Below are 72089 nucleotides of genomic sequence, written 5' to 3'. Positions count from 1 at the left end.
TAAAACACACAAACGAGTCCACACAGGAGAGAAACCACACAAGTGCAGACACTGTGAGAGAAGCTTCTCACATTCACATAATCGTAACATTCATGAACGTGCACACATGGAAGGAAACTACAGCTGTGACCAGTGTGACAAGAGCTTCAGGAATCTCAGTTCATACTCTGCACACAAACGATCCCACGTTACCAATAAACTGTTTCACTGTTACCAATGTGCCCAAACATTCACCTCATTGTCTGCTCTGTGCAAACATCAGCGCGATCACTCAGGGCTGAAATCACTCCCATCACTGGATCACAGTGAATCTGAAGACACAGAAAGATCCTCTGGTTTCTGTGTCAGACTCAAAAAGCTTGAGATCAGGCTCCACAGAGTTCAGATAGAATCATTTAAACTTGTGTTGAACTGAACTGGTTGCTGGGCTGAACTTCTACATAATACAGATCTACATGGGATCTTCTTTTCTGTTGTTTTACTGAGTCAGTTTTGTCCTTTTTTCTCTGTCCTGGTTTTGCTTGTCTGTAAATGATTGAAACTCAGTCAAATAGTTCATTGTTCTCCAGCAAAACGTTTTTTGGAAACTCATGTTTAACCTTTAAAACTCTGACATGTTTTAGCACACAAGGCTTCATCGGGGAGTTCACTCATGATTGGACCATGAGAACAAAGGTTTTTAGTTCTTTCAAAGAGAGTCTTGGAGATGTTTGATGTTTCTGTTTTTCTGAAACCACCTGAAAGAAAAACTATTTTTCTTGCTTTATGTAGTGTGGAAGTTTTTAATGTTTCTTCATCTGTGATGTTCTTGAATGTGTTTATGTGAAGATGGTACAAATAAACTGTCCTTTCAGCTTTAGCTCCTAATTTATTCATTATTTATGGATGTAGCACAGCAGCCGTCTCTTGATTAACACATGGAGGGCTCGGGATCTGATGGTGTCGTCTCCCTAATTTGCCCACTCAGTAAATCTCACTCATGGCCAAGAAATTGAAATAAACCTTGTTTCCCTGCTGGATAGTGATCCACTGTAACTCTGCTCCTCCTTCCTGTTTAGGATTTCTGTGGCTGAAGTAAAATTCCCTCCATCCATCACTTATCCCAGCTAACCCAAAGTGAAATAAAGTTTTGCTCGTCTTAAAAAAGCATTACAATAATGGGCATTACCAATGCAAACTGAATGATACAGAAGATGAAAGAAGAGACTTTGATCAGTTAATAAAGCTCATGATCTGGATTCATTGTGGCTGCTACACAGATACTTCTGGGTCACTTCTCTCAGTTAGGAACCTTCCTCACCAAACTGACTGTTGGACCACACCCCTGGTTTCATGAGAAATTGTTTCAGCCATGATTTCTCTTCCTGTATTTCAGAGTAAAGACTGAAGTGACAAATGGAAGCATGTTTAAAAAACACAATGTGAGAGAGACGTTGAGGTCCTTAGAAGTTACCCTGGGTTTTTCTGTCACCCTGCTAGATGTTACACACCTTGTTATTGGACTGATTTCTACTGCTGGACTACTCCTGCGGAGAGTAACAATACTCTTACTAATTAGCTCCCTTTCACAGCTTTGGGGATATTTATTTTTGTGTTTGCAGCGCTGTGAGCCAGAACAGCGAGAGAAAAATCTGCAACAGCGACGAGCCGAATGCTTACGTGAATCGCAGCAGCTGCACATGTGCTACGCTGAATTAGAGGATATCTTTGCTCTGGATTTCTATTTCTACTTTTTCATTTCTATATGATTCTTCTTGCATCTAAACAAAGATGATTCAATTTGCTAAATGTTGATGGCTCTTCGTGCTCAGGTGTAAATGAGACGTAATATTTGCTCTTGGTTTGGTTCTCCTGTACAGAACCTTGCAGTACAACAGAAACCTAAAAACATTATTTGTAGTTGTTATTCTTAGTTGTTCTGCTGCCTAAATACCACAGGGTCTAAATTGGTGAGCGTGTTTGCCACTAAATTTGCCCTGGATGTAGATGCAGAAACTCTTGCTCTGTATTTGAGAGAGAAACTTAAAAGAGATGTGACCTGTCAAAAAATTGCTAGTAAACGTAGCAGGTTCAGCTCTTTCAAGGTTACTGCTGAATGTAATGATGTGGGTGAAATTTACAATCCTGAACTCTGGCCTGAAGGGGCTCTGGTCCGGCGTTTTTATGAACCTCGTAAGCCCTGGTGCCAAGCTCAGTGGATCCAGCAGGAGAGATAACTGCGCCTTCTGGTACCAACGTATCAACATGAAGATGTCTATTAGGATATTATCTTACAACTGTCGTGGTCTACGTTTGGGACAGAGTGCAGGGGACAAAGCTCGACGGATTGTTGTGGACAGTCTCCTTGCAGAATGTGACATTTTATGCTTGCAGGAGACATGGTTGTCCAAACAGGACCTGGGAAAACTTAACTGTCTAAATGCAAGTTTTTTGTGAGTGGGGGAATCAACAACTGATCTCAGCACAGCTATAGTCAGAGGCAGAATACCTGGAGGGGTTGCTGTGCTTTGGCACAAAAAAATAGACCCTGTGATAAAGCCCATTAGACTGGATGTAGACTGGTGTATTGGTATACAATATACACAGAACAATAGTAGTTTTATCATTCTTAATATTTATTCTCCCTATGAATCTTGTCAAAATGAGCAAGAATACCTCAGTAGGCTGGCTTTTATTAATGCATTTATTCAAGACAACGATACTTACAGCATATATGTTTTGGGTGATTTTAATGCTGATCTCACAGACAGCAGTTCTCAGTTTGCTAACCACTTAACTCACTTCTGTCAAGTTAATAATCTTATCCTGTCTACCAAAGTGTTACTGCCTGCAGACAGCTATACATACATAAGTGAAGCCTGGCATAGTACATCATGGCTGGACCACTGTATCTGTACAGCTGATGGACATGCAGCTTTAGCAAACATGACTATCAGGTATGAGGTAACTGTGTCAGATCATATACCTTTTGGTTTTACTGTGAATGTGGAACAAATGCCAGCAACAACTGGAAACAATATTGCTACCAGTGTAAAATTAGACTGGTCAGCTTGTAGTGAAGATGATTTCTTAGCTTATCATAGTAATACCGATATACATCTGAACAACATTTCTTTGCCCAAAGAAGCTATTTTGTGCAAGGATGTCAACTGTAAGAATGCTGTGCATAAACCTTTACTCTGCTCCATGTATGATGATATAGTGACTGCTCTGCATGAAAGTGGTACACTGCTTGATAAACAATATAAGCATAAGAAACCTAACATCAGACCTGGCTGGAAAGAACATGTATCCATGTACCATGATGAAGCTCGCATAGCTTATAAATGTTGGGCCATGGCTGGAAGACCTAAACAAGGCCCAGAATTTGAACAGAAAAAATGTGCGAATGCCAGATATAAGTATGCTGTTCGCTTTATAACTAAAAATGAGCAAATGCTGAGAGCAGATTCTTTGGAAAATGTTGTGTAATAATATGGCAGATTTTTGGAAAGAGGTGAAAGCTCTTAATAACTGTAAACCATCTCTACCATCAACTGTTGAAGGTGTTTCTGGGGCAGATAGCATTGCAGCGTCATGGAGACAGCATTACAGTGCGTTGTTTAACTGTATAAAAAGTGATCCATATGAGGACAATCTTGACATGAGTAATGACACAATAAGTGTAAGGACACGTGAAGTATATGAAGCCATTCATAGGTTGTCTGATAATAAATCCTCTGGTTTGGATCACATCACTGCAGAACATTTAAAACATGCTAGTTTAAGGCTAGCTCCTCTTTTAGCGCTCTGTTTTACTGGGTTTATGATTCATGGCATATTACCAGACTCAATGCTGTGTATTTTACTGGTACCAGTTATGAAAGACAAAGCTGCAAAAGTGAGCTGTTTGGATAATTACAGGCCGATTGCACTAGCCAGTATTTTATCTAAGGTGTTAGAAAGAATCTTGTTTGACAGAGTTAGTGTGTTCATCTCTTCTCTGGATAATCAGTTTGGCTTCAAACCAAAGCACGGCACTGACATGTGCATATATGCACTCAAGGAAATAGTCAGTTTGTACAGGGCTAAAAATTCATCTGTCCTCATGTGTTTCATTGATGCCTCTAAGGCTTCTGATCGAGTGAACCACAGAAAACTTTTTGATAAACTGAAGACACGGGGAGTTCCTCAATACATGGTGAGGATTCTCTCTTACTGGTACGCTCATCAGAACATGCAGGTTAAATGGGGAAGCAGTATTTCTGCCCCCTTTGGTGTCAGCAATGGTGTCAGACAGGGTGGGATTTTGTCTCCAATTTTATTTAATATATATGTTGATGATCTGTCCATACAGCTGAGAGCCTGTAACACTGGGTGTATATTAGGTAAAGCACTGATAAATCATCTCATGTATGCAGATGACCTGGTTGTTTTTAGTCCAAGCAGTGCTGGGTTACAGGATCTTCTTAATGTCTGTACTGAATATGGTGTGCAATATGACATTGAGTACAATGCTGCTAAAAGTGCTGTTCTGATATGTAGAACCAAGCAGGATAAACAGCTAAATTTCCCTTTGTTTAAACTGGCACAAAAAACTCTTGAAGTTCATAAAAAGGTGAAATACCTCGGTCACTTTATTACTGAGCAAATGAATGATGATGATGACATATACAGACAGCGATGTAAGCTCTATGTGCAGGGAAATACTATTGCACGCAAATTCAGCTTTTGTTCACTTCCAGTTAAAGTGGCTTTGTTTAAAGCGTATTGCACACCGCTATATACTGCCCCCTTGTGGTCATCCTACAAACAATGTAGCATGCAGAAGCTGCATGTTGCATATAATGATGCGATGAGAATCCTTTGCAGGATACCTAGAAGTGGTAGTGCCAGCCAGGTGTTTGTAGCTGTGGGTGTCTGGACTTTTAAAGCACTTTTAAGAAAGTTAATGTTCAATTTTAGAGAACGACTGGATGGTTCGAGTAACAGTATAATTTTAGCACTTACAAATCCGACAGTGAGTGGTTCCCGTTACTCATCCAGTCTCAGAAAGCACTGGTTAAAGTGTTTGTGTATTTATTGATTTATTTTAAGTAATTGTGTTTTATGTATATTATGGTTTTATATTTTTACAAATGCTTTATATACTTATTTATATACATATATATATTTAATGGTTTATACCTTGTGTTGTGTGTGTGTGTGTGTGTGTGTGTGTGTGTGTGTGTGTGTGTGTGTGTGTGTGGGAGTTGTGTGTGTGTTTCTTGTCTTGTTTTTATGGACATGAAGTCTGCCAATAAAGATTTAATTGAATTGATTATGAAGTTATTGAGCTGCACATACGTTACGACCTGCTTAAGTTCGAGGTCACAGCGTCTGTAGAGCAGCTGGAACATAATGAAGTCTACAAGGTTAAAGTTTTCTCTTCAGTTATTGTTCTTTCTGCTGCTTGGTTTGATGGATCTGAGAGCTTTTGTTTTTATTATTGTTATTTTAATTATCATTAATATTTTACTCATTATGTCTGCCCATCTCTCTAATGTGAAGGTCAAAGGTCAACATCCCAGTGACATAAGAATAATCCCAAAGGGGCAAAGGCAGCGGTTAATTTAGCACATTTAGCATTAAGGGTACAGCAAGGATATACTTTTACTTATTGCAGCAGGGGTGTGGTCTCTGGCCTGCTGCAGTGGAGGCTGGTGGCGGGACGTTGGACGGCACAGGTGAGGGTGATGGAGCTCATGACTCTCCCCTTTATAGTGACGGAGGAGACTGGCGTGGGGGAAGCGTGTAGTGGAGGAAGCCGAGGAGAGAGCTGGTTTCTGGCTACAAAGATGGCGTCAAACCAGAAAAGATTGCTCGTGGTCAAATAATGTGTCAATCAGCTGTGAATCAAACTGTGTGTGGCTCAGTTCATGTCACAGTGTTGTTTAGTATATCTTCACTTGTCTCACTCTCCTTCTGTTCTGTCCATCAGGACGATCCTCAGCGCTTACACAGATCCTCCATCGATGTTTTGGATCCAATCAGTGATCAGTTCTACGAGGAGGCCTGGATGTTCACCAGCGCTCGCTACACCTCCATCTACCAGAAGGTGAGTGTACTCCTTTGTACTCAGATTAACATTTTACTTCTTAAAATACATTTTCATATATGAGCTTTCTATTATTTCATGGGCCATTTAATCAATATTAAAATTACAAGCATATCAACAAAGGTCAAGCTGGTTTTTTCCACTTGCTGTCACACAGTCATGGAGGAATACAATAAATACATAATCAGTCATAGATCCTGAACAATGACATCAAAAGAAAGTCTGTGGCTCTAAAAACTAAACAGTATAAAGACATGCTCCAAGCTGCTGTTTCTCTCCTACTCCTCTAGGTTTTCCACTGTCGGCCATCCAGCGATGCTGGAGGGCTACCTGGCCAATGCTGGCCTACACAAAGAGGTCCCGGCTTGGAGGAGCTGAAGAAGATCCTTGCCTTCCTCGTCAGTTTCCTCTTCAGTTCCTATCCCAACAAAACCTTCTTGCACCTATTAGCTCCAAAGAGGCTATGGTGCCCGTGGAGGTCTGGACCTGAGGCCTGTGCTCATCACGTGGATAGAAAACACTCTGACACCATTCTGGAGGTCTGATGGGACTCTGACCAAAACACAGATGAAATAAAACTTGAGGCTGGAGCTTTTAAAATTACTTTTTCACCTCATAGATTAATGCTCATGATTGCATGTTAGCAAGACAGCATCTCCCCAAGGTGAAACTCTCAGGAGACATTTACTCTTAAACTGTAATCTGGTTGAGACTACTTGAGGAGATCTTAGTAGCGAGTATGTGGATTTAGTCTCTTCACCAACAGCAGACAGACCCATGCCAAGAAAGCAGACATGTTCTCAAAGAAAGCCGAGAGCAGAGATTGGAAAAAGCTAAAAAGAAAAAGCTGCAGCTTCAGACGACTATCTGCCTGTAAGGCTGAAAAAGTCCAGTTACGCTCTATTTTGGAAAAGCTCCCAGTTTTGGTAACCTGGACTTTTATTTCCCCTCTTCTGCTACAGATGTTGACTGTGACCTCAGAGGCCAACTGGACCACACAGCTGCAGCAGGAGTGAGGGAGAGGAGTCTTCATCCAGCTTCAAAGAAAACATCCAGGTAAAGTGACGTGGATCAGCGGATAAAGCCGTCTCCACTTTCAAAGGAGATCCTCTGAGAGAGAGACTCTCTGAGCCATTTTAGCCTCAAATTATAGGACTTTATAGTACAGCAACACTTTTAAAGGACAAAAATAACATAAACTGTGACTGTAATACAAACAAAGTATTGCATGTGTTTTTAAAAGTGTTCCTCCGATGGGCAGGATATCACTATTAGACTGTCCCACCAGCCAACTTCAACAAGAGACCACAGCAGCATTCAGTGATCAGCACAGATGTTCCTCTAACACTCAGCATCTGATCCCTGTTGGTCTGTGTGCTTCTGCTTTTGCTCAGTTAGAAACCCTGCAGCAACCCGACCCAAAACTGTGTCTTCTTGTTGGCCTCAACGTTGAAGTGTCAAACGTCCAACATCTGGAAAGGAAACCACGCCAGTGTACTGTGATGTTTCACCAACATGTGGCAGACGCTGGTCCTGCCTTTCATGCTGACATCAGCAGAGAGCCCCGCCTACCTCAAAGCCTCCCCTGTCATGTATTGATCAGGATGATTATGAAGATGAGCGAGTGCAAATAAGACTGTAAAAGTCCACGAGCAGAATGTTTGGATGCTTTCTGATGATTCATGAATATCATGAGAGTGTTTGTGTGTTTTGTCTTTTCTTTGCTGACGTTTGTTACTAACAAAGACAATTTACGCTCTGTGTGTGTTTTCATCCTTACCAGCCGCACTCTAACTGCAATGAAGGAAACAAACTGTAGAAATGGTCGACTCAGTGACTTCATAAAATATTGAAGTGGTTCAGGTAGAGCAAGTTTTTAAATGACCATGAACACTGACCGTATTGTATCTGTACAGCATGTTTTTCTATTAGACAGATTTGTAACAGAGGCCTTGCTCTCAGTAAGTTTGAAATCCTTTTCTGATTTCTTTTGTAATCTCTGATCTTTGTGTATCCTGCTCAGTTTGCATGCTGCCTGTAGGAGTTTCTGTCTTTGTATTTGAAGAGAATTCATTGAATATACTCAGCTGCTTCCCTTTGGTGCCTCACACATCACTGAAGTTTTTCAGTGTCCAGTTATTTGTTTTTAATAGCTGTTTGAATTCTCTGTATGTTTGACCCTGTAGACTGTTTAATGGACTGCTCGTCTTCCTGTTTGTAACCACTGCCTGTTTAGGACTAAAGATTTGGATTTTTGACTTTAACACAGCCTCTGCGTGTCGTCCCTTTGTGTCCTCGTCCTCTGTGAATGTGTCACAGATGTTTCCATGATAATAACACAGCTTTCCCACAGTGGCTTGCAGCAGCATTTATTCACAGCACATTTGAGAAAGGTTCAGATTAACTCGATGAGTTTATATTCAGAATGATTCTGACAGTGGGCCACTGTGAATTGTGATCTTTCATCAGGTCAATGTTTAAGTTCAGTATTTCAAAGCAGGAGCTATGAACAGTCATCATGTTGGCATTAGAATTATTATTATTAATCATTATTAATAATGTCGTTACTCATGTATAACTTTGATTAGTATACATGAATTTTATCAATAGTAAAAATAATGAATAATTCATGTATAACTTTTATTGTGTTTTGTATATTAATTATATTTAAATAGAGATGTTGACCCTGTCTCTACAGTAGCATCAGTGTAACATACATTATTGGTCCAAGCTGTCATAAATGGGGAGCCTGATCCTTTATTATGAAAACATGACGAGTATTTTTCTTGTCAGTTGGGAAGAAGTTGGTCTTTTTTTCCTTCTTTTTGCTCAGTTTGTCTTTTCTTTGATAATTGAAACTCTGATCAAACCTACTCATGTTCACAGCATGTAAAAGCAGCTGACAGTCCGTGGCATTGTTGTTTGTAGAGGTGCAGTGTAGTGGGAGCATAAATCAAAAGAAAACAGTAACATTTATGTAATAAAACATCTGAATGAAAATGAACAGGCCCTTTATGAACTTCAAAGGGATCTGAAAACAACACTTTTTAAAAGAGTATCTTGGGGTGTAGGTGGTCAAAATAGAAAACTGAGCTGAGACTCTAAGTTCAATCCATCCATTGGTTTTTACTTAGGAGGAAGAAATGTCAGGCTGGTGCAGGCTGGTTAGGTGCATGTGGTTATCTTTACCTAAATGAGTTCACTTTGTGGCTGCCAGGTTGGGCAGAAGTACCTGTCCCCTGTTAGGCTTAGCAAGGTTCTCCAGGAGTTTCTCCATGGGTAGAGCTTCTAGCTCCTCCAGCACATCTGTGGCCGTGCAGGCTGCCACTTTCTTGGTTGCTCTTTTTACCCCACTGGTGGATGAGCTGCAATGGTCTCCATTTGTCCCATATGTGTTTACTTCTTCTTCTTCTTTTGCATATTAAACACATTATTCTGTTTCTATGTATTTGCTATGATTTGCTATTTGTTAAGTAACATTGCTTCACTCACTATGCCGGGTTTGTGTGTGGAAGCATTCAGTTGCTGGCAAATCAAACATTCTGCAAATGAAGCTGAATACTCAGTTACATGTTTCTTTACATTTTATTATGTTACAGATTAAGTCATTTGTTCTTACTTTGTTTGTCTTTTCAGTCTTCATGAGGGTCAGGTGTGGGGAAACGCCCGCCCGTCATTTCCTCATTTTAAAGTCCTGCTGATGCCACACATGACATCAGCAGGTCAAACCAAGTGGAGGGGTTTGTTTGTCCATAGAGATGCTTCCTTTTGTTTGTTTTAAGGTTGTTAGTGGAAAATGATTCAATGTTTCTTTACCTTCTTTTAAATGTACAAAGATGCCCTTTGTCTGCCCTTTGTCTATGGTTAGATTAGTTTAGAATTATCCTTTTAGACTTTCTCAGCAAAGACATATTGTTTTGGGACATATTGTTTTTGATTGTTTTATCTCTCACAGCTTTCTCCCAGCTCTCTGCTGACGAGACTAGCGCCACATATGGAGTTGTTTATTTTATCTGTTTATTATTTTCTTATCCTGTTCTCACTGTCTTTCCTATAAAAAGTGCCTCTGTTCATGGTGTGAGTTGTCCTGAACAGCTTACCCGTGCGCACGTTAAAGCATAAAAAGTGTCATGGTCCTGAGTCTGAGGACTCAGTGTTTTGTGTTTCGTTATGCTTTTGTTCATTCAGAGTGTGTATTCTGTTGTGATTTTGCCATTTGTTAGGGTTCTGTTCTTTGCCTGCCTGCTCCCACTTCTCTGTGTTCCCTCTGTCTGTCCATGGTGTTATTGTGTCTGCTCATGAGTCTGCCTGTCAAGTTCAGTGTCCTGTCTGGTTCTCTGTGTCTGTTAGTTTCCTGTTTTATTCTGAAGGTTCATGTCTGATGTGAGTGTGTTCAGTTTACATTTCCCCTGTCCCGTCAGCTCTGATTTCTCCCAGCTGTGTTGCCCTCCTGTCTCTCATCCCCTGATTACTGGTGTGTGTGTATTTAAGCCCTGTGTGTTCTCCTGCCTGTTGCCGGTTCGTCTGTGTAACTCTGTGTCAGTCTGCGTTACCCTGTGTTCCACGGTGTCCTGTTCCTCGTTTGCGTCTCTCTGCTTCTCATCCCGTTGTCGTATGCTCCCAGGTCTGTTATTTTTAGTTCTCCCAGTTTAGGTGTCTTTAGTTATTTGTTATGCCCCACTGTTTGTTTGCCACTACACCTCTGTAAATAAACCACCGGTATCTCATCCACTGCCTGCATCTTGGGTCCTTTTTCCAACTCCACACGGCTCGCCTCGGCAGCCGTGACAGTACGAACCGGCACTATGGACCCAGCAGCAGTCAACCCGCCCGAGGAGCTCCGGGAGGACATTATTTACTCAGTAGACAAATTAATTAACTTATGGCTGGAGCATGAGGGGAGAGAATTCCGCCAAGGCATAGCTGTTCGGCTACAGCGCTTACTTTCTGGTCTCCCCTGGTTGCTCAGCTCACTTCACCCGCTCACAGAGAATTTTGTTCTGAACGAGCTTCATCTTCTCCCCCTTGCTACCACCCACCCTGCAACTCATGCTTCACTCCCTGACCCGACGGAGAGCGTCCTGCCCGGCCCGTCGGTCCAGCCTTCAAATGGGAAACAGCACTCACGCCGTCGACGCCCCTCGCCACAGTCGGACCCCAGGATATCAGAGCGGCCGACTGTGGTGAGTAAAAAGCATAACCGTTCCAATTTGAACTTTGAGACTTTTTCTTCTGGGGTTGTTCGGGGTGTGTCAGTGGGAGCTAGTTTGCTAAGCCTACCTACCTTCGTGGTAACCAATCTCTCCCAGGTTGGCATTTTTAAGACTTCAGTGAAAGCAAAGGGCTGTTGTTCTTCTGTTTCTTCTGAACCTGTTAAACCCGTGTCAGCTAACCCAGGGTCTGCTAAAACTGTGGCATATATCCCAGAGACAATTAACGCCAGCTCTGATAATACTAGGACTGTTTATTCATTTGAACCGCAACCTCAAGCTCAGTTAGCCGCCCGGCCTCAAGCTCAGTTAGCCGCCCAGCCTCAAGCTCAGTCTCCCATTCCACCACTGTCGTCATCCAAACCATTGTTTCAGTCACCCTCAGTTCAGCCTCCTGTTCAGCAGCCACTAGCCCTGCATCCTGTGTCACTTACTACTCCGGTACAACAAGCTCAGTCAAATCAATCTAAAAGGAACTGTGTTTCATCCGTTTGTTCTAAGCAGAGAGACAAACCTAATGATAACGTAATCATTCCTAAAAAGCTGGCCAGTTCAGAGACTGTGACGCGCTCCAGGGCCTCCCCAGAGGCTGAGTTTCAGCCCTCAGCCCACTCTGGACCCCTGGAGGCTAGGAACCCAGCTGAGGACTGCACCCGGCTGTCACTGCCTGAGCAGAGTCAACGTTCTGGGCAGCTGAAGTCTGCTATGTGTTTGCCAGGGGCCACTGTGCCTGCTGGTTCTGTTCTGTCTCTGCCAGAGGTCCCCGCACCTGCTGGTTCTGTTCTGTCTCCGCCAGAGGTCTCCGCACCTGCTGGTTCTGTTCTGTCCCTGCCAGAGGCCTGTGTGCCTGCTGGTCCTGTCCTGCGCCTGCCAGAGGCCCGTGTGCCTGCTGGTTCTGTTGCGTCCCTGCCAGAGGCCCGTGTGCCTGCTGGTTCTGTTCTGTGCCTGCCAGAGGCCCGTGTGCCTACTGGTTCTGTTCTGTGCCTGCCAGAGGCCCGTGTGCCTACTGGTTCTGTGTGTTCCAGGGGCCCCTGTGCCCACTGGTCCTGAGACTGCTCTCGCTGGAGGGCCCGAGGAGCCCGTCCAGCCTCCCGCCTCGTCAGCTGGGGGGCCCGAGGAGCCCGTCCAGTCTCCTTCCGCTTCCTCGTCAGCTGGGGGGCCCGAGGAGCCCGTCCAGTCTCCTTCCGCTTCCTCGTCAGCTGGTGGGCCCGAGGAGCCCGTCCAGCCTCCTTCCTCGTCAGCTGGGGGGCCCGAGGAACCTGTCCAGCCACCAGCTGCTCCACCAGCAGCCTCATCCACGCTTGCAGCAGCAGTTTCATCCTCGCCGTCACCTGGTCCAGCTTCAGCCTCATCATCCTCGCCTGGGTCCAGCTTCAGCCTCATCAGCATCGCCTGGATCCAGCTTCGGCTTCCTCATCAGCATCGCCTGGTCCAGCTTCGGCTTCCTCATCAGCATCGCCTGGTCTCGCCTCTGCTTCAGCGTCCTCATCAGCTTCGCCTGGTCCCGCCTCTGCTTCAGCGTCCTCATCAGCTTCGCCGGGTCCCGCCTCTGCTTCAGCGTCCTCATCAGCTTCGCCTGGTCCCGCCTCTGCTTCAGCGTCCTCATCAGCTTCGCCTGGTCCAGCCTCTGCTTCAGCGTCCTCATCAGCTTCGCCTGGTCCAGCCTCCGCATCCGCTTCAGCCTCGCCTGGTCCAGCCTCCGCATTCGCTCCAGCGTCGCCTGGCCCAGCTTCGGCTTCCGCCTCTGCCTCGTCTGGTCCAACCTCCGCTTCGCCTGGTGCTGCAGGGGCCACGCACCCTTCGGGTCCCCTACTACCACCTCCACATCGTCGGTCATCTGCCAGGCCGCTTGTTGGGCATCATCACCAACGTGGCCGCCCTCCGGACTTCTGTGGCCACCCCCGCCTTCTGCGTGGACGACCTCCTACACGCTGCCACTGCCTTCCGCGTGGCCGGCCTCCAGACCTGCATTCGCGCCGCCGTTGCCGTCCGCACGGTCGGCCCCCGGACCTGCACTCGCGCCGCCGTTGCCGTCCGCACGGTCGGCCCCCGGACCTGTTTCCACGCCACTGCCTACTGCGTGGCTGGCCTCCGGACCTGCCCCACTGCCGTTGCCATTCGCATGGTCGGCCTCCGGAACTGTACTGTTTTTGCCTCCAGCGCTGTCGGCCCCCTGAACTTGGCCATCTGGGCCTTTTTGGTCTCTGTCCCTCCGTCCTGGGCCCCCTCCGCCCACCCTGGTCGGGTCGTTTTCTGTTTTGGTCTGTTTTTGTGTTTCTGCTGGGCTGTCTGGAGCCAGCCCTTGAGGGGAGGGGGGGGGGGGGGGTACTGTCATGGTCCTGAGTCTGAGGACTCAGTGTTTTGTGTTTCGTTATGCTTTTGTTCATTCAGAGTGTGTATTCTGTTGTGATTTTGCCATTTGTTAGGGTTCTGTTCTTTGCCTGCCTGCCTGCTCCCACTTCTCTGTGTTCCCTCTGTCTGTCCATGGTGTTATTGTGTCTGCTCATGAGTCTGCCTGTCAAGTTCAGTGTCCTGTCTGGTTCTCTGTGTCTGTTAGTTTCCTGTTTTATTCTGAAGGTTCATGTCTGATGTGAGTGTGTTCAGTTTACATTTCCCCTGTCCCGTCAGCTCTGATTTCTCCCAGCTGTGTTGCCCTCCTGTCTCTCATCCCCTGATTACTGGTGTGTGTGTATTTAAGCCCTGTGTGTTCTCCTGCCTGTTGCCGGTTCGTCTGTGTAACTCCGTGTCAGTCTGCGTTACCCTGTGTTCCACGGTGTCCTGTTCCTCGTTTGCGTCTCTCTGCTTCTCATCCCGTTGTCGTATGCTCCCAGGTCTGTTATTTTTAGTTCTCCCAGTTTAGGTGTCTTTAGTTATTTGTTATGCCCCACTGTTTGTTTGCCACTACACCTCTGTAAATAAACCACCGGTATCTCATCCACTGCCTGCATCTTGGGTCCTTTTTCCAACTCCACACGGCTCGCCTTGGCAGCCGTGACAAAAAGTAACCTTGTCTCATTGTGTCTTTATTTCTCCTGGGTCTTTTACAGAGTTTTCCGCCAACATTTCTTGGTCCTTCGGAGCCGGAGCGCCTCCATCGTGTCCCATCTCCGTGACCAGTCCACGTTGTTCGCCTGTCGACAGCTCACACAGCAGGTGTGTGATAAAAGACCAAGAACGTTAAATTCGGGTCTTGGCCAACGTCTTAGAAAGCGACCCACGGTGGTGGGGCCCGATCGAGGTGGACCAGACCCGGCGACACTGACCAGGTAGATACAGACACACTGACACAATCTTGCGTAAAAGCGTATTTTAAATTCAGGGAATTTAAAATAGCGGAAGTAGCTCGTCGACTGGTAGCTTGGAGCTCATCGACTGGAAGCTCCCCACCTCTGTGGGTTAGGTTTGAAGTAGCTCGTTGGCTGGTAGCTTGGAGCTCGTCGACTGGAAGCTCCCCACCTCTGTGGGTTAGGTTTGAAGTAGCTCGTCGGCTGGTAGCTTGGAGCTCGTCGACTGGAAGCTCCCCACCTCTGTGGGTTAGGTTTGGAGCTCTGGGTAGCTCCCCCAGCTGGGTCTAGACAGGGTCTAGGGAGTAAGTAGCTCGTCTACAGAAAGACTGGCAGCTCCCCTTATGATAAGGTTTCCGATCGCGCGAATAGGTGTGAATGTGTGTGTGTGTGTGTGTATTGTTTTAATTAACGGAGCAAGCTGAATTTTCACGGTCCAATAAGAGACTGAGCTGCTCCTACTGTTCACTGACGTGCTGGTGAGTTGAGAGAATGGTCAAGTTCCGTCTCGTAAAGTTCACACCGCTTTCGGAACTAGTCCGAAAGTCGAAGGGCGTGTGAGCAACCACTCTCGTCTCTAATACCAGCGAAGGTGATAGCAGCTGTATCGTGTATATATTACTTAAACAAAAATAAGTAAATACATAAATAAGATGGGTAATCAAGCAAGTGAAATTAAAACTCACTCCTGCTGACAAGCAGTGGTGAGAAAAGAAAAGTCCAGACGCCGGACAAAAACAGTGTCTGTAAATTGAGAGATTTAAGAAAACAAAATATGCTGTACCTACCTCTGTGTGCGTGTGTCTGTGCCTGGTGTATTCCACAAGTGGTGCCGAAACCCAGGAAAGTGCCAGTGGGGAAATGTCCGACCCACAGGCCGCGCCACCCGCCCAGCCTCTGCAATTCTTGGCGCAGATGCTGGCGGAGATGGCGACGATGAGCCGGGATCAGGCGGCCGACCAGCGTGCCCACCTGGCCGTGCTGCGGGAGCAGACGGACCGGCAGACGCAAGTTCTGGAGCGGCTGGTCGGGGCCGCTGCCACGCCGAAGCCCTCGCCACTGTCGGTGGCGGTGCCCCGGATGGGGGACGGGGACGACCCACAGGTTTTTTTGGAGACCTTCCGTGCCACGGCGGAGGCTTGCCAATGGCCGCGGGAGGAGTGGGCTCCGCGGCTGCTCCCCCTGCTGTCCGGGGAGGCACAAACAGCGGCCCTGAGTCTGCCTCCGGCGTCGAGGAGCAGCTTCGCGGACGTGAGCCGGGCGGTGGTGGACAGGCTGGGGCTCACCGCCAAAGACCATCGCCGGCGGTTCCGGGCCTGTCGGCTGGCTACAACGGACCGACCATTCGCCTGGGCCCGGCAGCTGCGCGACGCGGCGGTGCGCTGGCTGCAACTGGGAACATCGGAGGGGGAGACGAAGCTGGTGGACAAGGTGGTGCTGGAGCAGTTCACGGAGGGATTGCCAGCGGAGACGGCGAGATGGGTCCGGTGCCACCGGCCCGCAAGCTTGGAGGTAGCGGTGACGCTGGCGGAGGACCACCTTGCCGCTGGAGCAGGGGAACCCAGGTACGCCGGACGGAGGCCGAACAAACAGGCCCCAGTGCCGGCCCCGAGGCGCCGTGTGCCGGCACTAGGGCAGGCAGAGCGGCTGCCGGCGCTGAGCCCCACTAACCCTTTCGCGGCGTTGGTGCCGTCCAGGGGAGCCGAGCCAAGTGGAGCCGCCACGGAGAGGAGCACAGACGCCGGGGCCGGAGTGTTGGAAGTGCGGGCAGCCGAAGTATCCCATAGTGCCGCTGTTATTAAAGTATAAGGGCAAAACGCATTGAGTAACGGCGGTGGTTAGCCCGCGCCTGTCGCACCCCCTGATTCTGGGTACCAATTGGCCGGGGTTTCATCAGCTACTGGGGCAGTACGCGGGGGTGCGATCACGACCGGAAGTGGGGTGTAGCGTGTGTTCAGCGGTGACGCGGGGTCGTTCGACACCGACTCCGGGGGGGAGGAGCCGGCGGGTCCCTCACGGGACGTCCTGCCGGCCCCGGAAGTGTCCCCCATGGGTGATTTCCCACTGGAGCAGTCTTCTGACGGCACCCTACGCTCAGCCTTTGACCAAGTGATGGCTATTGATGGTCACGTGGTGCGCCCTGAGGCCGCGCAGACCTACCCGCGTTTCGTCTTATTAAATGACCGATTATATCGAGTGAGTCGTGACACTCAGACAGAGGAAACACACACCCAGTTGTTGGTGCCGCAGGGCTGCCGGGAAACGCTTTTCCAGGCGGCCCACTATAACCCCATGGCAGGGCATATGGGCTATGAGAAAACTCTGGAGCGAATAACGGCCCGATTTTATTGGCCAGGCATCCGAGCGGATGTGCGCCGCTGGTGCGCGTCCTGCCCGGACTGCCAACTTGTTAACCAGCCGGCCATACCGAAGGCGCCGCTGCGCCCTCTCCCCCTCATTGAGGTCCCGTTTGAGCGCATCGGCATGGACCTCATCGGGCCGTTTCACCGGAGTGCACGCGGCTACCGCTTTGTGTTAGTCCTGGTGGATTACGCAACGCGGTACCCGGAAGCAGTTCCGCTGCGCACCATCTCTGCAAAGAGTGTGGCGCAGGCACTGTTTCAGGTCATCTCCCGAGTCGGAATCCCGAAAGAGATACTGACTGACCAGGGCACGTCGTTTATGTCTCGTACACTGCGGGAACTGTACCACCTGGGGGGCGGGCAGGTGCGTCCACAGGTGGAGAAGACGGCGGCTATCGCATCCTGCCCGCGCCCCAGGACGAAAAAGGAGGTGAGACGGTTCTTGGGGTTGGCGGGTTACTATCGTCGCTTTGTGCCGGGGTTTGCGCAGCTGACCAGCCCCCTGACCGATCTCACTCGAAAGGGTGCCCCGGATCTGGTCCAGTGGACGGGGCCGTGCCAGGCGGCGTTTGTGCAGGTGAAAAAGGCTCTCTGTGGGGAGCCGCTGCTTCACACTCCTAACTTTTCCCTCCCTTTTGTTCTGCAGACTGACGCCTCGGACAGAGGGCTGGGAGCCGTTTTGTCCCAGCAGGTGAGGGGGGCCGACCGCCCTGTCCTGTACATCAGCCGGAAGCTAGCGGAGCGCGAGCGCCGGTACAGCACCGTGGAGAAGGAGTGCCTGGCCATCCGGTGGGCGGTCGGCTCCCTGCGCTATTACCTCCTGGGACGCTCATTCACCCTCTGTTCGGACCACGCCCCGCTGCAGTGGCTCCACCGCATGAAGGATGCCAACGCCCGGATCACACGGTGGTATCTGGCGTTGCAGCCCTTTAAGTTCAAGGTGATCCATAGGCCGGGGGCGCAGATGGCAGTGGCCGATTTCCTCTCTCGCTCGCGGGGGGGGGGAGTTGGCTCGGCCGGACGGCTCCCCGGCCTCGAACGGGCGGTGGGGGTGTGTGGCAGAGGCGTGGCCCCGGGCGCAGCTGCAGGGGAGGAGTGGAGCGGAAGGCTCAACAGGGCGGCGCTGCGAGGCCGGTAAGAACAGCTGATGTTGTTTATGGACTGATGATGGTCTCCCTCCGCTGTGTTTATAGTGAGACGAGGAGGAGCGGCCAGAGGAGAGATCAGCTGGCCTCGTGAGCTGTCAGACTGTGTGACTGAGTCAGCTGTCAAAACAACAACACTTCAATAAATGTGGAAGTTGGCTGTACCTACCTGTGTGTGCGTGTGTCTGTGCCTGGTGTATTCCACAAAAATATAAACAGTCAGAAGAATAGAACTCAACTGCCAGTTTAGTAAAACCAGAAGACGAGACACTGTGCAGTCCCCACAGTCCTTTTAGAAAGCCATCACCCATTCTTGCAGCCGCATCTGCAGCACCACCCATATCAGGAAGAACATAATAATCCCTTATTAAGTGAAAACTAGAGATCAAAGTAGTTTGAAGTAGTTTAAAAGGGTTGAAAACAGACCCCCCTGAGTAGATATAAATATAAAAAGTACGAAATAAAGATAAACAAAGGGAAAATTACAGTAGAAATTCTTTAGAGTATTTCAAATTAATAATAGCAAGGATAACAACCTGTAAAGTGATATTATCAATGAAACACAGTTGGCATGATGACCATGCCCACAATGTATAAAATGAATATAAAGCAAATAATTCACACGAAAATATTTTAATAAAATAAATAAAGTATATTAAGACTGTGTCACTGTTCAGCCAAGGACAGTGTGTGAAAAGGTAACTGTCTCCCCCTTGGGAAAAGGATGATACTGCAGGTCATCTGAAGCCCTTGATGGATACAAAATAAAATATAAATAATATATTATAATAGAACTGCCTGGTCCGCCATGCAACAGAGAGAACAAATGTGACCGCAGATTGGATGAATTCTAAATTATCTGTTTGCTGAATAAGATGATCCTAACTAACAAATTGGCTCAGTAGTAGTATAGTGGTACACACTAATAAAATACTAGAAAGTGCATTTTCTGAAGAAACTGCAGTGTGAATGCTTGAATCTGAATGTATGCACTGAAATGAATTAATTGCTGAATGTTAAGTTAAAAATTCTGAATGAGCTGGAAAATACAGAATTTTTAAAGTGAAAACAAAAGTGCAGAACTTTTGAAAGCTGATGTTCACACAGAAGAAGTTGGAAAAAAGCTAAACATGTTTAAAATGTAAATAATAAAAAAATGAGTAATGACAAAAGAAAATTTAGAGTCAGAAAACCTCTGAATGAATATTAAAAGTTCAAATTCTTCTAACTGAAATGAACTTAAAAGATGAACAAAAATTCTGGAGAAAATGCAAACTTTAATATACAGCATAATGTTTTTCAGACATATACACATGTGTATATCATGTTTAATAGTATTACATACATCAATTTGTTTTGTATGTCATAGAAAATAAAAAAAAAATCTTAAGTCATATTTTACAGCTTCTTTCTGAAAAGGACTAGTAGAATAAATAAAAATAACTAAATTAAATAACTAAATAAAAAATAATAAGCAAGATATGAAATACATGAAAATTCAACTTTTAAAACCACAATCCTGAACCTTTAAATTGTGTTGGTTTCTTAGAACATGGCTGAACAGCTGTTTCTATCGTCCTACTTAATCTGTCTACAGATCTTTTTATTACTCATTCTTCTTTATGTTTTAATGTAAACAGAGTCCACACAGTGGTAAAAGAGAACTGTATAGAGATTTTTGAGTAAACTCAAATGAAAGCCTAAGGTGGTGACACAGTTTAACACGTGCAAATAATCAAATAAACACATTAGTCCTTTTTGTGAACATGGATAAATAAGTATCAATACAGCATTGTTCAGCCATGCCACTAAATGCTTTTTTACACATTGTTTTAACCTGGGCTCAGACACAAAGTCCCAAATTTAGTTAGTCCCTGACTTTGAGTTGTGGTTATGACTAATTATTATACACAAGGCTTTATCTATCTAAACTCTAAGTACACAAATATGAAAAAAACCCTATACTTACCAGCTGATACCCCACACTACACACTAGGTGTGCCATGTGACCTGAAACTTTGGTACAAAATCATCATAATCATTCTGTTAACACTGTTTTTTAACACTGTTTGTGTTGCTGTTCAGCAGTTTAAAATGTTTTAGATTGGATTACATGGAATGAATTTGAATTTTCTTGGGGGGTTTTGTGTGTGTTTTGTTCTTAGCAGATTTTTTCTTCCATAACGTTGAATTCCAGTTACCACATTTCTGGTCATATGACATCCCGAGTGCCCACTTAAAAAAATCCCCACAGTTAATTCAACATTAGAACAAAATAAAAATATGTTAAATAAATAAAGGTTTGCTCTGTGATGAAATACTAAATAAGCATACATTGTACAGAGCACTAACAATGACAACAATCCTTTAGCCTGTTGATCAGAGAGAGGCCGTCATTATGTCCATTTAAAACCTGTAATCACAGAGCACAACGTTTCTGTGAAACTATGAAGTCCCATATGATCCTCATCATGTCCAGTGACTTCAGAGTGGATCCTCCCTGTCATCCGGCCAGTGTTTGATGTGTGGCAAGCAGCACAGAAGCAGGATAGCTGAGGACTTTAAAAGAAGAGCAGAAAACGGGAACATATGTAGTTGTAAATGTAAATATCAGTGATACTTGTCTTGTCAAAGGGAATAAAATAATGAAAATGTTAACTTACACACTCATTTAGGGAGGATCTTGACACTGCACAGAGGAGGCACAGTCAGTCTGACAATGATGGTGATCTCCAGGGATGTTTTCCTGCAGCAACATTCCTGCCAACTGGCCGTATGATCCAGAGTAGTTGGTTTGTAATAAACAGAAAGGTGTATATGTTAGGTAGTGTGCACTCAGAGCTGGTCCTAAGAAACAAACACATCCTGTAATAAACTGAATACCTGTAGTAGTGCTGCTGCAAATATGAAGCCCTTCTATCATGAGTGGTTTCAAAGAAGGTGTTTTGGAGGCTCAGTCACAGAAACTGTGCCGTCTGTTCAGTCCTGAGTGTCTCAGCTCTGAAGGGGATGGATCACAGAGGGAAACACCTGAGTACAGACATTACAATACACTCTAACACTCCTAAGGTCAAGTGAAAACACAATTTAAACACTTCACAAAGAATGAATACATGTTTTCATGGAAATTATGTCATTAACCCTTTTTGTTGTTAGTAAATCTCACCGACTGCTTGTGGGACAAGCTAGAATGAAGACTTATCACAGAATCTCTCCTGTGCTCCAGATGTGAAGTCTCACGCTCTGATCGTATGGCGATGAAGATGGTGATGATGAAGTTTCTCTGATCTGTGGCATTACAGTTTCTGGCTGCTATGTATTGTTGGATTTTACATGTGAAGATTGGAGAAGACACAGGAGGACTGTGTCTCTCTTAAAAAGAAAAAAAAGAAAAACAAAGGAAACCTAACAGGAAAGGAAACCCCCCCCCCCCCCTCAACTCCCACCGTAACCCCCCCCCCCCCCCCTCCCACTCAACTCCCCAACCTCACACCATCAAATGTCTATACAAATGTAGGGTATCAGCTGGTAACAGAAAGCAAGTGTAACATATGCACTACATATGTAACACTGCTGAAACATTTCTGGCCAGAAATGTGCAGTTATCAACCCAGACCCACCCTGATGATTGCACTGGCCAGAAACATGATAAAAGCTCATAAAAATTTATGTTTCATAGAAAAATTTGTCCAAAAATATAATTGTGTACTTTTGAAAAAGTTTAAAGTTTATAACAAACCAAAATAATAATATTTTTGTAAATAGTATTTCAAAATAGAGGCACACATAAAGTGGCTTAACTGTCATTATTGCTGTAATTAGGTTTGTTTGTTTGTTTTTTTAAAAAGCAACCTTTAGTCATTATTGTTCTCTCAGAAACAATGAAGAAGCTGTTGAACATTTATGTGTTGTGTAGGCAATCCTCTGGTCCACCCTCCCTCCCTCCCAGCCACAGTGAGACTGGGGCAGCCTGGCAGGATGTTGAAGCCTGGCTGCAGAGAGGATATGCCTACACTGTTCGTTTCAAACTGCTATATTTGATTTTTCTGACATTTATAGGTTACTGTTAGTGAATTTTAGATTTTCTGTAATAAATAAAATTGTCATCTTTTACTGATATCATTACTTAATTCATGTAATTGTATTTTATGTAAACAATTCAACCATTATACTGCAATGCAGGGCGTCAACTTTTAAATAGCGCTCTACTTTCTTAAGTCATTCAAAAATATAGAAATTACTTACTGTATTCAAAGATCTAGATCATGAATCATCACAGGACAATACACAGTATACTGGGTCATGGTAACTATGGTAGGTCTTCATGACTCCAGAATGGAGACATCGATCTGACTGAGAAATGAAAATAAGGTCAAGCAGTGTGTTCTTCTCTGTGGTAGGGGCAGTGATGACCTGTGCGTATCCCCTAGACTCAAACAACTCCATGATTGGTTTGTTTGCACTGGATAAAACATTCTCATTAAAATCACCACAAACTATGATGGGATGACAGTCCATGATCTCCAATGAGTCTAATAGGCTTACCAGGTTTTTCAGGAATGGCCTCAGAGTGTAGTCTGGAGGTCTGTATACAACTGCAATCAGAGCACTGACTGGTGCTTCAACCTTTAAAGCCAGAAATTCAAGGTCAGTTACATTATGAATGTACTGTTTTTCATGCACTTGAATGTCACTTTTCACATAAACAGCAACTCCACCACCACTTCTGTTTGCCATCTGGGGAAAGTTTGTGTAGGACAGGTGTCTGTTGCGTTTGAACAAATTGTAATTTTCCAAGTGGAGACTCTCTGCGACAAAAGAGCCCCGCAGGTGTGTTTCTGTTAGGCACAAAACATCTGCTAGACACAATTCATGGTGACTTTTGATGTCATTAATGTGAGCTGGCAGTCCCTCTGTATTATGATGAACAATGGTGAAAACCTCTGACCTGCTGAGGGTTTGTCTCACGTGTAGAAGAGGCATCATGTCATCAAGGTTGGCTTGTCTCATGTTCTCAAGTGCTGCAGTGATTTCTGGGTTGGTGAATATTTTTTTCTCCTCCATATCAAGAAGATACAGTCCACTGAGAGACGTCACTCTACTGACAGCTACGTAGGCCATGCCGGGCTCAAAAATGCTCTTAAGAGAGACAACAGCTGATGTAGTTGTCATACCCTGTACCTTATGTATTGTACATGCAAAGGCCAGCTTCACTGGGAACTGTCTTCGTACCACTCCTTTCTGCTTCAGATTCTCCTCTGCTCTCTCAATGTACACCATGTCGTCTGCTGGTGTGCGGTTATTCTTTCCAGATGTCTCATTATCCATTTTAAGTCCAAGCTTGATGATGTGTTGGTCGTTTTCAGAGTGAACTACTCTAAGTAGTTTTCCAAAAGCTCCATTAACCAAACCATTTTGTATGTCAATGTTTCTGGTGAGCATGACACGAGCTCCTTCTGCAACTTTCAGTGTGTCTGGTAACTCGTTTTTACCTCCTTTCAATGGTCTGTCTTGAAGTGCCATTCTGCCAGTTCTAGGATCTTTTCTATAATCATCTGCATGGATGTCAATGATATGAGTGTGGAGCAGAGCCAGTGTTGAAGAGTTGTGTGCATCCACTTCTTTATTAGTTGCAAAAATGTGCAACGCATCAGTCGGACAATGGGCTGGTTCAGTTATGGCCTGTAACAACAAATTTCTATCTGCTTCGCAAAGCTCATCCAACTTTCCTTTCACACGAATTCTGTTCAGCATCTCAGCAAAGACAACATCATCTTTCTGACGCATAATCTCAGTCAGAGTGATCATCTGAAAATGCTCCCGCCACAGGTCAATCTCAGACGGGTCGTGCACACAGAGAGGTTTAGACTGTCGCACTGGGGGTAGCTGATAGAAGTCTCCGACAGCAATGACTGACATGCCTCCAAAGGGTCTCCGAGTCCCTTTGATCTGTTTGAGTCTTGCATCTACATATGCAAACAGATGTCTTGACACCATAGACACTTCGTCAATGACGATTATTTCAGCATTCAAAAGTTCTGATCTGACTTCATCCAGCTGATTGCCAAGTCCCTGAATGGGAGGTTTTAAGCTTCTAGGCAGCTTGAGAAGAGAATGCAGTGTTGTTCCAGAAATGTTAAAAGCTGCAGTCCCAGTGAAAGCAGTTAACAGGACGGTGGGTTTTGATATGTCAACGTCGTCTGCATATCTGGGCACTTTGCTCAGTATCTTAGATGCTTCTGAGTAGATGCATTTGATAAGATGTGATTTTCCTGTTCCAGCACCACCATTAATATAAAAGAAAAACTGCTCTGGATTTAGAGCACAGACTCTTTTAATGCACCAGTCTCTAACTGCATAAAATATGCAGGCTTGCTTCTTGTTCAGATTCTGAAACATCTGACGTAACAATGTGGGATCAATAGCAGGGGGTTCCCTGATGGCTCTGACTTCTGTTGAAGCATCAGCCTGACGGCTGTAGTCGGGCACATCTTCCTGTTCATTTTCATTGTCTCGCTCTCTTTCTTGTTCAACAAGTGGCAACCTTACGAGATCTGATTCAGGTGCCAGATTACACCATTCGTCAGTCACACCTCTGTTCTGCTCATATTCCTCAACAGCGCTCTCGATCTCCTCACTGTTTTTCTCATATTTTTCTCTGTTTCTTTTGACAATGTGTTGCACGTACTCAAGATGGTCAGTACCTGGTAGCTGTACACAGCCAGCACCATAGAAAGCCTGATAGGTTGGCAACGATGGTGTTTTCAGTTCGTGGTCTGAACGATGAGGAAGGTACAGTTTAAGCAGTCTTCCGTAATATTGCTCTGGATGTTTTTCTTGTGAGCAGCGGTGAAATCTGATGATAGCAGGCTTATTGTTTTTGCGCCTTTGCACAAACCCCATCTCATTGAGAAGGGGCAAAACATCTTTACCTTTTTTCTGTTGGCCATAGACAATCCTGCAAGTAGCAGCAAAGTCTGCCATGCACATCTCCTCATACTCTGGTGTTTCAGGTCTGGCTTTGTATTTGTCATTCAAAGATGTCATCCAAACATTGGAAGACTCAGGTGTTGTGTTGTCCAGAACTGACAGGGGACGACTCATTTTCACAGGATTATCATCAGTTGGAATGAATATTACAGCACGTGAACATTGCTTCATGTGAAGACCACATGCACGAGCAACACACTCCTGTGCACTGATCTCTCGCTTCTTTGAATATGCCTGCATGACGGCTCTCATTTCATCGCACTCATTTACACTGTCCTTATTGGAGTTCTCAATGACAGTTTTCAGGTACTCAGATAGCCCGCCCTCTTTTTTTGATATATATTTCATTAAATAATTTGCAGCACCAAAAGCATCTAAAACAAAGCTTATGTCGATATTACTGTTCCAGGCTTCAAGCAGATGTGGATTATAGCCGTTTATCCAAGAGTCTTTTGGATCACGCTTTAGTATGATCGTACTCCTCATGTTCATTTTATTCAGGTATCTCTCATATTCTGCATGTGTCAACTTGCATCTTTCCAAGAGCTGCTCTAAACTCATGGAAGCAGTTTCAGGTTCATTCAGCAGCTGGTTCAGTGGTCTGAGCTTGTTCTTTGCCGTTTCTACTTCCAGTGCATCATCCTCACTGGGTCTTGTGATCATTGTCTCATTGCAGGGTGGTTTGGGAAAACCAAAACGGCACCCGGAGCTTAAACTCCTAAAGCACGTCTTTGTGTGGTTCTTACTGTGTTTTTGCACTTCTGTTACTTTTTTGTACAGTTCAGGTTGTTTATGTGGATCAGGCAGCTGAGCTGTGATGTATTTGTTTATAAAATCAAGAACAGTTTGCTCATCATCCTCCTCAAACACAGGAGCACCTTCTACCCACAGGAGGCAGTGTATGTGTGGGCTTCCTCTGTGCTGAAACTCAACTCTGTAAAAGTAGTCAATGACTTTGCCAAGTGGCTCTGCGGGAGATAAGAGTAAATCTCTGAATAATGCTTCAACTCTCTTGTCAAACATGCGCATTGTTGTGACAGGATTGCTTCTCAGGATGTCACACTTTGCTGACCAGTCGAGTCCTTCAAAATTCACTTGTTCACCTTGCTGCCTTGTTATTGCCTCGATCACTTCAGGCCAGCGCATTTCAGCAGCTGAAAATGTGCAAAAGAACGTGGGAGTTCCCAACTGTCTGATCATGGCAAAAAGATCTCTTGTTGTTTTCTCCCAATAGGCTGGGGTTCCTCTCAGAGGCTGCATGAATCTCACTGCATCTTTATTTCGCACCAGTTTCTCCACCTCATGTTTATCTTGTAACATGCCTGAGGTTATTTTTCTACCATCTCTGGTCAGAGGCTTTGCCTTCCTTAACTGTACTGTCATGCTGGATGTAGCCAAGTGTATTTCAGTCACAAACTGTGCAAAGAATAAATAGTTTGTGTCTTTGGCAAAACGATCATCAATGCAGAAAAGTCTTGATTTGAAATACCCACTGGGGGATACTTTGATCAGCCTTCTTTCATCAAGTGTGTTTTGGCCTGTAGGAAACTGCACAGGGAAGGCCATGGCCTCCAGTTTAGGTGTTTTGAAAAAACTTATTGGATTGTTTCTCTCTGCAGGAGCAACAGAGTAGATTCCTTCACTGAAACATAATATCTCCTCAGCCACATCAGGGGGCTGCAAACAGGACTCGAGTGCAAAACCACCATTAGTCAGTCCATCTGCTTGCTCTGAATCATCTCTCATCTGTTCATGCGATTGTTCACCATCACAGGGTAACATGTCAATGTCCTGTTCATTTATATTTTGTGCTTCACTCAGTGCATTTTTCTCACAGCTGTCAATTTCCATTAAATCAGCCTCATCATAATCGTCCTCATTCATGTTTTCATCATCATCATCCTCATCATCTTCATCAGGAAGAGTTGGATCACACAGCTCAGCATCATCTCTGATGCTCACATCCTTATACTGTGGATGAATCTGCTTGAGTTTATGCAGTGCTTGCACAAGTTTAGACCAGCTTACAGTCTGAAACAGCTGATGACCTTTGTAAGACAAGCGTCTCTTCAATTTTATTCTCATGACCTGAGAATTAATTCTCAATCGAGGTAGTGTTTCAACAGTTTCCTGTACCTCTGATGGGACACAGACCACATTTCCTCTAATTGCTCTTTGTCTGCCTTTGGGAAGAGGAATGATCTTGGCAAATGGTATGCACTTGGCTATGAGATGTCTCTCCAGTATGTTGAGATCAGAAAGTTCAGCTGGAATATCAGCAAGATCCAACTTATTGGCAACAGCAAGTGCTGGCATGGATCCATTTTTAAGATGATCGTGGCAGGTGTGACATATCCACTCTCTCTTTCTCTCATCAGGCACTTTGCACTGCTCATTTCTGCAGTTTTCATCACAAACATGAACAAACTTTCCTGTCAAACATGTTGCAACTACATGTGGGTTTTTGACATACTTTGACCTTGTGCAGGGTCGCACTTGGTTTGGAAATGAAGCCTTGAAGCATACAGTACATGGGTATGATGGTCCAGCTTTGATTTGTGATTTGAACACAGATATGGCCTCGTTGATCACACTGTTGTCACTCTCTTGGGTTTGTCTGTTCACCCATCTGTATTTCCTTTTTATTTTCATTGCACATCTCATGTTGTGCATAATCCTGAATGCAAGATTACTTTGATACCTGTCTCGCATTAGTTGTTTCATTAGTTGTCTGTGTCTTACTCTGAATGCATTGTCACGTGCATAACGCTGAGTCACTCGAGATCTCTGTCTCTCTCTGAATTCAGGGTTTTCTTGATACCTTTTAGTCATATAGTTTTTTTGTTTTTGTCTAAATTCAGCATTGTCACAGTAGCGTCTTTTAATATATTGTTGTTGTTTCTTTCTAACTGTAGCATTCTCAGAAAAACGTTTTTTAACATATTGTTTTTGTTTCTTTCTGAATTCATCATTTTCACAGTAACGTCTTCTAATATATTGCTGTTGTTTCTGTCTGAATTCATCATTTTCACAGTAACGTCTTTTCATATACTGTTGTTGTTTTTGTCTAACTTCAGGATTGTTTTTATATGTCTCGCTTGTGCAAGATTTTTTCTTTTCTTTGTAATCTTTATTTGAAGCATACTTTTGTCGTTCTTTCCTTTTTTGGTTTTCTTTTCTCTGATTTCTGGGTTTCTCTGATGCCATTAATCTTCTTTTCCTTTTTTGCCTTTGTTGTTTATTAACTTTTTTCACTTTTTGTAAAACTATATCAGAAAGGTCACAGGCAGCAACATTTGTTATGGCAGCATTTGATTGACATGAAAAAGCATCACTTGATGGAAGGAAACTTAATTCACTGCATAGTTCTTCAGTTGGTATATTAGGAGGTTCATTCTGATCTTCATATGATGTGAACTGAGTCACGTGGACTTCTTTTTGTTTCACCAGTGGCGTACAAATGGACATTTGACAAAAGATATTTTCAGTCGGATCAGTGGTTGTGTTTCTCCTTGGAGTAGAGGGGTTTGCTTCATCAACAGTTGTATCAGAGTGAGTAGGTGCCACAGTAGTGGCAGCTGTTGGTCTGCAGACTGTGTCTGTGATAGTATCACTCAGGTGGACTGTGCTCATACTGTAGAACTGCACAGGCTTCAGTTCATAGTTACAAGAGGGTGATATCTCCATCATTTCATAAGAATCTTGGAGCCTCTTAATCATGTCACTGAGGAGTGTGAATTTCAGCATCACAGCTGTACCACGATTACGTGACTGTAGTAGTAGAGGAAGACCACTGGGTGTTCTGGGGTGTGGGTCAAAGAAACCATATTTGCCTGATGTGGATCTGAACACTGCGATACACAATCCACTCATAATCAGTAAGGCATACTGCACATCTGACAACAGGCAGCTCAGTCCTGCTTCTAAGCTCAGAAAGGTATCTACTGCCTCCTCTGGAGGTTCTTCAAATGTCCCATACCGGGAAGGCTGTGTCATGTTGACATGATACATAGACCTGCGAGCATCAACTTTGTCTGGCAGCTCATCGGTTGCCAAATGAATATTTTTAGGAAATCTTTTCTTGGCCTCTTTGTACATCACATCACCTTTATCCAAGACCAGATTAAGGTCAGCTGTAGTCATGTTTTCATTCTCATGAAGGAAAGCAAGAAATGTGAGTGAGTTACATGTGCACTGCTTGTTTCTGGAGTCTCCATATTTAGGATGAGCCTGGCTGCGAGATGCACAGACATGTATAACAGAGGGCTGGTTTTCAAGGTTCAGTCTTTCTGCATGAGATGGTCCTGCCACATCACTGTGACAGCCTCTTTTCAAAAAATCAGCATAACCCACCTGTGGGTCACATGACACCTCATGTTGTTCATTAAATTCATGCTGCAGTCCACTCTTTACAGCATCAGCATAAGATACCTGTTGTACATGTGCAGGAACATGTTGACCTGCCTGTTTGACACTGTCAGAATTGGTCTTTGTAGACACACTGTCTTCTGCAGAGCTCTGAGGAAAATCAAACTCAGCTTGTTCACATGTTGGTACACTGTGAAACTCATGAAACTTTTTCCAGCGTTGTTTTGCAGCTTGTGACTTTTTCTGCTTCCTTGGCATTTTCACACACCTGCAAGTGTTTCTTAGTCTTTAGAAAATATGTTCACAAGAGTGGCACACACCAGGAGATGTTGTCTTTGTTTTTATATTTCAGTTTTTATTTGTCTTAAACAGATGTCTTTCGTTTGACAGTTTGTTCTTCAGTTGAGAGAATATTATGCACTCTCTTTATTGGCTTGGCACAACTTAGCAGCAAGCCAAGAGTGAAAAACAGGTAGAGAGAAAATTTAGAAGAGAGAACAGGCAGAGCAGGAGAGACACGGCTGGGAAATCACAATCAAACCGTGAATTAGTTTTCTTTGTTTGTTCAGTTTGTTCTCAGGTAGAGGCAATATATGCACTCTTTATTGCTTTAATGGCTTGGCGTTTTTCAGCAGCAAGCCAAGAGTGAAAAACAGGTAGAGAGAAAATTTAGCAGTGAGAACAGACAGAGCAGGAGAGACACGGCTTTAAATCAAACCGCAGATTTTTCTTTGTTTGTTCAGTTTGTTCATAGGTTGAGGCAAAATATGCACTCTTTATTGCTTTGTTGGCTTGGCGTTTTTCAGCAGCAAGCCAAGAGTGAAAAACAGGTAGAGAGAAAATTTAGCAGAGAGAACAGACAGAGCAGGAGAGACACGGCTTTAAATCAAACCGCAATAAGATTCTTGGTTTGGCAAAATTTCTCACAAACCACAGAGTGAAATACAGATGGAAAGAAGGCAGAGACAACAGGTGGAGCAGGACAGAGGATAGAGGGGTTGGGGGGTTGGGATGTGAGAGAGAAGACTGGAGATCTGGTCCTTGTTCTTCTTCTGCACACTGTGAACAAAAAACAAGAAAAAAATTATTTTATTAAAATTATATCACATGGTAATTGTATGAACTAATTGTGACTACTGAAAAAGGACAAAACAAATATTCAAGCTAAACTGTTGTCGGCTGCCATGTGCAAAAAGTTGCATAATTGGGCACTTTTTAAAAGAATAAATATTTAATTAAATTCAGCAATAATATTTTTAAATACAAATATGATTGAGTGAATCATTAATTAATCACATGTAGTGTGACTACAAAAATGTACGAAAAAAATATTTTAGCCCAATTGTTAAGCTGCACTTATGTGTATTTATTATAAAATTGTGTTTAAAAGGTCTAGCACAAAGTTTGAACCCATCACTTTACATCTTATATTAGTCAGATTATTTTATTATTTTGGTCTACTTCTCTTACAGTATGTGTACACCTACCAGGCAAAGCACAGTGTCAGTCAGGTTCCTGAAAGTGTAACACGAGAAATAATACGTTAGTTGTCTGTACAGTGTTATCAGACTAACAGAAATACAAAGCCCACACGACATGATACACTGAACTTATAGTCAGCAGGGTAATTATAGAGTAATATAGCACACCAACTGATACAGCAGCCATTTTACAATTCAAACTAATTAACTGAAGTATTGCCACTTATGTAAGGCTACTGTTAGACTGTTACTAGCCTTAGCATTGCTGCTAGCGCTAGCATTCCGGCTAGCATTAGCACTTCAGTTAGTGTTAGCAATGCAGCTAGCGTTAGCATTGCAGCTAGCGTTAGCAATGCTACTAGCGCTAGCACTCTTACTGTTAAAACTGAGCCACAATGGCAATAATAAAGCTCATTTCTTACTTTTGTCTCACTGACCGGCAAGAAATATCACAGGAATATTATTTTTGTCAGTTAACAAGTGCTAAGGCTAGTGTTAGCACTATAGCTAGCGTTAGCATTGTTGCTAGCATTAGCATTGTTGCTAGCATTAGCATCGAAGCTAGCGTTAGCACTGCTGCTAACAGCAAAACATCATAAACGTATATAAATGATAGCGAAGGTTATTCTTTTTTCTTTCTTCTTTGAATTCTTTTTAACTCTGTTGGACTTGATATGTGAGTTTAAATGTCAAACATGTATTTTTTCCATCATAAAAATAAAACACTGCAGTACTGAGTGTACTGTACTTACCACAGCAGAGAGCGAAGCGGAATGACGACAGTTGGTCCAGTGATAGGTTAAAAACAGATGAGGCGTTCAGGTGGTGCTTGGAAATTTGACCATCAGTTTGAACAGCAATAATGAGCATATACATGTCTGTGTGTTGGTCTCTGTGTGTGACAGACATAGAGAGATAGAGGGAAAAAATACACTATACTAGTGTACAAATTGGTACTTTTTGCCCAAGTATAAGCGAATGAGTGACATACAGAAAAACAGGGCAACTGGCATTAAATGAGCAAATAAAAAGTATTAAATCTTGAACTGTTTTGTGGGTTTTATTTTAAGACTACTTTGAGTGTATTCATGGGGAGATAAACTATACAGACTATAAACAGAAACATTAAATGTGATGAGATTAGTTAAACGTTAGTTAAAAGGTGGGGAAATTAACTACAGACCAATAGATGCTGAGAGCTTTAATTATCCAGTCAGAAAGGATGATTTTGAAGTCATCAACTGACTCCAACTGCCCAGATCTGAAAAACCTTTGTGCCAATCACAATGCTCTACTTAGTTGGCATATACTAACTAGTGACAAACTATTAATCTGTGGCAAAACCCTGTCAAATCTGTCTTATTGTACTATTGAAAAAGTTAATCTTACTACAATCTAACATTTTTAGGTTTAACCTTGGCAGAGTGAGAGAGAGCTCGTTAAGCAGGCAGGTGTGAGCCTGGTTGCTATAGTAACTGCACCCAATGGCTCCATACACACGACACAGACATGCGCCTCACTTTTGCTGCTTAAAATGAACAGAAAAGTCAGGCCGAAACAAATTCTTCCCAAATGAAAAGTACATGTCGTGTTGACAAAATTCTTTCACCGTGAGCGACAGCAATGTCTAGTCTACTGAATTCTCAGTTTTCATGTCTGTGGAGTTTATTATATGGACGTGGTGACAGTGGAAAGACACCATGCTCTTCTGATTTTCAAACGAACCTTCTGAGCCATTTTAACATTAGAGTCTATGGAAGAGTTGGAGGGAGGAGGCTGTGCATTGGTGACATTTATGAAAGAACCATAACACCTAGTACAATAGTAAACACATTGGATGAAAGAGGACAGCCATGGCTACGTTTTGAGGGTAAAATCATACCTGTAGAGCAAACGCTGCGGACACAGCAGCAGTTTTAAAAAAGATTTTAAGATTAATTTTTTTGCTCCTCTCACTCTAGCAGTTGAGCTGCCTCACTCTAGCCCCAACATTCCGTCCCATACACACCCATTATAAACTCTGAAACGGGTGAAAAAACATCATGAAACTTAAACTGGAACTGAAGAAAAAGTATAATAGATATTGAAAAGATAAATACAAGTTGAATAGTTGAATGTCTTGTCTTCGTTTTAAAGTTTGAATGGTGGCTCTATGTGAACGTATGTTGAAGTAGTAAGAGTTTAAAAATGAGTAAGTTGAATGAGAATTTGAAGGGTCTCCCCATTGAAATACATGGGAAATTTTTGTTGAATAAAGTTGAATAAAATTAAAAATATAAATGTTAAAAATGAGAAAAATACAAGCAACCATGTCCAAAATAATAGGAATCTAATGGTGTTTGAATGGTTTTTCTAAGTTGAACGGTTTTGAAGGAGTAGGCTTTCAAAAAACGTACGGAATAGATAATAAAATATAAGAATAAAGATTAGAAGAACAATACTGTGAATGCTTTTCAAGCATTCACACTAATTATAATATGCTATTGCTGTTATATAAGACAAAGAGGATAATATTAACAATGACATAATATTAATATGAAGAAGCACCTTAATCGGTTATGATGTGAGGTGGATAATTGTTAAGCAGTAGTCTGCATCAAGCTTAAGGTTTGCTGAAACTCAGTGTAATGACATGTGAGATGAAGACAATACAGAGAATAACTAAACTAATGAAGTGCATAGAGGCACTTGACCAGCTTGAAACTTATCATTCTAGAATGACACATTGCTGAGATATAGAGCACACCTATAATAACAACCAATAAGCAAAACCCTGTAGACAACAGCTAAAACTACAGGATTGAGAAGCTGAATTAAATATGTAGACACTGCTAAGCTGATGAGCATGTTACACATTTTCTTTTATTTTTATTTATTTGTTTCTTTTAGAGCAGAAGCTGCATGCTATTAAAAGCCAACATATGCAGACTTCTGCCTTGACATGCATACAGACAGCCAGTATGTTTTCTCTGCTGTGCATCATTTTGCAAAAAAAAAAATTGGCAAAACAGAGGAATGATTACATCAACCGGAAAACCGGTTCAGCATGCCAACCTCTTACAACGCCTACTGGCTCTTTCATTACTACAGGCAACAACTTTGCTGACAGAGCAGCAAAACAGGCGGCACAAATGATTACATCACATTGATGGCAGTAAACACACATCAGATTGCACTGGATGTGTTGAAAAATGAACAAAAAGCAGCAAGCACAGCCGAGCAGGCAAAATGGCTAAAACACGGTGCAGTTCTGACAAACGACTTAATGATGTGTTATGGCAAGCCAGTGTTGCCAAAATCCCTCCACAAAACAGCTGAAACCTCAGCAAAACAATTTGTCAGAACGTGCATGACGTGTCAAAAATATAATGCTCAGGAAAACCTGAGACCAAAAAGAGGCCGTTTTCCCACACCACCTTATCTTTTTCACACAATCCATATGAACTTTATTGAGCTAAATGAATGCCAAGGGTAGAAATACGCCCTAGTGGTTATAGATGTATTCTCAAAGTGGCCAGAAATCTACCCAGTGAAAAAGGCAGATACAATTTCAGTAGCAAAATGTATGTCTAAGTTGTAGGAAAATAAAGAGATGATTGTAAATAACGAAGAATGTAATGATGTCTATCAAGTGTCTTGCAGATTACAGCCCGGTGACTGGGTTCTGATCAAAGTGCTCCAAAGGAAAAACTGGAGCGCACCCAGGTGAGAGGGACCACATCAGGTTCTCCTCACCACGCCCACCGCTTGCAAAATAGCGGAACGACCATCTTGGATCCATCAGAGCCAACTGCAGACGAGTAAGTGAAGCCATCTAAACTCAGCCGACACAGGCTCGCCCAATTGTTGTGATCTCGCCCGGTGGAGGGACCAGCCTTTCTGGCCGGGGGGTCTACTCACGACAGGAGGGTGTGTCCTGTTGTCATGAGGTGGTGGCTCCTAATAACTGCAGCGGCCCTGACCCTGGCCGTGCTCCTCATCTTTGCTTCCGTGAGGGACAACAAGTCACGCTATATGAAGAAAAGGCAGACACTGTATGACAAAGACGTCTGGCCTGTGGCCGTACAGCATACCTGAAGATCGCAGTTGGTGCCTGTTGGGCCTGGCAACACATCCAGGCTACGGTACTCTTTGGTCCAAGGCCAACTACAGCATCCCAGCAAAAGCAACCTGGAGGTCATCGTCACTCACGAATGTGAACTGTTCCGGACAGACCTACCTACTGACCTGGCCCCAAGTCCCAGACCCACTGCCTGATGTAATTCTACTGAACAAACTGAACGCAGCACAACTGCCAGTATGTGTGATGAACAACGGATCGCGGGCAGTGGGGGAGCTGCCTACTCACCTATGTAAATACATATACACTTTCTGCCCACCGAGGAACGAGAGGAAGTGTATGGCCTGTTCAATCAACGCAACCTGTGCCAGTAACGCGACGCTGATGAGCATCAACTGTCGTTCCAACTACAGCTACCGAATGCCACTACAAACAAAGACTCAGTACCAGACAGGATGTGCACGGACGGAACCAAGCAGTAGAGGAACCAGAGTTTTGGCTGACTGGTACTTCCTATGTGGCAATAAGGCTTATCTGTCACTCCCTGAAGGTTGGGGGGGTCTGTGCGCCCTGGTGCAATTATCAGATCACGTCTTCTTCATGCAAAGTGTTGCACATCACCCCAGCAGCCGACAGAGACGTGAAGTGGACATCGCCTCACCCAATTCTTTCGGCATCACAGTGGACACCGGAGTGCCGGGAGAGTTTCGCATCTGGGGAGGAGGAGTGAAATTCTTACAGAGCTTGATCCCCGGCATTGGAGTTGCCGAGGTGCGGGATCACGTGGAGATCAACCGATATGCTCTGCTACGACACATCAACTTAACTAAGACCCTGGGAACGGCCTTAGCAGGAGAACAGAAGGCCATCAGAACGATGGTGCTGCAGAACAGACTGACACTAGACCTGCTAACAGCATCACAAGGAGGAGTTTGCAAGCTGATCGGGGAGACATGTTGCATGTTTATCCCTGATGGATACGAAGCTGGAGGAGACATTTATGAAGCTTTGCAGAATTTGACCGTTCTGCAAAAATATGTCACTGACCACACACCTGGAGCAGCTACAGCACAAGGCTGGCTGGACTGGCTGGACTGGCTGTTTGGCGGTTCATGGCTGGCTGCTGTAGCAAAGCCGTTTGTCCTTCTAGGTCTCATCATGATAGCACTGCTCATATTAGTGTTGTGTGTGTTGCCATGTCTAAGAGTAATGATTTCAAAGATGATAACAACTACAATGACTGCTTATGTTGCCGTGCCTCAAGAAGAACAGCATCACGTTGCAATTCTGTTAGAGGAGAACCTGTAATAGCTGCTAATAAATTCCTTTTGTTATTTCATTTACTATACTTTTCTTTGTTCTTTTATTATCTTTTTATTTGTTTAATTCTTTAGACCACATGATTTACATTTCTGATATTTTGAAAATTAGAGAATTGCTAAGCGTAACTAATCAGTAACCTTTTCCGACGACTGTTTTGCACATTTAAAATAAGTTAAAACAGGAGGGAATGTTACAGGAAAAATGATTCTATGTTTCTTTACCTTCTTTTAAATGTACAAAGATGCCCTTTGTCTGCCCTTTGTCTATGGTTAGATTAGTTTAGAATTATCCTTTTAGACTTTCTCAGCAAAGACATATTGTTTTGGGACATATTGTTTTTGATTGTTTTATCTCTCACAGCTTTCTCCCAGCTCTCTGCTGACGAGACTAGCGCCACATATGGAGTTGTTTACTTTATCTGTTTATTATTTTCTTATCCTGTTCTCACTGTCTCTCCTATAAAAAGTGCCAAGCCTCTGTTCACGACGTGAGTTGTTGTTCGCAGCTCACCCGTGCGCACGTTTGATAAAGAAAGTAACTTTGTCTGATTGTGTCTTTATTTCTCCTGGGTCTTTTGCAGAGTTTTCCCCCAACACACATGAAATAAAAACAGTGTTTGTTCCTCTGAAGCAGCTGCATTATAACCAATCTGCTCCTTTGTGGCCGTTTAAAACAGCCTTAAATAACTGTTGTTATATTTGTTGCAGCTTCTGCTCCTCTTGGACAGACGACTCTGGAAAAGACGTTTTTGAATTTCAGCTTTTAACTGGATAAATATCGGATATATAAACGTCTGCAACAAACTGATTCCAGCTTCTACCTCATGATAGGAATGTTTTTGTGGCTCAAGATGACCTGATGTCTTTCATGATGGACACATTTGACACATGTTTCACATATTATAGACCAACAAGTTCTTCATAGCAGTTTAAATACAGGAGTCACTTTTGGGCCCAGCAGATAAAACAGAGCCAATATTTCCTTCTTTGTTTAAGTGACGTGTGTCACAGATGTGACCTAGTAAAGTGTAGCTGAACATTAGTAACGTTATTAACACTCTCAGCTGGTCCTTGTTCCAGACCTGAAGATCCTCTTCTTTCATTCAGCAGCAGCTTCAGGTCTCTGATGGTCCAGGGCTTGTTGTTGGGAAACAGCCCTGCTGGGATGATGGTGTCCTCACAGAAACAGTCAGTGATGCTGTTGATCTCCATCACAGAGCACGTCCCAGTCTGAAGGCTCAGTCCTGCAGGGCCTCGCTGGCTTCCTGACTCCACCCAGTCAACAACAGGAAGTGTTTGAAGTGCAGGAACAAACTGAGGCTGTGGTCAAACAGGAGTTTTTATCTCCTCGCTCTGACTCTCACTGCGGCCCCGCTGCTGTGTCAACATGTGTTTGTGCTAAACAATGATGGAAAGTGTTATAAATGACTTGTTGGCCTCTGATCTGTCACAAACAGCTGAAACGTGTCTCTCATGAGTCACATGAAGGTTTTTGACAGAAAGGACAAAAAGTAGCTGCAGTCAGTTTGTGTCATTTTTATATTTATTCATCTGGGAGAAAAATCTGAGGGACATTAAAATGTGTTTTCAACAGAGACAAGAACATGAATATAACAGAACAGGTAAATGAACATGTTTCAAGTAAACAGCTGGACTGATCAGGTCCAAACACAGAGTGATAAACTTGTCAAACAGCTGTCATATCTTTATATAGAAGCTCTTTATAAATGCTGCTCACTGCAGTCTGTTTACTAATAATGTCAAAGTGTTAGAAACACAGAAACATCAGAATGGTCTTTGTTCACAGAAACCTGTCTGGGATCCTTTGTTGTTCTTTTGATGCAGAGTTACATTATAAATATAAAGAGTTATTTCAGAGTCTCATCAGTTTTCCTGCATGTCTTTATTTAACACATCAGCAGGGCTGAAGCTCTCATGTTAAACACACACTGATCTATGGACACGTTCATGTGTTTCTAACAGAACCAGGCTGTTATCAGCCTGCACTAACATTATGTCACACACACTGAATGTAACAGTGACAGTTTACATCATCACACAATCAGCTGTGATTGTTTCACTGTCATCAAACGAGTCAACAGGAAGTAGAATCAATAGAAACCAATCATTTACTGACAGCATGTCTGATGGAAATAAGTGCAGATTATGTATGAAGTCTAACTGCACACAGTAACTGTGTTACAATAAGGACTTAACAGCGCCCTCTGCTGGAGTGTTTCAGTACTGTGTGGTGCACCCCACCCTCACTCTACACCTGAGCCACAGACCACACCCTCCACCTCAATATACACCACAGTTTTCTCTGCTGTGGAAATGAGATCAGGAGGAAATCATGATTATTATTATTTAATAAACGCTCACATTAATGTGGGCTTATTTGTTTCATATTAGAAACATTAGTTGAGTGTTTTTAGTATAAAATGGTCAAAGTCCCTCTTTTTGCTCCTCCCCTCACCTGTGGATGGGCGGTGCTGTTACCGTGGTGACAGCTTGGATGTGTTTCAGTCCTGCCTGGTTATCACTGCAGGAATCTTTCACATTTATTACAGGTAATAACTCTGATTTTTCTGTGTATTATGAACCAAATGTATCCTGATACATACAGAGATGGATGAGCAGAGGTCACATGATGAAAGAACAAACATGGAGTCTTTGATTTATTTAGATATTTATTGATGAATGCAAACAAACCCTGACACTGAACCATCGTCCAGCAGAACAAACCTGATCACATGACCTGCTGACCCAAACAGTGCAAAGCTCCATGGCAACAACAACAAACAGCCTCACATATGTTAACAGAGGCTGTTAGAAGCACAGAGTCTTTACAGTCTTTCTCCTGTTTGGACACAGATCTCTGCACATCTTCATCACAGTTACTCACAGACGTGCAGAGTGTGTGGCTATCAAAGCTAAGTTTCCACCATGTTTGTAGTCTGTACTGGGACTCGTGGAGCATCTCTCTATGAGCACTCAGTGCTTTAAACAGTGAGTCCCAGTTTAACCAGCAGCCTTCACACCACACATCACACAGACATGGAAACTTCAAACCTCAGACTGAAGACACCATCAGAAATAAACAGATTGTGATGAAGATGAAGAACTGGACCAGTTTGCTGTGGTTTCTTCTGTTCCTGTCAGAAATAAGAGTCTGGCAGCACTTTGCTCTCCTTCCACATGTTTAAGGAGGAAGTGAAGAAGAGCGAGTGAGTCGTCTTCCTGAGGTGATTGACACATTATTTGACCACGAGCAATCTTTTCTGGTTTGACGCCGTCTTTGTAGCCAGAAACCAGCTCTCTCCTCGGCTTCCTCCACTACACGCTTCCCCCACGCCAGTCTCCTCCGTCACTATAAAGGGGAGAGTCATGAGCTCCATCACCCTCACCTGTGCCGTCCAACGTCCCGCCACCAGCCTCCACTGCAGCCTGCCACAATAAGTAAAAGTATATCCTTGCTGTACCCTTAATGCTAAATGTGCTAAATTAACTGCTGCCTTTGCCCCTTTGGGATTATTCTTATGTCACTGGGATGTTGACCTTTGACCTTCACATTAGAGAGATGGGCAGACATAATTAGTGTATGAATTTTAAAGTAACAGGTAATAAAGAGAGTGTAGCAAATGTAGTCAGGTTTATTACTCTGTATCACACACATGAGTGCCCGAGGGAGGCGGGGCTGACTGGGGAGACACAGGAAACAGAGAGACAGGGCTGACTCGACATGAAACGATGAAACGTGGGACACGGGAACAGAAACTAAACACAGGCTGAAATGAACACTGAGGGAGGGAGAACTAAGATTACTGAGAGCCTGATAAATAAGAAGAACAAAAACCAAGAAAAACAAGAGTCAAAGAAAACCAAAAACACAAAGCATTGGGCCAGGACCCACTGCTGTGACATTTATATGTGATAAAAACATTAAAAACTGCTCAGATGTTGAAATCTTTCTACGTATACTTTAGGTTCAGCTCTCCAGCCTGGCATTTGGTTAAGCATGATTCAAACATTTGATTTTGTTTAACTGGTTTTAATTATAGTTACTTTTTGTGAACATTTGTTGCAGCATTTAAAAATACATCATTTATTTTCAAACTTTTATTTGATTTAGAGCATCATATTTGACCAATGTAAATGTTTTAATTTCATATAAAATAACTGAAACAGTGAACTAAATATCTGAAATCTTTTCTTCCTTAAAAGTTATAATCCTACTTAAGTTATAGTGCAAACGCTTAAGCAACAAATATACTTGATGCTAATTAATTAATATTTCCCTTTGATGTTGCAACTATGCGGTCACTTCTGTCTTTAAACAAAATAATATTTTCCAGTTACAGAAATCATAAAGTCCAAAATAAAGTGCTACTGTTGCTATATGCATTTTATATAAATCATGGATGATGGTCCTGACATGAAGGAAGAGAAAGTTACAGGTTGCATCCTTTGACTTTGTCTCCGTGCCTTTGGGCGATTTTCAGAAGGACAGATGTTTCTGTTCAATTCTTAAATCAATTTTTTCAAACACAAACACTATTTTAAAGCTTCTAGAGAGTAAAATATTAATGATAATTATAATAACAATAATAAAAACAAAAGCTCTCAGATCCATCAAACCAAGCAGCAGAAAGAACAATAACTGAAGAGAAAACTTTAACCTTGTAGACTTCATTATGTTCCAGCTGCTCTACAGACGCTGTGACCTCGAACTTAAGCAGGTCGTAAAGTATGTAAGGTAAGGTAAGGTAAGGTAAGGTAAGGTAAGGTAAGGTAAGGTAACTTTATTTATACCTAAAGGCAAGGTAAATTTGCTTTACAGAAAAATGACAGCATTTGACATCCCTTTAAAAACACACATACCTAGTAAATATATAAAACTCACTGTGACACATACTTTAATATTTCGAATCAAAAACAGTTCTTATTTAATTCAGTGACAGCAACGGGGACAAAGCTGTTTTTATAACGCTTTGTCCTGCATCTCGGAAATAGAAACCTCCGTCCTGAGGGAAGAAGCTGAAATTCACCCCTTAGAGGATGGGAACCATTTTTAAGGATTGATAAAGCCATCCTCTGTACCTGCTCAGAGTACAGGGAGGCTAAACAAGACTGTGGCTCACCTATCAGACGACTGGACCATCTCACTATCTGATTCAGAGAGTTTTTCTCTGTGACAGAGGTCTGACCGAACCATGCCACCAAACAAAAGGATAAAACAGACTCAATAAAAGAACGATAAAACAAAGTTAAAATTTTTTGGTCAATGTGGAAATGAACAAGTTTCCTAAGGCAATAAAGGTGCTGGTGACCCTTTTTACAAACTGATTTGCAATTTTGATCAAAGTTCAGTTTTTCATTTATTATGGTCCCAAGATATTTATATGATTGCACTTGCTCTATTTTCTGACCTTTAATTAAAGTGACTCCGTGCCCATTTTGTTGTTTCCTAAAATCAACAACCATGTCTTTTGTTTTAGATATGTTCAGCTGGAGATAAGACTCCTCCCACCACTGAACAAAGTCATCAATGACTGGGCCGTGGTTAGTTTCACCCTCTTTCAGTAAGCTGACAATAAGAGACATCTGCATATTTAATAATGACCCTGTTTTCATGTCTGCCCTGACACATGTTTGTATAGAGAGTGAATAATAAGGGCGATAGGACGCAGCCTTGAGGAGAACCTGTGGAGGAGAACACTGGGTCAGACAGAACCCCATTTATTCTCACTCTTTGTGACCTGTCAGTTAGAAAATCTAAAATCCAGCCCACCAGGTTTTTCCTGATTTCAAACTGTTCTAAAAGTCTCTTAATTAAAATATGGGGCTGTGTTGTATTAAAAGCCGAAGAAAAATCAATGAAAAGAAGTCTTGCAAAAGTCCCTTTACTCTCTACATGTTTAAGAATCAGATTTAGTAAAGTCAAAAGTGCGTCCTCCACCCCTCTGTTGGGCCTGTATGCAAACTGCATTGGATCCAGCTGACCTTCAGTCTCTTTCATAATCACATTTCTGATGATTTTTTCAAAGACTTTCATGACAACTGAAGTGAGGCAACAGGCCTGAAGTCGTTTAGATTTAGGGACAGGAACCACGACTGCTTCTTTGCAAAGAGAGGGCACATGTTGTGTTTGCAAGGATTTGTTAAAAATAACCTGAAATATAGGACTGAGTTCATCAGCACAAGATTTAATTAGGCGGCCACTAATATTATCAGGACCCTGGCTCTTGTTCACATTGACTGTATGAAAGGCCTTTTTAACATCGCTGAGTTCAATGATAAAGTGCTGAGTATCTCTCAGTTTCTGTTTCAGTTCCCAAATATCCTCGCTGAAATCAGAAGAACTAAAACGAGCATAAAACATGTTTAAAGCATTTGCAAAATCTCTGTCTGAATTAAAACCATCTAAAATGACCTGACTGCTGCTCTGGGGATTTTGAAACCCTGCTATGGTTTTCATACAAGTCCAGGCAGACCCCAAATTTTTTGCAGCAAATTTGCTTTCAAGGAGGTTTTTGTAGCTCTGTTTTGCTTTCAAGATCTCGATTTTCATTTCCTTGGTGGCTGTCTGAAAATCGGTAACAGCCCCTCTTTAAAGGACTGTCTCTTTTTCCTTAAACAGGATTTGACACTTTTAGTGACCCATGGCTTATTGTTAGCGTAAATTTTAACGCGCTTACGGGGTATAATCATGTCTTTACAAAATACTGCATAGGAGCTAGTAACATCCACCAAAGCGTCGAGATCATCTCCACAAGACTGAATAAAAACTTCCCAATCTGTACACTTAAAACATTCCTGCAAGGTAAGCACAGATTCTTCTGACCATATGTCAACATCCTTAGTCTTTGTCTTCTCTCGTTTTAAGACAGTTTTATAGATGGGCAGAAGATGCACACAGTTATGGTCAGAAGATCCCAGAGGAGGAAGCGGGAGGGATTTATAAGCATTCTTCACCGATCCGTAACAGAGGTCCAACATTTTATCCCGTCTGGTAGGACAGGATACAATGTGCAGCTCAATAACTTCATAATCAGACCCTGTGGTATTTAGGCAGCAGAACAACTAAGAATAACAACTACAAATAATGTTTTTAGGTTTCTGTTGTACTGCAAGGTTCTGTACAGGAGAACCAAACCAAGAGCAAATATTACGTCTCATTTAAACCTGAGCACGAAGAGCCATCAACATTTAGCAAATTGAATCATCTTTGTTTAGATGCAAGAAGAATCATATAGAAATGAAAGAGTAGAAATAGAAATCCAGAGCAAAGATATCCTCTAATTCAGCGTAGCACATGTGCAGCTGCTGCGATTCACGTAAGCATTCGGCTCGTCGCTGTTGCAGATTTTTCTCTCGCTGTTCTGGCTCACAGCGCTGCAAACACAAAAATAAATATCCCCAAAGGTGTGAAAGGGAGCTAATTAGTAAGAGTATTGTTACTCTCCGCAGGAGTAGTCCAGCAGTAGAAATCAGTCCAATAACAAGGTGTGTAACATCTAGCAGGGTGACAGAAAAACCCAGGGTAACTTCTAAGGACCTCAACGTCTCTCTCACATTGTGTTTTTTAAACATGCTTCCATTTGTCACTTCAGTCTTTACTCTGAAATACAGGAAGAGAAATCATGGCTGAAACAATTTCTCATGAAACCAGGGGTGTGGTCCAACAGTCAGTTTGGTGAGGAAGGTTCCTAACTGAGAGAAGTGACCCAGAAGTATCTGTGTAGCAGCCACAATGAATCCAGATCATGAGCTTTATTAACTGATCAAAGTCTCTTCTTTCATCTTCTGTATCATTCAGTTTGCATTGGTAATGCCCATTATTGTAATGCTTTTTTAAGACGAGCAAAACTTTATTTCACTTTGGGTTAGCTGGGATAAGTGATGGATGGAGGGAATTTTACTTCAGCCACAGAAATCCTAAACAGGAAGGAGGAGCAGAGTTACAGTGGATCACTATCCAGCAGGGAAACAAGGTTTATTTCAATTTCTTGGCCATGAGTGAGATTTACTGAGTGGGCAAATTAGGGAGACGACACCATCAGATCCCGAGCCCTCCATGTGTTAATCAAGAGACGGCTGCTGTGCTACATCCATAAATAATGAATAAATTAGGAGCTAAAGCTGAAAGGACAGTTTATTTGTACCATCTTCACGCGAACACATTCAAGAACATCACAGATGAAGAAACATTAAAAACTTCCACACTACATAAAGCAAGAAAAATAGTTTTTCTTTCAGGTGGTTTCAGAAAAACAGAAACATCAAACATCTCCAAGACTCTCTTTGAAAGAACTAAAAACCTTTGTTCTCATGGTCCAATCATGAGTGAACTCCCCGATGAAGCCTTGTGTGCTAAAACATGTCAGAGTTTTAAAGGTTAAACATGAGTTTCCAAAACGTTTTGCTGGAGAACAATGAACTATTTGACTGAGTTTCAATCATTTACAGACGAGCAAAACCAGGACAGAGAAAAAAGGACAAAACTGACTCAGTAAAACAACAGAAAAGAAGATCCCATGTAGATCTGTATTATGTAGAAGTTCATCCCAGCAACCAGTTCAGTCAACACAAGTTTAAATGATTCTATCTGAACTCTGTGGAGCCTGATCTCCAGCTTTTTGAGTCTGACCAGAGGAAACCAGAGGATCTTTCTGTGTCTTCAGATTCACTGTGATCCAGTGATGGGAGTGATTTCAGCCCTGAGTGATCGCGCTGATGTTTGCACAGAGCAGACAATGAGGTGAATGTTTGGGCACATTGGTAACAGTGAAACAGTTTATTAGTAACGTGGGATCGTTTGTGTGCAGAGTATGATCTGAGATTCCTGAAGCTCTTGTCACACTGGTCACAGCTGTAGTTTCCTTCCATGTGTCCACGTTCATGAATGTTACGATTACTTGACTGTGAGAAGCTTCTCTCACAGTGTCTGCACTTGTGTGGTTTCTCTCCTGTGTGGACTCCTTTGTGTGTTTTAAGCTGACTTGCAGTGGTGAAGGATGACCCACACTGATCACAGAGGTGCTTTTTAACCCCACTGTGAATCAGTTCATGTTGTTTTAAGTGATCCGATGTGGTGAAGCTTCTCCCACATTCTTTGCAGTATTTCAGTTTGTCTCCAGTGTGTCTACGTTGATGTAGTTTTAGGGTCTTTTGCCGACTGAAAGTTTTTCCACAGAGGTCACAATGAAAGTCTTTCCCACCACCACAGTGATGACAGGGTTGAGAACTGGATCCATCTGTGTCGCTCTGCTTCTAAACAAAGACACAAAGACAGTGTAAGTCAGTCCTTCAACATTTGTATCCTGAACGTCGCCTGAAATAAAGAGCATCTCTGCAGACGTCCAACTACATTTGACTGTTTCAGTTAACACTAGAGATGGCACGATACCACTTTTTTATGTCCGATACCGATATCATAAATTTGGATATCTGCCGATACCGATATGAATCCGATATAGTGTTTTTTAATCAACAAAACTGTTTTTTAAAATATCTTGCTGCATTTTGCAAGTCTGCAAGTTCATACTCAAGTTTAAAACAACAACTACACTAAAGCTATTCTGTTATACCTGTATACAAAAAAAAAATATTTCATAGTTCAGCAATACTGATCAATCTAATAAACTTAGACCTACACCATCCTCCCTATTCTCGTATTTTAAAGAGTACTTAGCGTAAATATTAAGCAACCTAACTAATAGGGTTCCAACTCCCAGCAACAACAAAAATAAATAAATAAAAAATAGGGAACCACCCCTCACGCGCCACCTCATGATGCTTAATCGACGTAATCAACCTTAATTTGATGCAGTGTAAAAAAAAAAAATGCACAGAAATCAATTATTTTTCAAGAAATATTAAATAGATTCAACATCTTTCTTCAACAAAATTGCAGACTGCACAGATGGTACCTTCCCAAAGGAAAAAGTACTATAGCTTACTAGGGTATATATATTAGACTTAATAGTTACTATATACAGTAATTGACTTCTATTCATTTTACATCAAATTAAAACTTTGGGTGTCAGATAATTATTTATTAAAAGCTAGACATTTTAAATGAGAATAAGAAAGAAAAGTATGTCTTTGTGCCCCCTTTTCCCAGTTAATGCCCTATCGGCCCCCCTGGCTAAACTTTGCTAGATCCGCCCCTGCACAGTTACCAGCGTCAGCTACATAGAAAAAGATCCTGGTGTAGAAAGTAATATTAAATAAATTGTAACAACAGCTTATCAAGCTTAAACGTGCTGCTGTTGTTCAGCCGCTGGTTTCCTCTTTCTGGTGCAAAGTGGACCAAAAATAAACAAGAGAGACAGACTCGCGACAGAAAAGCCGATCAGCTGATCATTTAAGCAGTTCCACGATTGAAGTAGCAGCCGGAGAGCGAGAGGCAGTCGCTCGTTAAGCTTAACGTGGGAATGCTTTACAAACATTCAGAGATGGACTTACACACTTGCTTTACTTCTCTCGGGGATAACTTTGTCAGAGATGAAATGCCAGGTTGCTAGCGAAGCTCCAAATGCTATCCAGACCACCGACAGGTCCCCCACATGCCACAGCCGCTCTATCACGTGATGCATACTGCTACGACGTGCTAACGTTCTGAGGCGAGTTACGGCGTGTTGCAAGTTTTGCTAGGTGCTTTCGTGATATTTAATGGATCGGATTACATTTTTTATTTTTCTCCGATATCCGATCCAGTAATTTAGGTCAGTATCGGACCGATACCGATACGTAATATCGGATCGGTCCATCTCTAGTTAACACACTCAGTTTACTGGGCTGCAATAACTAGAATACTACCACCATAATACTACAGTAATACTAAAATCATAACTGAAAGGAAAATCTGAATAATCACTCAGAGCTGCTTTTCCATGCAGTAGAATTGCTAACATGCTAACACAGTTTAATGAGCAGAGTTGTTCCAAACAGTCAGGCTAAAATGACAAGATAACAATATAAATACATACCTCACAGTAGCTGCACTTGTAGAGTCTCTTTCTGGTGTGGATCTGTTGGTGTTCTCTCAGGTCATGTGGAGCTTTAAAAGTCTTCTCACACAGGTCACATTGATAAGGTCTCTCCTCAGTGTGGGTAAATATGTGTCGTTGTAACTGTGCGTCTGTTGTAAACTCTTTGCCACACTGTTCACAGCAGTACAGATCATGTCTGGTGTGAATGCGTAGGTGTATATTTCGGCTCCCTCTCCAGCTGAAAGTTTTTCCACAGATGTCACAGCTGTATGGCTTAATTCCAGAGTGGGTAACTAGATGACTCTGTAAGTGGCTACTGCGAGTAAAAGCTCTGCCACACTGATCACAGCTGTACGCTTTAACTCCACTGTGGATGAGTTGGTGTTTTTTAAGGGAACCCTTCAAGGAAAAAGACTTTCCACACAAGTCACAGCTGAACGGTCTCTCTCCAGTGTGGATGACCTGATGCTGTTTTAGTGAAGCCCTCACAGTAAAACCCTTCCCACACAAGTCACAGCTGAACGGTCTCTCTCCAGTGTGGATGACCTGATGCTGTTTTAGTGAAGCCCTCACAGTAAAACCCTTCCCACACTCGTCACAGGTGTGTTTTTTCTCTCCCTTTCTTCTGTGAGGTTTGTCGGCCTCCTGAGAGCGCTGACTTCTGGCTCCATGTTGGTCCTGCAGTGACAGAGATACAAACAGAGGCAGTGAGTGAAATGCAGTCGTGGAACAAACTCAACCTTCAAACTCCATTAACACTAGTTTTAAACCTGAAGGTGGAGCGTGGCACCAAACACCTTAAAGGTCTCTTATCCCCACCTGCTGGTAGTTCTAACACATTACATCCAACCTGCTGTTAAAGATAATTCATGACTGTTCAAACACTAAAATCATGCCCATCCCTCCTGATTGTACACACACACACACACACACACACACACAATTTTATAATTTAGATTATTTTGTTGTTTCCTATTACATATTTCTATAATTTGTATAGATTTATACAGAATTATTCAGTGATAATAAATCCTATGTTTGTTTATTCTAAAGGAACCCCGTTAGCTTCCACAACAGATGTTGCTCGTCTTCCGTCAAATACTCACATAAAATATTACACAATAAAGTGGATTCAAGATATCCACATAATTTCACTCTTACATCCACAGTGAGGTTTCACAATTGTTCAAATATAAGCAATCAATAATAATGATTATAATAATAATAATAATAATATCAATAACATTGAGGCACATTACACAAATTTCAAAAACAAATCATGTCTTACAATATTTACAAAAACTAAAAGCTCTGTAAATCGGCTTTTAAGTGTTCATTGAAGTTTTGAATAATTCTCTAATTTTTTAAGGCAACTTATTCCACTTAAAAGTTGCTCTAAATGTAACAGTTTTACAAAACGTTACTTTTAACTCGAGCATTTACTAAATTGCAGCTTGTTGAAAACTGTGTAATATGATGATGTATTTCATCTGGATACTGCAGCTGAGCAGAATAAATGTGGTGTGTTTAACAGAATTGCTTTCTTTAGAACTACAAGTAAGCCATAGAATATTTTAGCCTGTACAGGAAGCCAAGAAAGGTTATTATGCATTTGATCAATATTAGTATAGTATGAACATCTTCACACTAATCTGGACGCCTTATTCTGGACTAACTGAAGTCTGTTAAGATCTGTCTTATTAGCTGCTGACCAAATGATTGAACAATACTCCAGATGAGACATTACTAGTGCATTAATGACATCTTTCATAATGAAGAAGTGATACACAAAGAGCATTTCATAGCCATAGCTATGCCTTGTCGGCAGAGTTATGTGACATTAGTGATGTTTGTACTTTCAGCGTTAACTTGGTTTTAAAGCCTTTAAAATATACGCCGTTCAATAGTCGACCTTAATCTGACAGAGAATGTGATGATTTTGTGGATAATTAAAGTCAGTCATATATCCACAAACACAACAAGCTGAAAGTCAGTGATGCTGCTCGGTTTGCAGTCCTGAACATCACGGCACAAGCAGGATCCACTGCACTGTTAATCTGAGCTGTGTTCAAATGTTCAAATGTATATGGTGATAGATATATCTTTGGTCATATGGTCCTGCTCTGTCTGTCACCTTCTGTGTTGAGCTCATTGTTTCCTCTGTAGTGGCTGAGCTGAGTCCAAGTAGCTGAAAATGTTCCTCTGCTGCTCCGTCAGACTCTCCTCCTCCTGCTGATCAGCTGGGACACAAAACAGATCTTTGTTAGGCTCCACACTGCACTGAAGAGTCAAAGTGTCTCATATGTTCATCTGACAAGTAAAAGAACACATTGTTGTTTCCCGAGGTGGGCAACTTGTTGGAAACAAACACAAAAGGTTTGAGCACTGATACCTGCCATTGCTGGCATTGAAAGATGCAACACCAGCAATGTGGATTGTCAAGACTCAAACCAATCATCAAGCAAAGACAACAGGGATCATTTGTTTCTGTTTATTTAGCATTCACAGCATTTGTAGTTGCCTTCTGTGCAGGGGAAGTCCACGCACACTGTGTGGTACCGCCATCCGCAGAAGGTGCATTCAACCTCTGTAAGAGAAACGAGATTGTCTGAGACTGAAATGATATTCACTAAAGAAGTGGTGATTTGTAAAACTTCACATTTTGTTCCAGGACGTACTCTGCATGAAAACAAGCGCTCACTCTTCCTGCTCAACAAATGACAAGGGCGGAGCCTTATACCACGTGATACAGAAGCTGTGCCGTGTGATGCTAAAATTAGCAGGGAAACAACAACGGAGAGCACGTCAGGGATGACGAGAAAGTGACAGGAGAAAATCCGTCCCGGTCAACCACCCAAACATCAATAACGGGAACCTTATACAGCGCTTCCCTATACACGTCGAACTCCCGCAGGCACAAAGACATTACGGAGGCTATCACTTATCACCTGACCAAAGATATGGCTCCATCAACACTGTGCAAAACGAGGGATTTAGGAAAACGATCAACACCTTAGACAAACGCTACACAGTGCCGTCCCGCAACTATTTTTCTATTGTTGCACTACCTGCTCTGTACACGCAGCGTCGAGCAACGGTGGAGACGGAATTTCAAGCAGGACAACATTTTGCTGCAACAACAAAACGTGAGACATTTGTTGTTTTATGTTTATTTATTGTTATGACAGAATCATGATCTCAATTCTAAGCAAAAAATCGTGGTTCTCATTTTATGCAAACTCGTGCAGCCCTAACATTAACACAAAACTATTGTTTCACCAGAGAAACACACATGAAGAGAGAGAGAGAGACAATAACAGCTACCAAACAGTCGTCATAATTCGTCACACAATGAGAAAAGGACAAATCAACAAGTAACAATGACTAATTAATATTAAAATCTGTAACATAATGTATTGTTTGGAGTTTAGTCTGATTGGTTCAGGATGACCTGCCATTATCCAATCACACGTCTGCTTACCTGCATCTTTTCTCTTTTTTCTAACCTGAGCACCTGATGGCTTTGAACTTTTGTTGTCCATCTTCCATTGGTTTGAATTTTGCGCTCCAGTACAAACACAAATCCCCCAACCCGAGGATCAGCACAATTAACCTAACAGACCTACACCTTAGTTCACAGATTCACTTTGTCTAAGGTTGATTTCTGGGATTTCACACAACCCAGGATTCAGATCGTGAATCCATGATGGGCTTGGATTTACATCATTATAAATGAAATGTGCTCTACTTGGAAGCAGCCGGCCCCGCCCCTTTTGACGGGTTGTGTGAGACTTTAAATCATCAAACTGTAAATTATAAATTTAAATTGTTATTGATCCTTTACCCCGAGTCCTAAAGTGTAGATTTATTTTCTTACTCTTCTTATATTTATTGTTTGTTTACTTGCACCGCTGTAACTGCAGCCTCGTCGTCTCGTCTCTCTATATGCTGGACTGTCTGTAGCGGAGATGACAATAAAGTTTACTTTGACTTCAGCAGCGCGCAGGCGCACCGAGGGCTCTCGCGCTCACTTTATAGAATTTAGAAAAAACATCGGTGCAGATTATAAGTCTGTATCATAATATCTGTTTGTTGTGTTGTTTTTATTTTGTTTTGCGAGTTGGTTATTAGATGCCGCTCCAGCCAGCCAGAGACTCCCCGCCGCCCCGCCCTCTCCTCCCTGTGCCGCCAGCAGCAGGCGCACCTCGCAAACGGAGGGCGCCCTTACTCCCAGCAAATGGCTGATAGAAAACCGATCGGTGCCTACGAATTTCCCAATATGCGTTGGCATGACGTCGGGGAACCATGGGTACGACCGATTATTTTATTTTTTTCTTGCCAATGCCCGTGATGCCCCCCCACCACGATGCATTCTATTGGTTTGCATACTTACACACACCCAGCTGTGGTTTCCTGTTTTGCTGGACTCTGGAGAGCCCCGCCTTTAACGCTCTTCTCTCACAGAGAGCAACAGAAAACTTGGAAAAACTCCAGATTGACTGAACTCAGTTCAAAGTTACCTTGACACCTTTAGATGTGAGAGGTAGTGATGGTGTGTCAGAAAGATCAACGCGCTGCTTCAGAAGTACCGTGTCGAGGCTTGATTCGTTTGGCCAGAGTCACGTGATTAGTGACGTCTGAAGCTTCGTTTAGAACGTACCTTTTTTTAAATCGAACTTTATTGAAACACAATGAGTATACAACATACAAACAGATGAAGTTTACAAAAGAACAGAACATGAACATACAGAACCAGGAGTAAAAAAAATTATGATATGAATAGGCGAAAAAAATCAACATATTGTAACGTGCAGTGGAGATGAAGCCAGCCGCGGAGGTGTGCAGGTGGATAGCGAATGAGCAACAGCTTCTGACTTTCCAAAAAGTACTCATTTATTTACAATATCAAAAATAAAAGTGCTACCTCTACCACACATTACTAAAGAGCACACTAGTCCGCGTACACACGGGAGCATCCATTACAGGAGGAGTGCGAAGAAGAACAAAAAGGGGGTGACACCAGTCGTGAGACAGGAGGCGCCGCCATGTGGTGATACACTGCATTACAATAGCAACTGTTACATAGTCCCCCCTGGTGAGAAAAAGGCTGTCCTCAGCCGTACACAGCTGAAAAAGCACACACCACACCTAACAGTACCCTATACATAGAGGTTACAGCTAAGATTGGTGCACACACACAGGGCAAAAGACCATTTAAAAATGAAATTGGTGAAAATAAGACGAATATGTACAGTGGAAAATCAGTTTCCTTCATTTTTTTCACTTTTTTCTTTTGTTCTTTTTTTTTTTTTCTAAGTAAATGCCAAGAATGAACCTTAACGCACGAAAGAGCCATAAAACTGGATTAAGTAGAGCAAACAGAAACATCTACATATCATGACTCAAAGTAGCAATGCAACAAGACAGCATCAAACAGGTTTAACCAAAACATTTCACTTCAGATCACGCCTGGTTGTGTGAAAATCATTAGTCCATCTTTTGTTGCTCCAGCCAGACGTAACTCTGGGGCAACGTCTGGGCCTGAGATTGTAATGTCCACCAGCAGCTGGGTGCTGGACAGATCTGGGTGAAACACTCTCTGGAACAGCGCCCACATCAGAAGAAGAGTCAATGTCCGGTAAATCAAAGGGGAATGGCTCAGAGTCAATGTCAGTGTCTGCAGGGGGGCCAGGGTGGGCCTGAGAGTCAGACTTCAGACCCTCTGCGGTCTCTCTCTCAGCAGGCAATGAAACAGAATGTTCTTTGGAAGTGAGAGAGTCCCAGGTATGGAACGGTTACATGTTCACAACATGATAAACACCTGCATCCACACCAGAGTCCACCCAAGTGAGCCTGTAATTAACATCACTGAGTCTCTGAGATACACACAATGGTCCCTGAAACAGTGGTGCAAGTTTAGCAGTAAAGTTAGACTGAGCGTCTGACCTCACAAGGTCACCAACACGAAACGTGGCATGTCGATGTCTCAAGTCATAGTAATGTTTTTGTCTGTCATGGCTATAGTCCAAAGCTGCTTTGGCGTGGTCGTGAGCTTCCTGCAGGGAGGCTCTCAGAGTCTCAGGGTAAGGCACACCCGGTTCATCAACACCTGCTGTAGAAGGCTGAGTGATAAGGTCAAGCGGGGTGTCTAACTCACGACCATAAAGCATCATGGCAGGAGTCATACCTGTACTGTCATGGGGGGCGGTGCGCAGAGCAAAGCAAATCTGAGGGAGAAACTTGTCCCATGATGTGTGCTTATCACCTACATAAGCGCGGATTGCAGTTTTCAGAGTCCGGTTGACGCGTTCAGTAGCATTTGTCTGAGGGTGATATGCCGTAGTGAGTCTGTGCACCGAGCCTAAGGCAGAAACAACATGTTCAAAAAGCTCACTCACAAAAGGAGACCCTCTGTCAGAAATGAGGTAAGTGGGTGTACCATGCCTAGCAAAAATGTCAGTGCCGAATTTACCAGCTGCTACCTGAGATGTAGCTTCTTTGACAGCACTGGCTTCAACCCATTTAGTCAAATAGTCAACAAACACGATCAAATAAGCATTACCAGTGGGGGTGCGGGGAAGTGGCCCAACAAAATCCACACCCACATACTGCCAGGGTTTCTGGGGGACAATGGGAACCATAAGACCGGCTGCTTTTTTCTGACTTGGCTTGGTGAGTTGGCACACTGAGCATGAAATCACATAGCGTTTCACATCAGCTGCCATTTTGGGCCAGAAAAACCTAAAACGCAGTCTAGCCAATGTCTTAGAAACACCCAAGTGACCTGCTGTGGGGTGGTCATGGTAATAGTCCAGCAAGGTGCCTCTCATGGAAGTAGGGGCAAACAGTTTCAGCTCTTTCAAAGGGTGCAAAGCACATGTGGACTTGGGTTCTCTGTGATACAAAAGAGAGTCATACACAACATACTGTAACAAGGTGGCGTTGTCCGAGCTGTTCAGAGAGTCTGCTTCAATGTCTCTGAGGAGTGGACCTGTGACATGATCGTCTAACTGCAGCTGTCTGAATTGTGAACGGTCAGCCAGAATGACGGGGGGCAGAGTACGAATGTCCAGGCTGCCCATAACAGCATGATCTGGTAAAAGATCTGTCGGCCTGTCACAGGTCAGAGGCAAAGGGTTGCGTGACAGTGCGTCGGGAACTTTGTTCTGTGCACCAGGTTTGTGCACTATTGTGAAATCAAAGTCCTGCAAACGAAGTGACCAGCGGGCGAGTCGGCCCGTTGGGTTTTGACGAGACATGAGCCACCTGAGACTGTTGTGGTCAGTGAAGATAGTAACATGAACACCTTCAACATATGGGCGGAAGTGTTCCAGAGCCCATATCACAGCGAGGCACTCCTTCTCTGAAGTGCAGTAGGGGAGTTCAGCTTTGTGAAGGGAGCGACTAGCAAAAGCCACAACGTACTCACGACCCTTGTCATCCTTTTTCATCAACACTGCCCCAAGACCAATGTCACATGCATCGGACTCAGGACTTCTCATGTGATCAGTGTCACATATAAGTGAATTTCTCCCAAGCCCATTATAATCATGGAGAAAAACACTTTGCCACTGTTTCCAGTAAGAATATTTTATAGCGCTTTAAAGTTCAACCTCTCAGGTCTGGATTAAAGAGCTGATTTGTTAAATCGGGAACTCACAAAATACCAAAATATCACCAGCGGTGGATCACACCTCTCAGATGTTCTTATCTCAGTGCACTGTAACAAAAGCACAAACAAACGCAACCAATAAAATACTAATAAAGTAACAAATACTGGGGCCCATTGCAAACATGTCCAAGCATAAAACCATCTTTCTCTCTCTTAGAGAAAGAAAACAATCCAAACCTCACTGATAAAATCAACCTAGTGTCAAGCAAAACCCAAAAATCAACCAAAACTTCACCAGAAAGTTTTCCTCCCTCCCGGGACAATATTGTGCAGGAATACGGGCACCGTAACTCCTTTTGCACTGACAAAAACATGTTGGATTTACTTGATTCAATAGTGGACACTGGTTGCACACAAAGGTTTTGCTTTGGCAGAAACTTAAACAACTGAGTTAAATCAACACAACCTTTTCATATTCAGTAAACCTGCATGTTGTGTTCATAAAACACGATTGAAACATGTTCAGATGGAGTAAGTTGAGCTCCTGGAACATTTTAATCCTTCAATTGAAATTGAATGGGTCTACAACAACTACCATCCTCCTATCTCTATCCTGGTTGCAGCAGGGCTGGGAAATAACCCTGAAGTGATAGGTTACCAGGCAGGGTACACCCTGGACAGCTCACCAGTCTATCAGATAGAAACACACAGCCGTTTACATTCATGGATAATTTAGCCCAGGACCTTCTTACTGTGGAGCAACAGCACTAACCAGCATGCCAACAATGGAGGAAATACAGGAAAGCTATGATTTCCTGTATTTGAGGCAGAATTCTTTTGTTCTTGCCCTTGACAGGTTAATCCACAATAAATAGCAACAGCATGCATGTGGTGTGTGTGTCGTTGTCTGCCTCTTATAACTCCAGTGATTTTCCTGTAGTTTGAAATCTTATGCGGTGTTGACACAATAATTTGTTGTAAACCAGGAAATTCCCAACTGTGGTAGAAAGCACAGCTTAGCCTGAGCAAATGTTCAAAGAAAAGTCGTCACTTCCTGATTTCTGCTTCACTGATAAATATTGTCACACTGGGGTTTTTGCAAATGATATCAGTGAGCACTGTGTGGCAGCTGGAGTCAGACAACTGAAGCTCCCACAATCAAGACCACAAACAGCTTTCAAAGGAGATTTGAAGCTTTTCTGGCAGCAAGCTTCATGATTTATGGGACTGGAACTGGAACAGAAACTACCTGATCACCAATGGTGAGCTGGCATGGAATTATTTTTATGACATTTTATCAAAGTTATAAATAAGCGTGCCCATTAACACATAGTGAGTGAGCATGTTGTCTTCCCACGCAGTGAACAGCGGATGCTAATGTTTCTGTCACTTTTTACAGAGTCAAACTCAAAGTAAGGTCAGTGCTTCCACGCTTTAAACGCTGCACGCTCACACTCTCTCCACACTCGATAGATTATCCATTGTTCATCTGCACACAGCTGCGGTTTTAGTAACGCAGTAACGCAGCGTGCTTACGGGAAAGTAACAGTAATCTAATTACCTTTTTTGCAATAGTAATCCCTCACTTTACTCGTTTCTTGAAAAAAGTAATCGGATTACTGCCCATCTCTGGTTGGAGCTGTGCACTTGTGGGTTCCACCTTGTGTACACGTTTATCTTTGCTGTGTGTACTTGTACCTCTGAGTGGAAGCTGAACTCTTGAGTTCGAGTATCGAAGCATCAGCTGTGACGTTAAAGTCCAAACAGCTCGTTCATTTGACGTGCAAATGAACGAAGGTAACGCCGTTTTCATGTGGATGTGTCACTGAGACACTTTCCACATCCACAGCTCACAAAATGGGAAAACTATAGAAGTATAACAATGAAGAAGTTACTATGTTACGGGTCCCAAGGATGAAGACCTCGATGACAAATATGTTACCTGTAAAAGCAGGTGAAGAGCAGAGTAAGGAAGACACGATGCGTCTCTGCTTTCCTCCAGAACGTGTCTGAGTCTGATTTATTTCACACAAATAAATGCTATAAAACACTAAACATGAGCTTTCAATATACTGTTCAGCTGGTTCCTCGTTCACATCAATTACATTTACTTATTTCACAACATCAGTGAAATATACTCTTTTTAACTGGTTCAGTTTCTCAAGTTCACACTTCTTTCCATAACAGCTACATCCTTTTATCATATCAATAAACACATCACATTGTCTTCTGCAGTGTCTTACTGGCTAAACAGTTCTATTCAATAACAGCATTGGTAAATACATTACATTTGTTCCCTCCAGTAATTTACTGGCAAAATCACTATTTAGTGCATCATGAAACACAGCTTGTTTAATCAACCCATGAATGCCTCTGTTAGCTACACAGAGTTGCTCAGAGTGCTTGTGTTACACTAGCTAATCTACTCAGTCACTTTAACAGAACTATTAACATTCACATCTCACAGAACTGATTTGATTGGAGCATTACAACACGTTTGCACAGAGCATAGGAGCGCACTGACTCTGCTTCACGAGCGCTCCACCTAACGAGCGGGCTCGCGGTGCGGTCGCGCGGGACACTCCTCTGGTTTTCTCCCGTGTTTACATATAAATAACTTTGGCGGACCGCCTTAACTCTCCCATTCACATTAACGTGGGTAACCATGGTGACAATAAACAACATTTTCGGTGCGAGCACCGTGTACCGACCTGTAAAAGCAGGTGAAGAGCAGAGTAAGGAAGACACGATGCGTCTCTGCTTTCCTCCAGAACGTGTCTGAGGAAGCAGCGGAAGGTGGGCTCCACTTACTGCTCCCCGAAACCCCGGAGCAAGCACCAAAGTTCCGCCCTCACTGCTTTCTAACATAAAATGAATCCCTGTTACATGGATTTTCTATCCTCTTAAAGAAACTGAAAATAAATACATATAGCAATGAAAAATGTCTCGTTACATGACTGTTTCACACAAAATAATATTAATGTGGTCATTCCCTCACAGGGGTGCCACAACTACACTGCTGTTTTGACAGAGACACAGTGTGTTTATCTAACTTGGCTGAAGCCAAAGTTCTCCAGACAAATTCAGTCTGTTTCTGCCAAGTGTGAACTCACTGGATGAGCGCCAGATACACAGAATCAAAAAGGGATAAATTACTTTTCTTATGTCATGTTCCCGTCACAAACTGGCTCAAGGAGAGGGGAAGCAGGAGTCCACAGATGAAATGTTCCTATAAATAAAGTGGAATTTATTCAAACTTTGCCAAAACTTCAACACATCAAATACAAGCAGTTCAGCAGGGAGTGGATGTGTGTTGCATGTGCCAGGTGGATGCAGAGAGAAGCCAGGGCCACGTTCAAACCTGAACACGCTGCACAGTGTTTTGTTCCATTTGTTAGGGATGAATGAAATGCTTCCTTGAAAGGATGTGTGCAGTCACCAGTGGGCGTGGAAGCATGTGCGCCCTCATTTGGTGGGTGTGCAAGAAAAGTCATCCTGTCACACAGCAATGCCTACATAAATCACACCACTCTGCTTAAAATAATAATGTTTAGTGAAGCAGGTGAAGCAAAGGGCTGCTTTTAATAGGCTGGGAGACCCAGGTGTGCTGCTTTAGCTGCTGAGCCTCTTATGACAGAACAGCGGAGAGTGGTAAGAAGGGAGGAGGGGGTCTGGCTGTGTTTGTGAACGATAGATGGTGTAACTCTGGGCATTTCTCTATCAAAGAGACGCTATGCTGTAAGGACATTGAGCTGCTAGCGGTTAGCATGAGACCGTACTATCTACCACGAGAGTTTACACACGTGATTATGATAGCTGTGTATGTCCCGCCCTCTGCTAACGCTGCAGCAGCCTGTGAGGTCCTGCACACTGTAACCAGCAGACTCCAAACACAGCACCCTCAGGCCCTTTTCCTGATCTCTGGGGACTTTAAAGATGATGTAACCATTTAATTATGGTTACATAATTAATTATGTAATTAATTATGCAAAATGCAAAACGCTCAGCTGTGTCTCCAATCAAAGCTCTGTAACTTCAGAGGTGATGTTCATATGTTGACTAATGGTTTTCTTTCATTTTTGATGTACTGCAGAATATTTGTATAAAATCCAGGCCAGGAAAATCTCCTTCATGTGTTTCTGTGTTTTGTCTTCAGCTACGTTGACACAAAGGCCTCTGCTGTGACGCTCACACCTTTGATAAAGTCTGGAGAGTGTCAGCTTCCTTTTTATAGATACAAAAATATGTAATGTTGTGAACTCTGGCCGCAGCGGCGCAAGAAAAAGGAGAATTACGGGAAGCACTCACAACAGGTAAAATCCAAATAACAAAGTAAAGTAGGATAAAATAAAAAACAACAAAAGAACAACACAATATACAGTGGGGCAAAAAAGTATTTAGTCAGCCACCGATTGTGCAAGTTCCCCCACCTAAAATGATGACAGAGGTCAGTAATTTGCACCAGAGGTACACTTCAACTGTGAGAGACAGAATGTGAAAAAAAAATCCATGAATTCACATGGTAGGATTTGTAAAGAATTTATTCGTAAATTAGGGTGGAAAATAAGTATTTGGTCACCTCAAACAAGGAAAATCTCTGGCTCTCACAGACCTGTAACGTCTCTGTAAGAAGCTTTTCTGTCCCCCACTCGTTACCTGTATGAATGGCACCTGTTTGAACTCATCATCTGTATAAAAGACACCTGTCCACAGCCTCAAACAGTCAGACTCCAAACTCCGCCATGGCCAAGACCAAAGAGCTTTCGAAGGACACCAGGAAAAGTATTGTAGACCTGCACCAGACTGGGAAGAGTGAATCTACAATAGGCAAGCAGCTTGGTGTGAAAAAATCAACTGTGGGAGCAATCATCAGAAAATGGAAGACATACAAGACCACTGATAATCTCCCTGGATCTGGGGCTCCACGCAAGATCTCATCACGTGGGGTCAAAATGATCATGAGAACGGTGAGCAAAGATCCCAGAACCACACGGGGGGACCTGGTGAATGACCTGCAGAGAGCTGGGACCAAAGTAACAAAGGTCACCATCAGTAACACACTACAACGGCAGGGAATCAAATCCCGCAGTGCCAGACGTGTTCGCTGCTGAAGCCAGTGCATGTCCAGGCCCGTCTGAAGTTTGCCAGAGAGCACATGGATGATACAGCAGAGGATTGGGAGAATGTCATGTGGTCAGATGAAACCAAAGTAGAACTTTTTGGTATAAACTCAACTCGTCGTGTTTGGAGGAAGAAGAATACTGAGTTGCATCCCAAGAACACCATACCTACTGTGAAGCATGGGGGTGGAAACATCATGCTATGGGGCTGTTTTTCTGCCAAGGGGACAGGACGACTGATCCGTGTTAAGGACAGAATGAATGGGGCCATGTATCGTGAGATTTTGAGCCAAAACCTCCTTCCATCAGTGAGAACTTTGAAGATGAAACGAGGCTGGGTCTTCCAACATGACAATGATCCAAAACACACCGCCCGGGCAACAAAGGAGTGGCTCCGTAAGAAGCATTTGAAAGTCCTGGAGTGGCCTAGCCAGTCTCCAGACCTCAACCCCATAGTAAATCTGTGGCGGGAGTTGAAAGTCCGTGTTGCTCGGCGACAGCCCCAAAACATCACTGCTCTCGAGAAGATCTGCATGGAGGAATGGGCCAAAATACCAGCTACTGTGTGTGCAAACCTGGTAAAGACCTATAGTAAACGTTTGACCTCTGTTATTGCCAACAAAGGTTATGTTACAAAGTATTGAGTTGTATTTTTGTTATTGACCAAATACTTATTTTCCACCCTGATTTACCAATAAATTCTTTACAAATCCTACCATGTGGATTCATGGATTTTTTCTTCACATTCTGTCTCTCACAGTTGAAGTGTACCTCTGGTGCAAATTACTGACCTCTGTCATCATTTTAGGTGGGGGAACTTGCACAATCGGTGGCTGACTAAATACTTTTTTGCCCCACTGTACTTCCCCGTACTGTTACTGCTAACCTCTGTTAACCTAGTAACTCTTACCTTCTAACTGACAGCTGGTCAATAAACGAGCTCCATAAACGCTCCATATTCACCTTTACATGGAATATAAAGGGAAAAGAAGAAACACAGTGCTGTGTCAGCGTTAGACATATAGATATATCCTTGCTTTTAATACATTTGAAGGTGGGTGGGAGAGGTGCTTCTCCGCGTAGTCTACGGTCTCTTTGGGATCGGTAAAGCTTTTCCTCACATCACCATGGGTCACTAACAGCTTTGCAGGGTATAGCAGTCTGTACCTGACGCCGGTCATCCCACGTAGTCTTCCTCTCATATTTGCAAATGCGGCTCTGCGTTTCCAACAGAGGGAGGGAAATCTGGGAGGATGTTTATTTTAAAAACCCTTATACATCAGGTTCTTGTTCTCTGCAGCTTTCAGCAGAATTTCCTCACCAATGTGGTAGTAGTGCAATCTCAAGATGATGGGCCGAGGAAGATGACTTTGTTTGGGACGCTGGCGATTCACTCTATGTGCTCGATCGATGAGTGGCTTCTCCTCGAGAGATAGCGCCTCCGCCAACAGGTGTGAACCAACTCAGTCATCTTGGGTCCCTCTGTGCCTTCTGGTATTCCTGCAGTTCTTAAATGATTCCTCCTGGAGTGCCTCAAGAGCTCCACATCTCTCATCTAACTTCTTTACCTCCGCAGACAAACGCTCCACAGTGGCCTGGAGAGTGGCGATGGTGTCAGAGTGGTTCGAGGCACAGTCCTGCAGTTCAGTCAAAGTGTTATCATGCCTGGCCACGTCGCTTTTTATGTCCGAAATTGAGGGCTGGATGCTCTGGTTCAAGGATGATATCTCGCCTCCTATGGTGGTAGAAATCTCTAATATGCAAGTGTCCAGTGCTAGTTAGTTAGTTCTAGTGGTTAGTGGGGCTTTATTTGATGATTCTAGTGTGTGTTACATTGTTGTGTCGCAGAGCTGTACAGTGTTACAGTTTCTGTAGAGTCTGGTATAAGGAACTCAGATCCCTCTGTGAATAATGTTCACTGAAACTGATCTGTAGTTAATGAACTAGTCAGGATTTACACTAGAGAACGTTTCTGCCATTACATGGCCTGTATTTGTAGAGCGCTTTACTCGTCCCTAAGGACCCCAAAGTGCTTTTTTGCCCAAGGACACAACGACCGAGACTGTCCAAGCCGGGGCTCGAACCAGCAACCTTCCGATTACAAGACGAGCTGCCAACTCTTGAGCCACGATCGGCCCACATATTGTTGTCTTTTGTTGCAGACACCAAGTGTTGAGATCCTGTCTCAACCTCCTACATTCTTCCAGCAGGTTACACATTATTTTTTGTATTTGGAATCAAATATATGTGTCAGTTGGGCCTAGTGCAGGGGTCAGCAACCTTTAACACCCAAAGAGCCTTTTGGACCCGGTTTCCACGCAAAGGGTCAGGGTTCGGGAAAACACTGGGAGCCGCAAATACTTTGTGACATCTAAAATGAAGATAACACTGTGTATATTGTTTTTACCTTTATGCTTTGTGTGAACAACTACAGTGTGTTGCTTATGAAATCCATGAAGTGCTACAGAGAAAATTACATTTGATTTATGTAATGAACACATTTTGAGCTCTTAAAGAAATATAACAAAGGAAAGCTGAACTACAATGATCCATGTAGCAAACACAAACTGTTATATCGCCTTTGGGCTTTTGGAGCCTTGACCTGACTTTTAAAAAATAATTGGAAAAAAGCTCTATGCTGCTACAAAATGAAAAATAGATATTTGCAAAATTCTGCCCAAGTATGTATTTTACCTGGTTACTGCGTGTGGTGGGCGTGGCCTGCAGCGCCGCTGCAGGGGAGGCGGACGCACCTGAGCGGCACCCGCAATCACGCCTTAACGTCTGTGCTCTCTCTGCTGTTGTTGGTGTGTGTCGGGCTGTGAGCTGCAAAGCTACAGCCGGCTGTGTGCGTACAGCAACCGTGTGTGTAAAGTGGTCAATAAAGAGATGCTGAAAAGCGCGTTCATGCAAACATCGTCGGGTCTGCCGTGATATGTTTACAACGGGACTTCTGCTCCTGAACCTCTGCGCACAGCGTCTGCAGGTAAGGTAACTTTATTTATACCCAAAGGCAAGGAAAATTTGCTTTACAGAAAAATGGCAGCATTTGACATCCCTTTAAAAACACACATACCTAGTAAATATATAAAGCTCACTGTGACACATACTTTAATATTTCGAATCAAAAACAGTTCTTATTTAATTCAGTGACAGCAACGGGGACAAAGCTATTTTTATAACGCTTTGTCCTGCATCTCGGAAATAGAAACCTCCGTCCTGAGGGAAGAAGCTGAAATTCACCCCTTAGAGGATGGGAACCATTTTTAAGGATTGATAAAGCCATCCTCTGTACCTGCTCAGAGTACAGGGAGGCTAAACAAGACTGTGGCTCACCTATCAGACGACTGGACCATCTCACTATCTGATTCAGAGAGTTTTTCTCTGTGACAGAGGTCTGACCGAACCATGCCACCAAACAAAAGGATAAAACAGACTCAATAAAAGAACGATAAAACAAAGTTAAAATTTTTTGGTCAATGTGGAAATGAACAAGTTTCCTAAGGCAATAAAGGTGCTGGTGACCCTTTTTACAAACTGATTTGCAATTTTGATCAAAGTTCAGTTTTTCATTGATTATGGTCCCAAGATATTTATATGATTGTACTTGCTCTATTTTCTGACCTTTAATTAAAGTGACTCCGTGCCCATTTTGTTGTTTCCTAAAATCAACAACCATGTCTTTTGTTTTAGATAAGTTCAGCTGGAGATAAGACTCCTCCCACCACTGAACAAAGTCATCAATGACTGGGCCGTGGTTAGTTTCACTCTCTTTCAGTAAGCTGACAATAACAGAGTCATCTGCATATTTAATAATGACCCTGTTTTCATGTCTGCCCTGACACATGTTTGTATAGAGAGTGAATAATAAGGGCGATAGGACGCAGCCTTGAGGAGAACCTGTGGAGGAGAACACTGGGTCAGACAGAACCCCATTTATTCTCACTCTTTGTGACCTGTCAGTTAGAAAATCTAAAATCCAGCCCAGCAGGTTTTTCCTGATTTCAAACTGTTCTAAAAGTCTTTTAATTAAAATATGGGGCTGTGTTGTATTAAAAGCCGAAGAAAAATCAATGAAAAGAAGTCTTGCAAAAGTCCCTTTACTCTCTACATGTTTAAGAATCAGATTTAGTAAAGTCAAAAGTGCGTCCTCCACTCCTCTGTTGGGCCTGTATGCAAACTGCATTGGATCCAGCTGACCTTCAGTCTCTTCATAATCACATTTCTGAGGATTTTTTCAAAGACTTTCATGACAACTGAAGTGAGGCAACAGGCCTGAAGTCGTTTAGATTTAGGGACAGGAACCACGACTGCTTCTTTGCAAAGAGAGGGCACATGTTGTGTTTGCAAGGATTTGTTAAAAATAACCTGAAATATAGGCCTGAGTTCATCAGCACAAGGTTTAATTAGGCGGCCACTAATATTATCAGGACCTGGCTCTTATTCACATTGACTGTATGAAAGGCCTTTTTAACATCGCTGAGTTCAATGATAAAGTGCTGAGTATCTCTCAGTTTCTGTTTCAGTTCCCAAATATCCTCGCTGAAATCAGAAGAACTAAAACGAGCATAAAACATGTTTAAAGCATTTGAAAATCTCTGTCTGAATTAAAACATCTAAAATGACCTGACTGCTGCTCTGGGGATTTTGAAACCCTGCTATGGTTTTCATACAAGTCCAGGCAGACCCAAAAGTTTTTGCAGCAAATTTGCTTTCAAGAAGGTTTTTGTCTGTTTTGCTTTCAAGATCTCGATTTTCATTTCCTTGGTAGCTGTCTGAAAATCGGTAACAGCCCCTCTTTAAAGGCCTGTCTCTTTTTCCTTAAACAGGATTTGACACTTTTAGTGACCCATGGCTTATTGTTAGCGTAAATTTTAACGCGCTTACGGGGTATAATCATGTCTTTACAAAATACTGCACAGGAGCTAGTAACATCCACCAAAGCGTCGAGATCATCTCCACAAGACTGAAGACGGGGCTGTACGAAGTCACTTTATCTCTACAGGACTGTAAGCTGTCGTCTGTGAGGCGTGAGCGTGTTTGTTTGAACACAGTTCACGGTGGAGAACAGCTGCTGACATAATGTGGATCCCAAGATCCATAACTGGCCTACCTGGGGCTGAAAGTCTCCATAAATGCAGGCGTTTCGGCGGCTACACCGGCTTCCACGAGTGTGACGCTTATTTTGAGAAAATAATAGAATATAAATGTATTTTTATATTCCAATATCACAATAATCTTCCAATGTAGAACTACAAGTTAAAAAAGAACTAACATAAATCAAATCCACTTCAGCTAAATACTTCTCATTTATTTCCATCTTACATGCTGTGACTGCAGCCATTCCCACATCTCTGTGAATGGGACTCATGGACATGGATCAGTGGTTGTTGATCAATGGTCCTGAGAATCTGCATAATTAAGATGAAGGAACGGAGCTCCCAGCCCATCGTTCCTGCAGCTGCTTTCAGTCTTTATGCAAATGTCCTGTTTGTAAGACTGAAACCTGCAGCTGAGACTGAAGACGTCACCTGATGATGACGACACGTTTCTCCCACAAAACGCTGCGTCCAGATGAACAGAAGCAACAGACTCACTTTCCTGGATGATTGAGATGCATCAAGACTTCATTGTGTGTTACTTCTCATTCAGCACAGACACATTATTCCTGTTAGGTCATGTCAGCTGTCACTCAGTACAAGCACAACTGTGAACAACACAAACTTCTCTTCAATGTGTCACAGAAACACTAAGTGTGAGAGCCTGTATGACACACAGGACAGACTGTAAGCTCTGCTGGCTGCACAGCACTTTGTAGCAGTTTTCCAACATGTCCTCCACCCGTGATGTCAGTGGTGGGACCCCAGTCACAGCACTCAGCACCACCTCCTTTAAATGTATTTTATAGCAGTTCCTCCCGTTACTCGGTGCAACGCTTCTTAAATGTGTTTTTGCAGGATAAAACACAGCAGGTGGTGTAGAGAGGACGTCAGCTGACGGAGCAGAGGGAGGCAGACTGTGGATAAATGACAGAGTGAGAGGAGAGCAACCATGACAGAAGCACAGGTGTGGCAGATAGAAGTGGCTTTATAGACACTTATTGTCAGTCCTCGTGCATGCTGTGGAAATAAGTGTCTGTGTCATGAGGTGACATGTGAGCTTATCTTTGGTCAATAAAGCTGAACGACCAGTTTTCACTTTGCTTGTTACGCTTGTTTAGTGACGTCTGGGTTTCTGTGGAGCCCGAATTTTGATGAGTTCTGGTGAAATCATCTGAGATCATCTGAGCATCGGTGAAGAGTCAGCAGAGAAAGTGTGGGACAGAAGTTTGCTTTGGACACATGGACTGAAATCAAAAAGTAACAAACAGGATTTCCAATGGACAGTATGGAGAAGTGAAAGTACACAAAGGCTGTGCTGGAACACGTGTGTTACACTTTTTGACAGCTGAGAACAAAACACAATATTTTGCATCATCTCTGCAGTGTCTCTTCTTTCCTCTGCTGTTGTGCTTTTAGCTCCAAACTGTTTCAAATGGTTTGTCAGCAAGCTGACCTCTGACCTCTGCAGTACTAACTCCTGACCCGTACAAAGAGCGGGCGTTTCTGACCTTTGACCTGCAGCTGTATGTCTCTCAGTCTCAGTTCTTCTCTCCGTCACTGATGGAGCAGGTGTAGTTGCTGCTGACAGTCAGTCGTTTGTTTTCTCAGAGTGAGGCTGAAGTCTGAACTGTTCAGAGCATCAGGTCTCATCAACGTGCGCTGCTGTAACGCCGCTTTGTCCTCTGAGATCACCAGGTATGAAACCTGAGTGCTGACAGAGCAGCATGTTCCCCCTCATTCACCTCCACCACCACAGCCAAGGCATGCTGGGAAACTGAGGACACACAGACGGAGAACTGAAGTGTCTGCTGTGTGTTCATCTCAGAGTCCTCACAGGTGACACATTAGCTCCAGAACACCAAGCCAGGTGTTTGAAGCCTGACAGGGATTCTTCCCATCCAGAGGGAGGATTTAGCTGCACAACAATGAACATTAGTGTGTAGTTTAGAAACACAGACTGTGCCTGCACTGCATCTAGTGAAGAAAACTGTTACTGCGAGAGAACGAGGCTCCTTTAAAGCAGCTGATATTAAGGTTGAAAAATCAACGATAAGCTGATGTAATCAACGTTTCACAAAATGGTCAGCAGCTAAAATCTGGAGCCGTTCTTTGGTGGTAATTAACAGTTTGTTCTTGTTAGCTAATTATGTCATTAAAGGTAGCAGCAGAAGCCTTGTGTTGAAAGCCCATTCACTCACACATTCACACAGTATGTGTGTGTCTGTGTTACACTGTGGACATCCCTTCTGTTGGAGCGCCATCTTGTGGCAGGTTTAAGAAATGTTCTTCTTGTAAATCCAAACTGATGCACCTCCATAGCAGACTGTGGAGGCTTTCAGTGACATGAAGACTTGATTTATACTGTCATATTCTCCTGTTACACAAAGCACAGCACGCTGAACATGGATGAACTGAAACTCCCAGCATCTGACTGAGGAAAAGCACAAATCATTCTCACACTGACTCCTGCTTGATTTTAGATTTGCTTTCAAATCCTCACACTTTCATATGAAGCACTAAATGGGCTCCAGACTGTTTATCTCAGCTTCCTGTCAAACACACTGCTGCTCACACCGAGGCTCAGTTTACTCCTCCAGCCTGGCTTAACCTGCTGTCTGTTAAAAACAGTCCCACACTCCTCTGTTTAATCCTTCTGATCAGACTCTTTGATTTTGTATTGTTTTTACCTGAAGTTGTGTTTTTGACATGGTTCTGTCTGTGAAATAAAGCTCACACACACACTGCTACAGTCCTTCATACACTTAGAAACGAAGCTGCTCCTTTCCTCAGTGCTGACACATAAAGAAGAGTTGGTTTTATATCCAACACGTCTCTGTTCCAGAAAACAGCTTCAGCAGCCTCTGAGTCTGAACTTGGAGTTGGTTATAAGCCACAGGCCTGTGTGCACAGCAATGAGGAAATATAATGCAGTAAGTGAAACATGGATGTGTGGAACAGATTATCCCAAAGGTTGATTCTGTTCATCTGGACGTTCTCAGTGAAACATTTGGTCTCTCGGTCAGGTGACTCCTTTAGTCTCAGCTGACTGCAGCTTTCCAAACCTTTGTCACTGGATCACTCACTTCATCTCCAACGTGTCCCTGACACAGACAGCTGGAGCCGTTACAGCAAAATCATTGATCATCGTTTTTAGAACATTAGCTGGTGTTGGTGGGCAGGCTAGCAGTGCTAATTGTTAGCACTAGTTCTGCTGCTCTCCCTTTGTCTCTGTTATTGTTGGTCTTTAGTGAACAATAGAAAGTGTCTTCATGAGACTGTTGCCTAATGTTCAAATGTAGATAACACCACCTGCACCAACCTGTTACACAGCACAACCCTCTGGTGTAGCTTTGGCTGGAGCACATATTGGCAGCTCCAGTGACATCACCACTCCATGGTGACATCATCTCTACAGACTGTGGCTGTTACATATCCTCACCTGGTAATAATAAGACTGTCCTCAGCTGCACACAGCTCCAAGATGAACAAACTGAAGTAAATACAAATTAGAGTTACGATAGATTGAAATCTTGTAATCAGAGCTAATTCTTAGTGAAACTCTCACAACATCATATCATGATCCTGGGTTAGTGTCTCGGTCTCAGATCACAACATCAGCACAGGCTTGGCTTGGGTGAGGTATTGAGTGGTTCTTGTCCATGACAGCTGCAGGTACAGTGCCATCAGCCATGCTGCACCACATGTCTGCCCAGGAACATTAGTGTGGCTGAGTCTCATGTAAACATTGTGCTAAAGTGGTGGGAAAGTGGCTGCAAGCTGGCTGCACTGTGTCCAATACTCTCAGTATGATATCCACAAACCTCTGAGTGTCACAGAGTGGGCCTGTGCTCAGCTCACTGTGCCCCATTCAATTCTACTTGCATAGTTTTACAAGTAAAATTAAAAGTTGCTCAATGATAAGTTATTGTAGTAACAACTAAGTCCATGGTCATTATTTGTTAATAGTAGCTTAAAGCTTCTGCACCAATCATGGAGCAGCAGGTTTAGAGCATGTGGATCTACAAAAGTAAGTCCCAGTAAGATGGGCTGAGCCTTACATACTAGAAGAAACATGTCATTCCCAGCAGATGAAGCGCCCTTTAAAGCAGGATCTCACTTTAAACCTAAAGAACTTGCTATGAGCATGCAGTGCATTCATGGTTATTATTCATACGATTGTGGGGAGCTAATAAAGTGCAACTATCACATTACATTTTATTATTAAATTGTTGTTAACAATCCCTTCACTTCTGCTTATCTAATTCATGGTTGCAGGATGGCTGACAGCTTCCATTAGGCAGGAGGTAATGTCCATTCTGGCCACAGTGCAACCCACAATGTGTAACTGACACTATTATATTGCATTATGTCACATTGTTACATCTTTTTAATAAATGATGACAGTCAGCTGAATTTGCTGCCCCCTTGGTGGAGGACATCAGGATCAGCAGCTGCTGCTCCATCACAAACACCACAGAAGAAGAACAACACTGGATCAGATTATCTGGACGTGTTTGACAGGGACAGTGTTCATGTTCATGGACATCAGGACAAAAACAGACGATGGAAACCTGCCAGATTTGAGCTAAACTGCTCGTTTCCATGTGTAGTCCCTGGGAGGTCACATGACCAACAAAGACACACAAGCTGTGTCCCAAAACGTCGGCTGCATCCTCCGGAGGCCGCATTTGAAGGCCGATGACGTCACAGCCAGGCGACGAAGGCTGTCCCGATTCCTCGACTCCTTCAAATGCGTCCTTCATTCCCCCGAGTTTGAAGGATGGGTCGGGTGTGTCCTTCGTGGCCCACCATATCCCAGAATTCATAGCGCGGCCCAGCCAAATTTCAGCTGCCAACAATGGCGGCCGCTACTAAGTTTTAAAATTTAACGAAGGAGCACTACTTACTTACAATGAATTCCTTACACTATATAATTTTCCCGTCAGTGTTGGGGAATTCTCAATGGTGCTTGGTGCCATACCCTCAGGGACTTTAATGTTATATAAAAACACTGACAGCTCAATATCTGCCTCAGTCACTCTCCCTGATCCAGCTGAGTCAGCAGTGGGAAAAATCTGCTTTTCACAGGAACTTGGTAACAGCAATAAGAGAATACGTAGTTTATTCCAAGAAGATATCATGTCTCTCCCATATATAGAATATCTTACTGGAACCGACATGTTCCAGATATCACCTGGAAGACAGTCTGGATGATCCCATAAATATCTAATTGTGAACAAGGTGAAGGAAATCTCATATAAAATTCTTCATAAATGTGACCCAGCCAGTCACTATATGGTAACATTTAAAAGAGACATAAATACTAATTGAACTTTCTGTGGGGATCATCCAGAAACTGTGGCACATCTCTTTTGGTTCCTCTACACAGAGATTCTGGAAGAATTTAGCAGTTTTGTTATTGTCCATATTTTAAGGGAGTTTTCTTTACGATGGGAAAATGTTTTATTCTTTTTCTTTAAGTTCCCCAGGAAGAATGATAAATGTTTTTTTATAAAAAATTTGTTAATACTTTTAGCTATTTTATATCCATAAATGTAAGTTTATTAATAAAACACCATATTTCTGCCTTTTTATAAGGATATGAATTGTACATACAATCAATTTCAGACTCAACCAACAAAAAGCCTCTCAGAACAATATTTATATGTTGATTTTTTTCGCCTACTCATATCATATTTTTTTTACTCCTGGTTCTGTATGTTCATGTTCTGTTCTTTTGTAAACTTCATCTGTTTGTATGTTGTATACTCATTGTGTTTCAATAAAGTTCGATTTAAAAAAAGGTACGTTCTAAACGAAGCTTCAGACGTCACTGATCACGTGACTCTGGCCAAACGAATCAAGCCTCGACACGGTGCTTCTGAAGCAGCGCGTTGATCTTTCTGACACACGCACCGGAGCGTCAGCTTCAAGCGGACCATCGCTACGTCTCACATCTAAAGGTATCAAGGTAACTTTGAACTGAGTTCAGTCAATCTGGAGTTTTTCCAAGTTTTCTGTTGCTCTCTGTGAGAGAAGAGCGTTAAAGGCGGGGCTCTCCAGAGTCCAGCAAAACAGGAAACCACAGCTGGGTGTGTGTAAGTGTGCAAACCAATAGAATGCATCGTGGTGGGGGGGGGGGCATCACGGGCATTGGCAAGAAAAAAATAAAAGAATCGGTCGTACCCATGCTTCCCCGACGTCATGCCAGCGCATATTGGGAAATTCGTAGGCACCGATCGGTTTTCTATCAGCCATTTGCTGGGAGTAAGGGCGCCCTCCGTTTGCGAGGTGCGCCTGCTGCTGGCGGCACAGGGAGGAGAGGGCGGGGCGGCGGGGAGTCTCTGGCTGGCTGGAGCGGCATCTAATAACCAACTCGCAAAACAAAATAAAAACAACAAACAGATATTATGATACAGACTTATAATCTGCACCGATGTTTTTTCTAAATTCTATAAAGTGAGCGCGAGAGCCCTCGGTGCGCCTGCGCGCTGCTGAAGTCAAAGTAAACTTTATTGTCATCTCCGCTACAGACAGTCCAGCATATAGAGAGACGAGACGACGAGGCTGCAGTTACAGCGGTGCAAGTAAACAAACAATAAATATAAGAAGAGTAAGAAAATAAATCGACACTTTAGGACTCGGGGTAAAGGATCAATAACAATTTAAATTTATAATTTACAGTTTGATGATTTAAAGTCTCACACAACCCGTCAAAAGGGGCGGGGCCGGCTGCTTCCAAGTAGAGCACATTTCATTTATAATGATGTAAATCCAAGCCCATCATGGATTCACGATCTGAATCCTGGGTTGTGTGAAATCCCAGAAATCAACCTTAGACAAAGTGAATCTGTGAACTAAGGTGTAGGTCTGTTAGGCAGGGCCGTGCAGAGAGGTTTAAAGGGGCGGGTGCTCAAAGTTAAAAAGGGGCACATTGAACCAGGCTGAATAACAACAAC

General features: G+C 43.1%; 3 protein-coding genes and 2 long non-coding RNA genes across 5 annotated transcripts in view; 2 read left to right on the top strand and 3 right to left on the bottom strand.

The window, feature by feature from the left end:
- The window catches only part of LOC146712382 (uncharacterized), a 1748-nt gene extending 889 nt beyond the window's left edge, over nt 1-859 (top strand). Inside the window, exon 2 of the long non-coding RNA XR_014919246.1 lies at nt 1-859. This exon is cut by the window's left edge and continues 278 nt beyond it. This is a non-coding gene — a long non-coding RNA (uncharacterized LOC146712382).
- A 19495-nt stretch (nt 860-20354) lies between these two features.
- Nucleotides 20355-21250, bottom strand: LOC146712381 (uncharacterized). Its single transcript, XR_014916912.1, has 3 exons — nt 20962-21250; nt 20742-20845; nt 20355-20637 (listed from the first exon to the last, which is right to left on the bottom strand). It is a non-coding gene; the product is annotated as an uncharacterized LOC146712381 (long non-coding RNA).
- Nucleotides 21251-22269: 1019 nt separating this feature from the next.
- Nucleotides 22270-31997, bottom strand: LOC146712380 (uncharacterized). The gene is made up of 3 exons (XM_085442311.1): nt 31670-31997; nt 30924-30951; nt 22270-30495 (listed from the first exon to the last, which is right to left on the bottom strand). Exon 3 carries the CDS (start codon nt 29692-29694, stop codon nt 22342-22344), a length of 7353 nt encoding a protein of 2450 aa, XP_085298437.1. The 5' UTR covers nt 29695-30495; nt 30924-30951; nt 31670-31997; the 3' UTR covers nt 22270-22341.
- Nucleotides 31998-34257: 2260 nt separating this feature from the next.
- On the top strand, nt 34258-36841 carry LOC146712379 (syncytin-A-like). Its single transcript, XM_085452629.1, has one exon. The coding sequence runs from the start codon at nt 34954-34956 to the stop codon at nt 36283-36285; it is 1332 nt and encodes a 443-aa protein (XP_085308755.1). The 5' UTR covers nt 34258-34953; the 3' UTR covers nt 36286-36841.
- Nucleotides 36842-44436: 7595 nt separating this feature from the next.
- LOC146712378 (uncharacterized) lies at nt 44437-56975 on the bottom strand. Its single transcript, XM_085442301.1, has 4 exons — nt 56851-56975; nt 49431-49536; nt 47294-47974; nt 44437-45572 (listed from the first exon to the last, which is right to left on the bottom strand). The coding sequence occupies exons 2-4, from the start codon at nt 49446-49448 to the stop codon at nt 44904-44906; spliced, it is 1368 nt and encodes a 455-aa protein (XP_085298427.1). The 5' UTR covers nt 49449-49536; nt 56851-56975; the 3' UTR covers nt 44437-44903.
- Nucleotides 56976-72089: the final 15114 nt, after the last annotated feature.

Source organism: Copadichromis virginalis, linkage group LG3 (assembly GCF_057382275.1).
Source record: "Copadichromis virginalis isolate Kocher_CV1m ecotype Utaka linkage group LG3, C_Virginalis_male_GT1.1, whole genome shotgun sequence".
NCBI lineage: Eukaryota > Metazoa > Chordata > Actinopteri > Cichliformes > Cichlidae > Copadichromis > Copadichromis virginalis.
This window is presented reverse-complemented; position numbering and strand designations above follow the sequence as displayed.

Bases quoted from the DNA above. Each gene is read 5' to 3' on its own strand.
- LOC146712378 (XM_085442301.1), bottom strand. The intron at 45,573-47,293 runs GTATGTATTTAT...GTCTTTGTTTAG, and splicing joins ACAAGTGCAGCTACTGTGAG to AAGCAGAGCGACACAGATGG.
- LOC146712380 (XM_085442311.1), bottom strand. From the start codon at position 29,694: ATGCCAAGGAAGCAGAAAAAGTCACAAGCTGCAAAACAACGCTGGAAA.
- LOC146712379 (XM_085452629.1), top strand. From the start codon at position 34,954: ATGACAAAGACGTCTGGCCTGTGGCCGTACAGCATACCTGAAGATCGC.